The sequence below is a fragment of the Nycticebus coucang genome, chromosome 18 (genome assembly GCF_027406575.1).
Source record: "Nycticebus coucang isolate mNycCou1 chromosome 18, mNycCou1.pri, whole genome shotgun sequence".
Classification (NCBI taxonomy): Eukaryota; Metazoa; Chordata; class Mammalia; order Primates; family Lorisidae; genus Nycticebus; species Nycticebus coucang.
Window position 1 is genome coordinate 56,371,887 of NC_069797.1, and position 71,793 is coordinate 56,443,679.

At 40.9% G+C, this 71,793-nt stretch overlaps 2 protein-coding genes across 7 annotated transcripts; both read right to left on the bottom strand.

The window, feature by feature from the left end:
• Positions 1 to 20,367: 20,367 nt before the first annotated feature.
• SMARCE1 (SWI/SNF related, matrix associated, actin dependent regulator of chromatin, subfamily e, member 1) lies at positions 20,368 to 42,290 on the bottom strand. Of its 5 annotated transcripts, XM_053568313.1 has the most exons (11): positions 41,253 to 42,290; positions 39,246 to 39,297; positions 39,025 to 39,068; positions 35,941 to 36,045; positions 30,816 to 30,896; positions 29,759 to 29,890; positions 29,307 to 29,478; positions 25,249 to 25,421; positions 23,825 to 23,926; positions 22,984 to 23,194; positions 20,368 to 20,643 (listed from the first exon to the last, which is right to left on the bottom strand). In XM_053568313.1, exons 2-11 carry the CDS (start codon positions 39,250 to 39,252, stop codon positions 20,435 to 20,437), a joined length of 1,236 nt encoding a protein of 411 aa, XP_053424288.1. In that variant the 5' UTR covers positions 39,253 to 39,297; positions 41,253 to 42,290; the 3' UTR covers positions 20,368 to 20,434. The 5 variants fall into 5 exon arrangements, with proteins under 5 accessions (XP_053424288.1, XP_053424290.1, XP_053424292.1 ...); XM_053568315.1 differs by lacking the exon at positions 39,025 to 39,068 and having other exon boundaries at positions 41,253 to 42,286; XM_053568317.1 differs by lacking the exons at positions 35,941 to 36,045; positions 39,025 to 39,068 and having other exon boundaries at positions 41,253 to 42,169.
• Positions 42,291 to 50,328: 8,038 nt separating this feature from the next.
• On the bottom strand, positions 50,329 to 62,295 carry KRT222 (keratin 222). Of its 2 annotated transcripts, none has more exons than XM_053568318.1 (6): positions 62,127 to 62,295; positions 54,756 to 54,884; positions 53,809 to 54,029; positions 51,437 to 51,513; positions 51,114 to 51,249; positions 50,329 to 50,695 (listed from the first exon to the last, which is right to left on the bottom strand). In XM_053568318.1, exons 1-6 carry the CDS (start codon positions 62,220 to 62,222, stop codon positions 50,467 to 50,469), a joined length of 888 nt encoding a protein of 295 aa, XP_053424293.1. In that variant the 5' UTR covers positions 62,223 to 62,295; the 3' UTR covers positions 50,329 to 50,466. The 2 variants fall into 2 exon arrangements, with proteins under 2 accessions (XP_053424293.1, XP_053424294.1); XM_053568319.1 differs by having other exon boundaries at positions 62,045 to 62,269.
• Between the last annotated feature and the right edge of the window lie 9,498 nt (positions 62,296 to 71,793).

Here is a 71,793-nt window from a genome sequence, read left to right on the forward strand (position 1 = left end):
AGGAAAAGACAGGTGCTCACAGTTTCCACACCCCCAGCCCCCAAGCCCAGGCCTCAGGGCCTTTGCACAGAACTTGGGGCCTGGGTTCACCCATTTCCCAACTTGGCTGCCTGTGTCTTTCTTCCCCTGAGTGTTGCTTTCTTTTCTCTAGGGCGGCAGGCTGTCTGCGCAGCTTTTTGTAGGCTTATCCCTTACTAGGAGCACAACCCCAGAGAGTGCCGCACAGAAGGATGCCCGAGGCTACCGACAGGGCTACAAATTCTGAACTCAGACTCCACTGGGCCAACAGCCCAATCCAGTGATTTTTCCAAGCTGCCTCAACCCAGCGTGTCTCACCTCCTGATGTGGAGAATCAGGGTTCCAGGGTTGGGTTTGGGGTGAAGGGTAAGAAAGAAGGAACGAAGCCCTCCTTATTCCCTCCCCCTCTGGAACTCGAGTCCCGGACAGGTGTGTCCTTTCATTTTTTTATTCCTGGTGCAGAATACAGAGCTGGACAGATGGCTGCATCATAATGTTGTCAGATGGGTGGATGACGGTGACTTGGGGTGCTTTCTTCTTGCATTGACTAGATGGCAGTGCTGGTAGCTTGTCCTGCTCGGCCCTCAGTCAAGAGATTCACCTGGCACAGGCTTGCAGAGGCCCCGGAACCCTGTGGGCGTAGTTACTGGGAACTCTGTCTGTCTCTTTCACATCTTCTCGGGCTCTGCAGCAGCTCAGGAAGATGAGGTTTTCTTACAGAGCCCCAACTCCTTGATATGCGGGGCAAGCTATATGCCAACTTTGTAATGCCAACTTTGAGAGCAGTCAGGAAAGGCCTGGTAATGGTTAGGCAGCCCCAGAAATGTCAAATGGGGGAAACCATGGAAAGAGGAGACCCCCTCTCTTTCTTTCCAGAGGAAGGGTCATCTTACTGTTCCAGAAATTTCTTTTCTTTTTTTTTTCTTGAGACAGAGTCTTACTGTGTTGCCCTGGGTAGAGTGCCGTGGCATCATAGCTCACAGCAACCTCAAACTCTTGGGCTTAAGCGATTCTTTTGCCTCAGCCTCCCAAGTAGCTGGGACTACAGGCACCTGCCACAACGCCCAGCTATTTTTTTTTGTTGTTGCAGCTGTCATTGTTGTTTAGCTGGCTTGGACCAGGTTTGAACCCACCAGCCTTGGTGTATGTGGCTGGTGCCATAATCACTGTACTACGGGCGCTAAGCCATGTTGCCAAAATTTCTTAAAATTGCATTTGAGTATCTAAAGTGGGAGGCAGGCATGAAAAAAGTGAAGGGTTCAATCCACATGGGAGAATTTTCCTCTTCCAATAGTTTTTCTCCCTTCACTAAAAACAAAATGCAAAGAGACTAGGTGCGGTGGCTCATGTTTGTAGTCTGAAGGCCAAGATGTGAGGGTCACTTGAGGCCAGGAGTTCAAGACCAGCCTGGGCAACATAGTGAGACCTCCCTCTCTATAAAAAAATAAAAAATTATCCAGGTGTGGTGGTACACACCTGTAGTCATAGCTACTCTAGAGGCTGAGGAGAAGCATTGCTTGAGCCCAGAAGTCTGAGGTTGTGGTAAGCTATGGTGATGCCTCTGTACTTAAGCTGGCATAAGAATAAGATTCTGTCTCAACAAACAAACCAAATATGTACCAAGGTGTTAAGTGTGCTCGAGGATGTAAAGAGAATTTGTGTTGGTTAACCGGACCCAATTAGGAAACATTCCTATTTATTCAATGTGTGTACTTAAGTAAGAACATGTTGTTGACCTAATTCCTTAGGTTCCTTTTAGTCTCTTGAGTCTTATAAGAAACAAGTCAATGAGAGGTTTTCCCCCATGATGGAGGGCCCTGTTCCAGTGTGAAAGGGTTCTGGTGCTACGGCTGTTGTCATAGCCATGGTGTTGCTATTGACCCAACGCTCCTTCTCCAGCTCTCTCGGGGCCCTTTGTGGTTAATCCATTTACACAAGCTCATCTGAGAACGTAATCTAGCCTGGGTGGGCAGGTGGTGGCCTAGCTGGGCTTCTAGCCTGGGGCCCGGAATGTTTTAGGGCATAAGCTGGTAATTGGTTCTATATCCACCTCCTTTTTCAATACATAGGCTGCTTTTAATTGTTTGTTTATTTTTAGAGACAGAATCTCTCTCTGTCTCCTAGGCTGGAGTGCAGTGGCCCAATCATGGCTTACTGCACCCTTGAAGTCCTGGCCTCAAGAAATCCTCCTGCCTCAGCCTCCCAAGTACCTAGGGCTACAGGTACATGCTACCAATGCCTAGCTAATTTTTTTTTTTTTTTTTAGAGACAGGATCTCGCTATTGCCCAGATTGGTCTTAAACTCCTCCTGCTTCAGCCTCCCTAAATGCAGGGATTACCAGTGTGAGCCACTGTGTCTGGCTGCTTTTTTTAATTTTAATTGTCAGGGTTAGCATTTTTTGAAGAATGGAGCTTTGGTGTAAACAATTGAAGTTGACCCACAGAAGTCATTCTGCAATACACATTCAGTGACTCCATTTCCAGGTGTGGACATGGAGGTCACGAGATGGGCTGTGATTTGCCTAAAGTCTCATAGATCAGTGGCAGAATTGGGACCAGGGCTTGGAAGGGAAAGCCCTGGACAGAACCTTCACTTGGAGGCAGTGACTGATCTGTGTCTGCATGGGGTTATGATCATACACCAGTTTGCCTTCCCCAGAGACAGCTCCTGGGGGGCTAGAACCCCCTCTTAATCTTCTTTCTATCCCTGCATCCCTCAGCCCAGTGGCTGGCACAGAGTGTGGGCTCTTGAGGGATGTGTGGCGTTGAACTGGGTGGTTAATTCTGACTCGTGAGACTCTTTTCCTTAAATGGCACTAAGTGAGGCAGGTGGCCCCACCCCATCCTTGCTGCTCAACTGTCTCCAAAAGGCTCAGCTCAAATCTTACCTTATGTAAGAAGCCGTTCCAGACCAACTCAGCCCCTGCATTTGGAAGCAGTGCCTGTCTGCTCCGTCACGTAGTTCACGTACCGATGTTGGGAGCAGGCAGCACGGTGTATTGGTTCTGAGCGTGGGCTGTGCATATACGAACCTGAGTTGAAGGCCTAGCTCCATCCTTTTCTAGTTCATGCAATGCCTCTGAGCCTCGATTTTCTTATTTGTAATGTGAGTCTAGTAACAATCCGTGCATAGGCTCAGGGTGAGGATTGATGGAGACAAGGCACACGAAATGTTTAATGTAGCGCCAGACTCTCAGTATATTCTAGCTATTGTCATTACACGTTTTCATGAGTAAATGTTTTCTTTCCCACCTTCTCTGAGCACCTTGGTGGGTTGTTATGACAACCAAATGAGGCATACAGAAAGGCTTCGTAAACTCTTAAGGTTTGGGTGTGAAGTGTGACTGCTCCCAAGATCACGCAGCTGGTAAGAGGTGGTGCCCTGCTGGAACGACCACACCCTCCCTAGTGCACACACACACACACACACACACACACACCCACCATTGGCAGTACCAGCACCAGAAAACATTAGGTGGTCTGACCCCTACTGGTGTCCTAGGGAAGTCACCTTATCATTCTTTCTTTTTCTTTTTTAAAATTTCAGAATATTAAGGGGTACACACGTTTTGTTTACATACTTTGTTTTTGTACTGATTGAGTCCAAGTTATAAGTGTGCCCTTCACCCAGATAGTGTGCACTGCACGCCATAGGTGTGAATTTACTCATCCCTCCTCCTTCCCCCGGCCTGGTTTTCATTAAGACCTACCTCCATATGTGCACTTAAGTGTGGATCAATGAGTTCCCATTTGCTAATGAGTACATGTGTTTGTTTTTCCAATCTTGTGATGTTTCACTTAGAAGAAAGGTTTCCAGTTCCAGCCAGGTTGTCACAAAAGATATGAGGTCACTTTTTTTTTTTTAATGGCTGAGCAGTACTCCATGGTATGCATATACCACATTTCATTAACCCAGCAGGCTTTTTTTTTTTTCATCCTTCCAGCCATCTGGGAAAGCAGTGGTGGAACAGAAAGAAGGAAATAAGATGTGGTCCTCATCCTTAGGAAGCTTAGCAAGGGAGAAAGGTGAGCAAAAGCTACTCTAAGCAAGGCCAAATGAACCAAAGCAATAGAAACCCCAGGCTGGAAGGAGGGGAAGTTTGAGAATGAGAGAAAGTTTCCCTGCAGGGCTGGCGTTTGAACCTGTCTTTGAAAGATGAGTAGTGTTTTAGTTCCCTAGAGCAGCCAGAACAAAATATCACAGAGTGGGTGGCTTACCTAATAGAAATCTATTTTCTCACTGTTCTAGGGACTAGAAGTCTGAGGTCAAGGTTCTGGCATTATTGGTGTCTTCTGAGGCCCCTGTCCTTGGTGTACAGACAGCTGCCTTCTTGCCATCCCTCTAACAGTCTGTGTTGTCTGGGTCCCAATTTCCTCTTCTTTTAAGGATTGGATTAGGGTTAAGTGACTTCACTAAGGTAAAATAAGATCCTACTGGTGGGCTCTAACCCAGTGTGACTGGTGTCCTCTCTACCTTAAAGATATTATCTCCAAATACAGTCAAATTATCAGGTTCTGGGGGTTGGGTTAGACCCTCAGTATATGAATTTGTGAGTTTTCAGAGGACACAATTTAGGACAGGCAGGATGTCTTCTCTTTACATTTGTTCAATTATAAAAGTGCTCATTGTAAAATGTCAAGCATAAAAGGAAAAATAAAAACCACTCGGAGATGACCATATCTATCCAACTTTAAAAAGAAATAAACACATACCTTAAAAATGGGTTCATGCTTGAAGGCACTTGTTGTTTTGTAACCTACTATTTTCATGTAACAAGTGCATGATGAACATTCTTCCATGACATCACCTTGAATGGCCACATGGTGATCCATTATAAGGGTGTGTTGAATTATTTAACCAATAGCTGATGGGGTTTTGCTTAGCTTAGACTGGGGGGGTGGAGAGGTGACTTTATGGGAGGCACAGTAGTTGATTGCACTTCAGTGAACTGGAATCAGTCAAATCAGTTCTCAGAATCGAGAATGTGTAATTTGGGTGCAGGGTAGGGAGATAGACTGGACCTGATGGTGCTGCAGCTTCTGAGAAGCCCTGCAGGGTCCCAGGAATGAGCCAGCTCCATAATTTATGTCTGACTAATAATAATCTCAACTAGACCCTGCAGGGCAACTGAAATTCAAAATTTGACTCTACTGGCTGAGACTGAATTTGATGAACTTGCCGTAGTTTTAATTGAGATGCTGCATCTTAACGACTTGCAGGGCTTGGTGGACTATTGCTTTCTCTACCCACCCACTCCCCTCTTTCCTTCCCCACCTTTCATCCCAGAGGAGGAGGGATTTTTGGTGAAACAAAAGGAAGAGACAGGGACTTAGAGACAATGATTCATCTTGTTTCACACTGAAGACTTGGAAGAATCCAAAGGGGAAGTTCAAGTTGGACCAGGAGGGCTTTTAGGAGAGAGAAGAAGCAGGCAGATCATAGAGAGAGCCCAAATCCAGAATGCCCAGCACCGTGGGTTTTGAATGATCCAACAGGTGATTCAACAGGGAAAAAGATCCTTGGTCCTGTATATTTCAATAGCTGAGGCTTTCAAATTGTGTTTATGAAACCACTGGAGGATGATCTGCTCCATTCTGCAAGTTGAAAAAGAGCGACATGACACTGACTCTCTTGTGATTCCATAAAGCTCACCAAATAGGAATGCAGAAATGTCAGCTACCATTTTGTTTCCAAGACAACCCATTCTCAAGTGAGAAAACAGGATGACAGGTATCCTTGGGGATGTGTGTGGAATGTCTTATTATAGGATGTGGCAACCATTGCTGAAGTCTTAGTTGTCTTCTGATGAACAAGTAAATCAAGGGACAGATGTAATCTAACCAGAACCACCAGGGAACGTGGATGAATGTTCACACTAGTCCACACATTGCCCAGAAGAACAAGAGTTATATTTCTGTGAAAGCTTTCAACCTAACACTTGATCCAATCTGGTTCTTTGAACTTGCTTTGAATGCAGATGGCATCTCCTCCCTTCCCAGCTGCAGAGGAGAGAGGACATCCTCTCTAGCTTCTTCCGAGGCACGTGTTAATGATGATAGCTTGCACTGGGAGGCGATTTCATCAGTTGGCATTCTAAGGAAAATAGCAGGCCTGCCAAGCTCACTTCACTGGCAGAAACAGAAAAGGAAGGAAGAGGATGTTACTTATTAACTGTAAAATGCAAACCGTATAGCCTTTTTGTTTGACAACATCATCCTTTGAATTCCTCGTGATTACAGAATTATAATCCCGGGGAAGGGGATTAGACTGACACCCGTCCCTTGTGCTGTGGGTATGAAAAGAGTGATGGAAATGATTGCTACTTTCAGGAGCCACCAGGCCCCTCCCTTTAAGGAGGATGCAGGAAAAGTTAATCCAGGAAGGATGCGATTCACTTCAAACCTTTAACAAACTCACTTCATGAAAACCCAATGAAGATCATTTGCTATAGAAAAGGATTTATCACTTTGCAACAATTTGCCACATGATTACTTGGATAGTTCTCATGCATTTTGTAGTTTTTTTCCCCCCTCAAATTAATGAGTCTTTATTGAGACTTCTCTGTGTGACTAGCTCTGCAGGAAAACCACATTGGCCAAATCTCTGAGGATGATGCACGCCCCCTCGCTCTGTGAGAGTGTAGTTTTTAGAACTTTACAGCACCCACCCACCTCCAGAGCCTAGAAAGATGGTCACGCCACCCAGGAAAGTGGGAAATGCCACCTAAAAACAGCACCCACGGCCCAGCAGACAGTCATCCTGGAGGCTGGCAACCCCCTCGCCACATGCTTGCAAGAAACAGGTGCAAGGGCTAACACAATTCTTGCCGGACACCAGATAATAGCCAGAGAAGCAAGTGACACACCTGAGGAGGAAACCTGGGACAATGACAGGCCATAGGCCAAACCTGGCAAGTGTCCAGGACCCATGTGTGAATGTCAGGCCATTTCTGTGTCATCCAATTGTGAAAACTGATTCTGTTTCATTCATGTTAATTAAAATAGGAGGGCCAGTTCCACCCAGAGGCGGAAGACGCTGTCATGCAAGGGTGGAAGACACTGTAAATTGATGCAGAGTGAGATGTGAGGACCAGGAAGCAAAAGTCCCACCTCCCACGAATCTGTCTATGACGGCAGCGGCCCCATTTTCTTCCTCCAGTTACCCTTTGTGACGCTCTTATCCCTGCTGAAGAACACAGGTCCCTTTGGAAGGAAGCAGGTTGTCACGGGTGCCTGGAGTGCTGGAACTGGGGGCCTGGGGTGGGCAAGAAGATGTAAAAGTGAAGAATGAGTGAGTCAAGGGCATGGGAGACACAGCCTGCCTCCGTCTCTACTGGGTGTGAACTCCAAGAGCGGGGGGCTTTGAGTTTTATTCCCCGACATGTCCGCGGCATCAGCGATGAACCGAGCCCAGTACATCATGGGAGCTCAGTAACCATTTGTTGGATGAGTGATTCTCCTGCCATGTGGGGCCAGTCCTCCCAATGCAGGGCTTGCTTCACTATGAAGCCCTGTGGGGAAGGTTAGGGGAGGAAGAGGGGTGCCTGTGCTTCGGTCTGGCTTTCTGCTGGCCCTATGAGCACTTTCTATCCCTTTATTCATTCATTCATGGGGACATCTGTCCAGCCCCTATTCTGTAATGTACTGTAATATTAGTCACTGGCAGCAGAAAGATGAAAGTCAATGAATATTTTTGTGATACCCACCATGGGGGCAGGGCAGGGTGGCTGATGCCTGTAATCCTAGCACTTTGGAAGGTCAAGGAGGGAGGATCATTTGAGGCCAGGAGTTGGAGGCCACTGTGGGCCAGGCTTCAGGGATAGATACCATGGTGATTAAGGTTGGGACCACACCCTTTGGTGGAGATATAGACAGTTCAAACCACAGATGGGGGAGATCTCTGTCTGTCTAGACGAGGCAGTGCTGGGAAAGGCTTCACAGAGGAGGGCGAGGCTGGGTTGCATCTGGATAGCAGGGTGGGCATTCCTCAGGCTGGGGTGGGGTGGAGGGCATCCAGGCAGAGAGTCAGTGTGTATCAGCCTGGTGTCTCTCAAAAGAGGGCTGGGGCCACCACCTCTCAGGCATGCCGCCTCACTTGTCACCCCCCACTTCCCAGGCCCTCTGAAGGCATCCTTCTCTCTCAGTCGTCTCTCCCAGCTTCACTCACCCAGGGCCTGGCAGGGTAGTAAATGTGCAGCGCAAACATTTGTCATCAATACCGGTCAGCCTAGGAATTTTACTCAGAGCTTGGTGATGTCCTCATGTTGGAGTGGCAGGGGGATCGCAGTGGGACTTGCTGACTCCCGCCTGCTCCGGTTAATTCCGTGCCCTGGCTCCCCGGGGACCCTGTGGTGGGAGGGGGAGCACGATAAGGGTGCACAGGACTGGGACATTCCTGGGCTCTCAGCACCACTGAAATAGCACCATGGTCCCTACTGGGGACCAGCAGATGGTAGCCCACGTGGGTTAGCAGAACGCAGGGAGGATGTCTTCAACAGGGCTACCTAAGCGTGGTGGCCCTGGGACAGGGCAACATGGCAGCACATTGGCCTAGAGGCCTTCCAAAGTCCTTTCCAACAACCATACAATTCATTCTGATGTAGTGATTCTGGCCTTGAGCTGGGGACGTCAGAACCCATCTATGCAGTGGCTGCCCGAAGACAGACACTGTTAAAGTGCAACTAGAATGCAGGTTTGGTCCTTTTGCTGTCAAGTTTTGTAGAATTTTCCCCTTCCTAGGGTTAAGAGAGAGAAGAGGAAGTGAAAACGGGAGGGGAGAATTTGCTTTTAGCACCTCTCATCCTGTAGACAACAACCAAAAACCCCCTAAGGTTTGCAGAATGCTATGTACTTTTTGGTAGCTTGTTCCCAATCACCGTTGCCTCTTGGTTCTCAGAGCTCCCCCAGGTGGGAGGCAGAATTCTGAGCTGCTCAAATTTCACTCTCATTTGCAGATAGGAGGCATTCCTGGGGCTGGAGGCCAGGGCTGGGGACTGGGTATTCTGGGAGGAGGTATTTTGTGGAGTCATTCTGGAGACAAGCGGAGGTTCTCTGAGTTTCCTTGGGAAGGCTTTGCAGAGGCTCCTCCATCCCTGGTGAAGGTCTGTGTGAACAGGGATGGCGCAGACTGTCCTCTGGGTGGAGCCCTTCAGCCGTGGAAGGCGGAGGAGCTGAGTTGACATCTGCTGATCTCTCGGGACTCCCCTGGCTGCTGGAGATCTCCCACCCGCAAACCCAAGGTTTTTGAGAGCTCCCAATTATGGTACCTTCTGCTAGGAGTGGGGTGGGGGTGGGGGTCAGTCTCCTCCAGAGTCCAGCAAGCATGGCTCCAACTTTTCTTGTTGCTTTGATGACTGTACTGACAACTCAGGATATGCAACAGTCTGGAGGAAAGATGGGGGAGAATCTCGAGGCCAGTAAGATGGAACCCTTGGCCAGTCCCCAGTGTGGACATGGACATAAATGGGGTCTAGGGACTGAATGGAGGGGACAGGGGATAGAGGAAAGGGAGAGTCGGACAGACCAAGGCAACCTGTGGTTGTAGGTTGAAGCCCTGGTGACCAGTCCCAGGGCGGAGGCTCCAAGCCCAGGGCTCCCTGTTCTGATGATCACACACTCTGCCCTGGAAAGCAGCAGTGCGCAACCAGGCAAGTGTGAATGGAGGTCAAGGTATCAGGGGCCAGCATACTTACATTGGTCTAGGAATTCAGGTCACTACTTCCATTGCCCTTTGGATATGGCGATGGTTTAGTTGAACAGAGAATGTGGAAGGCAGACGAGGACTTGCTGGGGGAGGGGACATCATGGTGGCCCTCTCCTGCCTCTGGTGGGATTTGGCTGGAGGTTGGGAACTTGGGGATGGAAGAGAAGCTGTACACAGGAGTTGCAAGGAGGGAAGGGGTGTTTCTCACTTTGTCTGACAGAAATTGAACGCATCCCGGTGGAGAGGGTCCTCTTCCCCTCATACACTTTGAGACTCCGAGTCCTGTTCCCATGCCTCCCAGACAGGAGGAGGAGTCTGGCCTGGGAATCAGAGCCACATGAGGCCCTCCTAGCTGCCTATTGTCCTTTCCTTCCTGTCTCTGCTCTGGACTTTCCACTCTGCCCCATGCCTATCCCAGGTCTGGCCCTGTTATTGCTCCCATCAGATCTCCCTGAGGAAGCCCCAGCAGTGGGGAGAGACCTGAGCCTGGGGCAGCAGGTGAGGCTAGATCCAGGACTGGCTCTCAGAGGAGCTGGGGGACAGGGACAGGGGCATTGTCTGGAGCCACAGGCCTCAGACCCCAGCCCTGCGCAGCTCAGACCCAGAGCCCTGACCTCCTGCCCACCCGTTGCACTTACACGGTGTACTTACTCAGGAGTGCGGGTCTTTAGTCCTCTGAGCTCCCCTGGCTCACAGGACAATGCAGATGACATCTGTCTGAGGTTTTTTGTGCATTCCTTTCTTCTCTCTCAAAAATTTGAACTTCTTGGGGCTGGACAAAGGTCCCCCTCTGAGTTTGCCCCATAGCTGACTCCCTATTAAGCCATTAGTAAGTTCTGAATCAACACAAGGAGAAGCTCCACCAATGGATCGTAGAGAATGGCCTTTGTCTACCATATTCTTTTCTGGAGAAGAGGCTGTCTGTTTTCCAGGAAGAGGTTAGGAGAGAGCTGGGAAGGAACAGTCATAGCAGGTTCCCCTGGAGGTTTGGGAGACTGGCAATCTCATCGGGGTCAGGATTGTGGGCTCGGGGGCCATTTGGGAATGAAAGACCAGCCTGGTGTGGAGGAACGGAGCCAAAATTTTTGTAAATGGGGCCCTGGAATTACAGAAATCTACCCAGCCCTATAGGCTTTAGAGGGGGTCAGTTTTTAGGGTGAGGCCAGAAAGAGATATTCCAGCTCCTCTGTCTTTCTAGGGTACAAAGTGGGGTGCAACTTCCAAGGGCAGACACATCTGACCCCAGAAGCATGTTTCCAAATGGATAAAGCTCATGTACAGAGTCGATTCAACAACTATTCAAATTTCCTACCAGTTAATACCTACTTCCTTCTCCGCAATCTGGGCCAGCCTCCCTCAAGGAGAGGCCTTGGGTTTTGTTGGGATAGGTCCTGGGTGGAGAACTTAACGTGTTGTGATTTCTCTGACATCTCTAGAGTTTTGAAACTGGATGAACAGGAAGCATCTTATTTTTAATACTTACACAATCTGAAGCCTCTTCTGTAGCACCATGGATGGGGTTCAGTGGAACCTGTGGTTCGGGGGCCTGTGAGATGGCCCCAGACCTGTCTCTGATCCCAAGAGCTGGTTCCTCCGCAGTAGAGAACCAGTCCCAACAGCCTCTACCCTCCTTAGTCATCTGCACACAACCTGTACTGTGAGAAGCTGCTGCCTGGCCCTGCTGGGTGTGGAATCAGGCTCTATGTCTTCGTTTTGATGGCAGCCTGGATTTGTTATCCTTCGAAGATCATCTCTTGGAAGGACACCAGCCTCTGATCACCTTTCCCAGCCTGCCTGGGGGCAGCCCACCTAATCCAGCGTTCTCTGGGTGGCGCATTCACTTTTGGCTGGGGTGTTCTGACGCCACCTCTGGCACCAGTAGTGTGGGAAGACAGATGCAATAATTAAGCCCCATGAGTTGAAAGGAGAATTAATTCCCCTGTGCATACTTTGTCACTCCTTGTCCTAAGAAACTTCAAACATGCTAGTCCAAGACTCTTCTTTTTTCTTTCTGTAACAGGTCTAATTTATGGCAGTAGATTTTTTTTTTAAAAACTATCGTTTTCATTAGAATTTTTCCCATGTGTACTTTATAACACTGAAGAAGTCTATCCTTGTGTAACATAAAACAATTTAATTGTATTAAACCTAGTTTTGAAAAGAGAAGAATGAAAGATCCCCCATATTCTTAGCACAGAACCCACTGATCCAGTTTCTGTTTTCCTGTCCAGTCTTCACGAGGGCAGCATACTTAAATGCCTCATCCTAACACACATTTACTTTTTGAGGATGATGAGTCTGGTAGTGTATGTGTAGCCCCCACATTGCTGTATGAGCTTTCTCATCAACATTAAAGCACGAAACACCTTCAATGTCCTAATTTACCTACCCAGTTTCCTGTGGCTAGAAATTTGATTGCTTCTCCTTTCTTGCTTCAAACCAAGGTGGGTATTCTGTCTCTTCTGAGCAGTCTCTCTGGGCCAGGCAGAGGGGTGGGTTAGCTTCAGAGCAGGGTTAGAATGACCCCAGCCTGTCTTCACATCCTGTTCTTCACCTTGACCCTGGGCCTGACCCTCGCCAAACGGTTCTGCTGTGCTCAGGTGCCCATGAAAAGGAGCTCCCCACCTTTCAGTAGGGTAAAGTGTTTACTGGGCACATTTGTGCAAAGTTTTTCACTCATGGGGCAGTTATCCACTGGACTGTGGCCATCTGTACAGATGGAAGGGAGGGACCTTGTCACACTGGATCTTTGTATTACTGGTGCCAAAGAGGGTTCTCAGCATAAAAAAAGGTGCTCAGAAGTTGTTTGCTGAATGAATAAAAGTCAGAACAGTGATTCATGGCTCACAAGGATACAAGTAAGTCACCAGATTCATTCTCCAGCCTGGGCTGCAGAATCTGACACCTTGCGCTGCCTGGGGGTTTTGCCTCACATTTCCTCACTAACCCTTGCTAATTCAGCTATGAATTGATGAAAGTTTAAGGGTCCCCATCAGACCCCAGAGCTTTAGGACCACCTTTATTTATTAGGGTTACTGGCTTGTCACAGTTTGCCTGCGACTTCCCCAATTTTAGCAGCAAATGTTTCGCCTGGGTCCCCAGGTAAACAGGGGACAGGGGTTTTGTCTCAATTCCCGGCACTCAGTTCTTAACAAGCTCCTGTAGAGGGCGCTGGAGACAAAGCTTAGGAGTCAGGTGCCCGGGTGGACCCGAGCACTTGTCTACTGGCCTGGGTGGGAGACCATGTCACACGACATCAATCAGACTTGGGATTTTTGTTCCCAGCCAGCGGTGGTTGGAAAATAGCTTCATCCTCCCTACAGGGAATGCTCATATCAGAGAGCTGACGCTTGTTGGAGAAGAGAGAGTGACCGTGTCCCACACGCCTCTTTGTTTCTTGGTCCAGAAGAAGCAAATCGCTTATAAATAAGTTGTGGTTTGTTGCAGGCTTAAAGTTTCCAAATGGATTCTGGCTCTAACTACCCCTCCAGCAGGATGCTCCATCTGCAATGACCTGGAACCACGAAGGCCAGAGCAGACAAAATGAGTTTGATTTTGTAGGGGAGGAGGAAATCTATGTTTTTCTCTTACCCTTTTGGATTCTCAGAGGGAGCTCTGTAACAAAAGACAGATTAACAAGAGAAAAGCACACAAATTTATTTACTGTAAATTTTACACGACTCAGGAGCCTTCATAAGAAAATGAAGATGTTGCATTTTAATACTAGATTTGATGAAGAGTGGAAAGGCATGGGAAAATGCAACAGCACAATAGGGGTGTGTGCGCCATGGGTAGAGGAGGAACTTCAGCAAGGCCTGTTTGTACAAGGTCCCTCTTCTTTGGATAGGGATGCTATTTTTTCCCTTGAGTAGGGAGGGCACCTGTCACATGAGGTTCTTATGACCTGTTTCAAGGAAAGATCAGAAAGTCCTTTCTGGGCTCCACGCCTGTAGGCTCAGTGAGTAGGGCGCTGGCCACATACACCAAGGCTGGCAGGTTCGAGCCTGGCCTGGGCCTGCTAAACAACAATGATGACAACTGCAACCAAGAAATAGCCAGGCATTGTGGCGGCGCCTCTAGTCCCAGCTACTTGGGAGGCTGAGGCAAGAGAATTGCTTAAGCCCAAGAATTGGAGATTGCTGTGAGATGTGACACCATGGCACTCTACTGAGGGCGACATAGTGAGTGAGACTCTGTCTCAAAAAAAAAAAAAGAAAGAAAAGGAAGAAATTCCTTTCTGTACTTGCTGATTCTCAAATTCCTTCAGCTTAAAGTATTTAATATTCCAAGGTGCCATATTTTGGGGGCAGCGTGCCTTGAAGCCTATCGATTTTATCCTAATGACTGTTAGGATACCAGCCTTTATTATTGTTCTGTAAAGATAAGTTACTTGCTTCTAAGCCCTTCATTTTAATGAGTAGCAGAAGGGGGAAGGACCACTTGACTGTCAGTTTGAGTTTTCATCTCATGGATGTGGGTATGGACCACCCATAGATTTGGAGCCAGAGAGACCCGGAAGAGAATCTTGTCTCCCCCATAAGTTCATTGTGTGAACTTGGACAAGTTATTTCACCTTTCTGAACCTCAGTTTCTTCATGTTTTAAACAGGGATGATATTCATTACCTGTTGTTAAAAAAATAATAAAAAGTGCCACATGCTGAAGGATGTCAAACTCTAGGCAAAGTTCAGTCCAATCAGGCTTGAACGTGTCTTTTTAATATCCCGAGGCTCTATCGGCTGTCTCCAGTAGCAGCTGTAAAGAACAATTTTAGTCCTTGTTCTGAGAAAGTTGGGCTTTACCTGAGCCATTCACCTGTCTTCTTTGGGCCCTAGTTTCCCTTTTTGTAAAATGAGGGGACTGAACCAAATTGATGGTTCTCAAAACTTTGGGGCACTGGATTGCTAGGCCCCCATCTTGGTAGCCTCTCATGCAGTAGGCTTGGAGGGGGCCCAAACAGCTTCTCTGGAGAACCGATGCTCAACCTGAGAACCCTCCATCTGGCCTGTGACTGACATTTGATGACTTCAAGGGAGTATGTTAAGGCTAATGTCCAGGATAGGTGGTATGTTTTTGAGGAGGAGCAAGAAGACCAGCCCAAAGTACAATCCCAGGAAGAGGTCAGTAAAGCTCAGAGCAACTCTGAGTAGTATCCATCTGATGTTGGTACTTCCTGAAAGTTCTGAGACTCAACCGGGGATGTCTTTTAAAAGATTCCCCACTGCTCACAGATTGACAGGAAGCCAGGACAGGACTAAGATACACACACGACATGCCATTCATCACATAGAGGGTAGTACTCTGTGTAGCACAATATCTCCCGGTAGTGAAAACTTCACAGGTCATTATGTCTGTGTGCGAGAGGTTGTAGATGCTCATTTTGGTGCTATGCAGAGCTCTGGAGGGAAGGAGATGAAGATGCAAAAGGAAATTGTTTTTATACGGACATTTCCTAGTATAAGAATATTGATCTCCAAGTGGACTCTTTTGTCTTGAGTCTTCTGGTTATTGATACAGTGATGAAATCCCTGGGGCAGATGTTCCATCTCCATATCACTTAGTACCTTGTGCTACAGCCTGAGGCTATTTTTTCTTTCTCCAGGAAATATTGTTTCTAAGAGTTGATGTATCAATTCAGGGATAATATCACAAATGATAGATTTCATTGATAAAGGGATCTACTCTAATATGAACTCCAAGAATTAGAAAATCAAAAGCACACAAAGTACCTGGGCAGTCTAGGTACGGTGGCCCACACCTGTAATCCTAGCTCTCTGGGAGGATCCATTGAGCTTGGGAGTTCCAGACCAACCACGGCAAGAGCAAGACCCGGTCTCTACTAGAAATAGAAAAATTAGCCAGGTGTGGTGGCGCTCGCCTATAAGTCCTAGCTACTAGAGAGGCTGAGGCAGGAGGGTGGCTTGAGCTCAAGAGTTGGAGGTTGCTGAGAGTTATGACATCACAACACTCTACCCAGGGTGACAGAGTGAAAAAAAAAAAGTACATGGGAATATAATAAATGCTCAACAATTATTGGCTTTTATTATTATTAGGTGATCATGGAATTAACATTCACTTACTTGTCCTTGAGTTATCAGCTGCTGTTGACTCATGGGTAGTATCTCAGAGGACCAGATTCCTGCAGCTGCAGGGAAGAGGAAACACCCTCCCATTCATGTTGTTCTGAGAGTCTGTCTCCCAGACTACCATATGAGATACTTGGGATGATTTCGGATGGTAGGCAGACCTTCTCAATAATGTTCTTTACAATAGTCTGTACTTAAATCTAAACTACTGAAATATTTGTGTTTGTTTCCTTTTCATGATAAGAGATAATGGTTTCTCTTTTATGTTGCTATAACATTTCCTTTTAAAATAAATTATTCAAGTGGAAGAAGTTGATTCAAAGAAAGCTGTTAAGTAAAAATAGCACAAGTGGTATTTTTTACAAAGAATTGGTAAAAAATTGTGATGCTGGTATGCAAATGATTGAGTTTGAGAAGTACTATGTGAGTCAATGGAATGTGCTTGCCCATTTTGCCACGTGCGAGACTCATCAGCACACCTTTCATGGAGTTTGAATCTATAATATAGTTACAAAATTTGTGCTGTACGGGAGCTTGAGCTCATCATAGAATAATCCCCTTATTTTAGGCAGGTGGTTTCCAAGGTCTAGAGATGTTGTGCCTTAAGTATAATAAATTGTGAGGAACCATAATTTTGCCTTATTAGAGAAAACAGTGCTTTTTAGTGATCTAGACCTCAGAAGTAGAAAAGGGATAGTGGGCCAGGGGTTGGTGGTTCATGTCTGTAACCCCAGTGATTTGGGAGGCCAAGGCAGGGGGACTGCTTGAGGTCAGGAGCTTGAAACCAGACTGGGCAACATAATGAGACCCCCATCTCTACAAAAAATTAATAAAATTAGCCAGGCATAGTAGTGCGAGCCTATAGTCCTAGCTACTTGGGAGGGTGAGACAGGAGGATCACAGGGGCCTAGGAGTTCAAGGCTGCACTCAGCTATGATAGTGCCACTGCCCTTCAGCTTGGGTGAAAGAACAAGATCCAATCGGGACAGTCTTTTACCCTCAGTTCACAAAGAGAGAAACATGGGAAGAGAGACAATGTTGATGATGAGAATGGAAATTTTCTCAGGAAAGAATTTTAAGGGATACATATTTCGAAATATTTGAAGATCTTTTGCTTGGAAGATTTCATGTATTCTGTTTGACTTCGAGATATTTAAGTAGGGGATGAAATTACAGAAAAATAGATTTTAGCTCTATGAGAGGAAATATGTTTAGTTAACTCAAAGAAGGAATGCATCTTAAGAGAAGATGGGCTCCAAACAATAGAGGTATTTATTTAAGCAGACTCATGATGACCATGGGGGACCAGGGAATCAAGTGCTGGATGGATGCTGGAGGTGGCTCACCTAAAGCCCTTTCTTCTCCTGACAGTCAAGGAGTCTGAGGCATCTTTCTTGCCTTTCAAAGGGCTTCTCAAGGGAAGCCATTACCTGCAGTTACTGTTAGTTTTAAGTAAAAAGCAGTTATTGAGGACTTTCCCCTCCTCAAGTAACACTTTTTTCTTTCTAGACATTGTTTTCTAGTAAGCTCAGTGTTTTTCTTACTATACTGGTCAAAGAAACATTATCACGGTAAGGTAAATTATAATTCAACACGATTTCCTCTGAAAAGGCTCTGAGTTCCTTTCAGCTTGTTATTGCACAGTGGATTTTTCGTTTGCAAAGACTATGAAGCCCTCTAATGTGCAAATCATTAAGAAGTCAATTGTTGTGGTTCCAGCAAGGTTTGCCCAGAGGTGAAAAATAACAAGATGAAACTCATGCACTAGCTGAAACCAGGTGGGGAGACGTGTGTAGTAGTGCTTGGGGGTGGAGGGGAACTATTTCTGAAATGAGGATTTAACAAATATAATCCCAGCTTCACTGCCTGTTCACAGGAGAAACCAAAGCTTCAGTTTAACTGCAGGCAATAGGAGTTTCCCAGTGTCAGCACCAACTGTCTAAAATCCAAAACTAGTATCTAAATGTGTAGGATCAAGACCAAAAATTTGGAGGGATCTATTTAAAATTCAATAGATACACAAGACCCCAGATTTCCTTTTCAAACATAGCCAAAGCATTATCTTTTCCCCAGGGTGTAATTACATCACCATGTTAAAATGTAATAGCTCTTACTTCCCTAAAAAAAATCTCTGCTTTATAGAATACATAATTATCATGTATTGCAGGAGAGCCATTTAAAAAGACATACTTGTTGACAGATGGGAAAAGATATGAAAGTAAAAATTCCTGTGGAAAAAATGGGAAACTATAGAAGATTCCCCTCTCCCATTTGTAGTTAACAAATTTATAAAATTTTAGCCCTCAAACTTTATGCATTCATACTCAAAATAACTGCACTAAAAACCAAGGCTATTTGGAACAGCAGTAAGGGTGCTGAGATAGAAGTAGTTTGATCTATTTTATATTAATAGCTGAAACAGGCTTAAGAGTTCAAGTTACTTGCCCAATGCCTATGGGGATATGGAAAAAAAGTCAAAGACCATATCCCACATTCTCTACCAGGGGTCCTCAAACTACGGCCTGTGGGCCACATGAGCTGGTGTGATTGCATTTGTTCTCGTTTTGTTTTTTTTACTTCAAAATAAGATATGTGCAGGGTGCATAGGAATTTGTTCATAGTTTTTTTTTTTTTTTTAAATATAGTCTGGCCCTCCAACAGTCTGAGGGACTGTGAACTGGCCCCGTTTAAAAAGTTTGAGGACCCCTGCTCTAAGCTAAGAACCCTCTCAAACACTGAAGCCTGCTTAGACCACCTTGACTTCAATCTCCCCACCTGGGAGGTTGAACGCTGTCAAATCCCATCCAATTTACTACACTCTTCAGCCAACTGCCAGTGTTGTGAGGGCGGGCTTGGTCTAGACACACTTGTTTTTCCAGTGCTATCTCCAGCTTAGCAAAGGAACCACTTCTAGAGCCTTTGATACCCTAGTAAATAACCTGGTATCTTGCCCTGGCAGGTTTCCACCCATGTTAAACAATGTCTCTGCTCCATTTTGACTACTATGGAAAGAACTCAAGAGGCTAATTTGTCTGGGATGAGATGGCTGAAGTTCTTAGTCACACAATGCCTAATACAGATCTATTTGATAGATTAGTTCTTTGACTCACAAGCAAAGAGGAGAAAGGTTCCACATATTATTTTAAAAAACAGATGTCAAGTTTCCTCCTCTCCTCTCTCTCAGGAAGGACGTAAGAGTAGGGTGATAGTCACTAGTGTGCTATGAGCTCAATAGCAGTGAATTCACTGGAGTCACACTGGTATAGAAGTCTCTCCACATAAGCACGGGGCTTACATTTATTAGCCATTTTTACAAAGATAATTCAAATGTCATAGATTTCTTTGTATTCCTCACATGCAGAAACATGTTCCCCTTACTTTTGGAGTCAAATGTGACTTAAATGTAAGAAAACAGATTTTCGTAAGTGTCTCTCACAAAGGAACTTACAATTTGCAGCAGTTTATAGACATAGCTGGGGGAGACAAAGGGCCCCGAGCATACAAATTCATAATGGCTGAGTGGCCACTGTCGTTATGGAGACAAAACTGTATGCTTGTCTTGCATACAAATATTTAGTGCATTAAAAACACTGAGACCTTTTCTTTCATTTTTTTATTACATTTGGACCTTTAAGAAACATATACCATCAGATATACCACTATTCAGTAAAAATCTATTCTAGTTTTTGGGAATCACATGTGTCACAAACTATCTTGCTTCTAGTCTGTAAGTCTGAGGGTTTATTAAAAAGGTAGGCTCTGATCTATGGGATCCTAAGCCTTGAGGTTTTGAATGTTTAGATTATTGTAAAACAATTTCAAGTGGATGAACTTAATTCCCAGCTGTTTTTCTTCTGGAATAGGCTAATCATTTTGAAGTTATCTATTCTATTACAAGAATATTCAATTCCTGGAGCTTTGTAATCTATTCTGTCTTTGGAAGGCCTGGTAAAAAAGTAATTTTTTTTCTGTACAATAAGGATGAATTCACCAGAACATACCCAATATTACTTATAACAAAAGCAGCAGATAATGTGTATGTGCTGTTCCACGTAAGTTAGTAACTAACTATGGAGAACATCCCTGGGTCAATACGATCCAAGGGTAGTAGCTGGACACTACACTCAACTCCTTAACTCAGAGCTTGACGGTGATTAAAAGTAGAAAAGGGTAAGCAAACGGACACATACTCATACTGATTATGTTTTCAAGAAGCTACCCTTTGCGGAAGTAAACAAAAGAGGAGACTTTCAGGAAGCTGTTGATGGGGACTGGGAAGGTTTAAAGCTATGGCTTTGGTAAGCACCCAAGTGAGCTGTAGGAAGGCATTTGTAAGAGTAAATTCTGCAGCATCAAAGGATAATTCTCTAAAAGAGGTGAGTGTTTTCTCAATTAACCTAAATTCTGAGGCTTTCAGCAGTTGAATGTTAGAAACAAGATCCAAAGAAAAAAGCCGTCATTGAAAGGTGACTGTGCCATTAGGCTCATGATGCTAAATGGTCCAAAAGCTTTCGGTGGTGTGATACGGACAATAAAAAAATTAATACACAAACCACATAACACCATTAAAACCAAAAAACATTTTTTCATTTAGAAAAGTATTTAGAACACATAAAACAAGGCAGCATCTATTCCTTTTTCTCATCTTCTGGTATGGGATCTGCTGGTGGCTCCTCCACGGTGGCACTGTTGCTCTCTGAGCCCGTGTTGCTGTCACTGGTTCCTTCCTCGGCCGTGCTGTCGGCCCCCTCCTGCCCACTCTCCTTGTCGTCAGGAGTTGATGTGCCTTCTTCACCATTCTGCTGGCTCTCTGTCGTTTCTTCAAGGTGTGTCTCCTCTGCAATCACACATTTGTCACTGTCAGTTCCAAGGCAAAAATCTGCTCTACTTATACTGGCAGTACAGAGATGCACTGTCCAATATGGTTGCTACTGGCCACATGTGGTTAAGCACCTGAAATGAGCCAGTGTGACTGAGAAGTGTGGGGTATGACAGTATGCCTTTTAGCTGTAAAGTTATGAAATCTAAATACAGATCAAATATTTCTAATGGAAATTTAGCTTCTGAATTGAGATGTTTTATAAGTATAAAATATGCACTATATTTCAAAGACTTAGTATGAAAAAGGTAGAAAAGTTAATAGTTTAAAAAATGTTGACTACACACTAAATCATTTATTATTCAGGATATATTAGGTTTAAATAAAATATATTATTACTAAAATTAATTTCACTTGCTTGACTTTTAAAAAATGTCACTAGTAGAAAATTTAAAATGTCACACGACTTGCATTTTCTTTCTACTGGACAGTGAGTGCTACTCTGCTGTGCTTCGGACTGAATGAGGAGGAAGCAGGTGTGGAACTAATATAAAGCTGGTGTTTTAGACCCTTTGTTAAAAAGTCATGCTGGTATGTTTCTTTATGTTTAAGAAATTGAAAGCATGAGGTTTTTGCTCTAACAGTCTTAAACAATTTTCTTCCGTTTCTTTTCCTTAAGCTAGACAGCTAGAAGCTGAATAAAGACCCAGAGGCCTTAAGAACAGGACATGCCCCATTCCTATGAGCCAAAACACAGGCAAAGGACTGAGCATTCTGTCTACTTGCAAAATGAGCAAAGAAACATACCCTAATTCTCAACCTCTTGTTTTAAAAATGTGCTTATCTTCCAAATTTATTAAAAGTCATGTTCATACAAAATAGAAAAAGGCTCAGATAATGGAATTTAAAATATGACTATCTAAAATGTTAATCTGCTGGATTCAATTCTATACAAATACCACTTAATTGGTAAAGATATCTATATTCCATTAAAAGTTTTCCAAATGGTTGTTATTTGAGTACAAAGTGTGACAATCAGAGGTTGTCATTTGAATACCAAATGTGAGTATGGTCCCTGCCCTCACCCTACTTCTTATAATGATGGTCCTGGGAGACTCTGCTTGTTTCCCATAAGTACTTTTTTTTTTGAGACAAGAGTTTTACTTTGTCACCCTGGGTAGAGTGCCGTCGCATCATAGCTCACAGCAATCTCAAACTCCTGGGCTCAAGCAATTCACTTGCCTCAGCTTCCCGAGTAGATGGGACTATAGGCGCCTACCACAACCCGCGGCTATTTTTAGATGGGGTCTCGCTCTTGCTCAGGCTGGTCCTGAACTTGTGAGCTCAAACAATCCACCTGTCTCGGCCTCCCAGAGTGCTAGGATTACAGGCGTGAGCCACCACACCCAGCCCCATAAGTACTTTTAGCTTAGTCCTGTTTACACAGTATACTCAGCAGAATAAAACAGCACTAGAAGATAAGGTGATCTAAAAATTTCAAGTACTAACCATTTAATCACTACTTCATGTAAATTTTATATGTAGTTTTTTATCTGGAGAAATGGTTTTAATCAGGAAAACCAGTATGCCTTGGAAGTAAGAGTTTTTCTAGGGTGGGATTTGGAATCTTTTTCTATAAAGGGCATGACAGTAAATATAGTCTTTGTTGCAACTACCCAACTACACTATTGTAGCTCAAAGCAGCCACAGACAATATCAACACAAACAGGTGTGGGTATTTTCCAGTAAAGCTTTATTTATAAAAACAGGTGGCAGGCAGGATTGGCTGTCAGGTATCACTTTGCTAAATGCTGTCCTAGGAAATCAAAGACTATCAACCTGAAGAACAATATGTATTGTTTAAAGAATGTAAGCAATAGTGGCTAAAATATTGAATGTCAACACCATGTCAAATCCAGTACCACAGAGGCAGGTACTAGAACACTTACAAATGAGGAAACTCAGATTAAATAATTGATCCAAAGTCACAGTGGTAGCAAGTGGTGAAGTAGTATTAGAGCCAGATCTGACTCCAGAGCCAGCCAGTATCCAGAACCATCATACCTTCAACTTTATATTCCCAAGGCAGAAAAATAACAGGGCTCGACCTGGGCACATAATCAAGACCTCAAATAGCAAGACTGAAGACAACACACCACTGCTGTGTTGGACTGGTAACATTTTAAGTGAATCTACTATAGAGATTAAGATTTGGGAAGAAATGGATAGGTCACATAGAGAACAGCTCAAGAGGCAAAATTAATGGATTGACCTCTGAAAAGTATTTAGGAAGAAAAATCAAAATTAAACGCAGCTGTGCAAAGCCCTGGCGTCTCCTTTGTCTTGCCCGTGGGTTACCTGTCTCCATTGGAATGTTCTCATCGTCTTTCTTTTCCTCAGCTTTGCTCGCCGCTTGCTCCTCCTCAGGGACGACGCTGCTCTGGCTGCGCTCGGCCTGCTCGGCGGCCTCCTTCTCCCTCTCCTCCTGCCTCTTGCGGGCCTGCTCCTCTGCCTGCGCAATCTCGGCGGCGATCTTCTCCATATCCACTTCTACCTTCAGACCGCACAACTAGTGGTCAGAAAAGAATAAAACTCTCAGTAATGTTCTTTTCTCGTAATTTTTGAACCCGAGAAATTGTTTCCAAAGTAGCGTTTCTTCTCTATAAAAGCTACATACTATAATATCTATGTGGGAGAAAATATGTGGTCTCCTCTGCAACTCTGGTGCCTGCAAGTAAAGAAAGTTGCTATAACAGCTATGTAAGGGCAGATGCTAGAGTGGTAGTGAGACAATAGTGAAAGTTCTGGATTATACACGAGGCTTCCACTTTATATTTCAGGCTCCCAAACACGAGATTTATTTGTTTTAAAGCAAGTGCAAACTGTGCTTTACAGGTAATGAAAACATTTGATGAATAAATCATAGTAAGATGAAAATAATTTGTGATCATGTAGGCATGTAAACTAAAAAATCAGAGGGCTCTAGCATGGAAGGCCTAATACACAAATATATACTATATATTCAAATGTGATGAAGTTTTGCCAGAAAATGATTTTATAAAACAAAGATCTTACATGTTATAAAGCAAAGTTTCTAAGTGAATATTCAATAAAAACACTATTTTGGAAAAAAGAATGAGGAAAAATAAAATAGCAGGGACAATAATGAAAGTACAGTTAAAATATATTAAATAGATACCCTTTTAAGTTCATTGTTAAATGAATCTGTGCTTTCCAGAAATTTCCTCTTCTTTTCTTGATGTCGTTCCTCTATTTGAAGAAGTTCAGCTTCTAGTTTTCGCTGTTAAGACATATGATCAGGCTTTATAATTACTTATTTTCTCTAACACAAATATAAAACACAGAAAATGTCTCATTTCATAATGGTTCATACTTCCAAATAGTATGTCAAATAATGTTTTGAATCTTTAGTTTGAATAATTTCCTATAAGAGTATAGCTAAGGTTTATTTTTTTTTTTTTTGCAGTTTTTTGCCGGGGCTGGGTTTGAACCCGCCACCTCTGGCATATGGGGCTGGCACCCTACTCCTTTGAACCTCAGGCGCCACCCAGAGTATAGCTAAGGTTTAAAAAATATAAAATACAGTAAAAATGGATGACTATGATTAAAAAGTAAATGCTAAAGAACACTGTTTTCAGGTCTAAGTAATTCCTTTAGAAGAAAAAAAAAATTAGTAAAGCCATAAAGACAGGATGCCTCAAAATACTTAAGCTCACATGTATTTTATTTTATTTTTTTTTGAAGACAGAGTCTCACTGTGTCACCCTGGGTAGAGTGCCATGGCATCACAGCTCAGAGCAACCTCAAACCCCTGGGCTCAAGCGATTCTCCTGCCTCAGCTTCCCAAGTAGCTGGGACCACAGGTGCTTGCCACAATGCCCTTGTTGCAGTTGTCATTGTTGTTTTAGCTGGCCCAGGCCAGGTTTGAACCTGCCAGCCTCAGTGTATATGGCCGGCGCTGTAACCCCTGTGCTATGGGCACTGAGCCTCACATGTATTTCTTAAAGAATATACTTTCCATTACAGTGTTCTACATTACAGTTTTTGGCCAGGGCTGGGTCTGAACCCACCACCTCCATATGGGGCCGGCGCTCTATTCCTTTGAGGCACAGGCACCGTCCTATGATACGGTTTTTAATGACAAACTTGATGAACTTCTGGGAAAGGTCCACTCCCTGAAACCTTTCCCCCAAATTAGGAACTGGTAAGATTAAAATATTTAACAGGTGTATTTATGCATGGTGTAAGAATCACATCAGCTGGATACCATGGCTCACACCTGTAATCCTAGCATTCTGTATAGCAGCAGGACGACTGAAGGCCCTGAGTTTAAACACCAGCCTGAGCAAGAGTAAAACTTCCATTTCTACAAAAACAGAACTAGCCAAGCATTGTGGTGTGTGCCTGTAGTCCCAGCTATTTGGGAGGCTGAGGCAGGAGGACTGCTTGAGCCCAGGAGTTTCAGGTTACAGTAAGCTATGATGACTCCACTGTCCTCTACCCTGGGTGACAGAATGAAACCCTGTCACAGGAAAAAATAAAGTCACATGTGGGATTTTTGGCATAGGGCCATTTTATTATAACAAATGCTTATGATCTTACCTGATGAACCATTAAAGACTGGACCTGTCGTTTGAGGACCTGCATCCTAGCTGTTGTGACAACTGACCGAACGTCCGGCACCACACTCTCACTAAGGATTTCACTGATGAGGCGGTGGTTTCTCTGGAAACGGGCAGTGGCTGTATGCTTCATTGAAAAGCCATCATCATAATCTAGAATGAACAAACCTGGAAATTAGGTCACCAGTAACCATGAACAGGACAGTGAATCAATGTGAACAATTACCAAGGAATTGTGCCCTCACTGGACTAATAAATGGGTCCAACTAGCATCATGGTAGCACCAGGCTAGGCGCTTAATAAAGAACCATACATAGCACATATGTGTTCAATGGGCAAGTTATTAGTTCTCTTAAAATCTTTAAGTGATGATGTATGTCTGAGAAAAATTTGGCTAAAACAGAAATGAAATATTATCATGTCTCTTGGCCTTTAGATCCAAGTGAAGGTTACATATGATGGTAATAACTGAAATTTGATCCAGTGTTTCACTCTCCTCATAGTAATTTAAGGCATTTACTAACTAATGAACAATATTAAGAACTAGGTAGTATCTCTGTGACTGTAGCACTTTAGAATAAAGACGCTAATTTGTAAAATTAACTTATCACAGTGGAGAAAATATCTCTAGCAATATTAAGTTTCCTAGCATTTACAATTTATTAGATTAAAAAACCACTAGGGCACTTAGGTAAATTTTTAGGAAAAAATTTTGATTTCTAAATTCACTTTAAAAAATTTTCAATTAAAAAAATAAATAAAAAATAAAAGTTTTTCAATTCACCACTTACCCAGCTGTCGTCAAAGGGTAATGGTATTACCCAAGTTCATGTACACACGGTATGGGTCTCGTTTATATGCTCATTTTTAACAGCTACCCGACAGTGTTTCCTCAATCTTAGCCCATGCTCTATTATTGTCAGTGTTCACATACCTGCTAACAATCTGTACTATTATTTACTATTTTTCTTTAAATTAGTCCACTAAAAAAAAAGTGGGGCTTTGTCTTAAGCAACATACACTAAAACAAAGGTTCCTCTCTGTTGGCTGGGTGCAATGGCTCACGCCTGTAAACTTTGGGAGGCCGAGGTGGGTGGATTGCTTGAGCTCAGGAGTTCAAGACCAGCCTGAGAAAGAGAGAGATTCAGTCTCTAAAAAATAGCCGTGCATTGTGGTGGGTATCCCTGCTACTTGGGAGGCTGAGGCAAGAGAATTGCTTGAGCCCAAGAGTTTGAGGTTGCTGTGGATCTTTGATGCCACGGCACTCTACTGGGCAACAACGTGAGACTCTGTCCAAAAAACAAAACAAACAAAAAAGTTCCTCTCTGAACCACCTTATCTTCTTAGTGTCCCACCAGAAAAGGAAGGTCCACACTTTAGGAAAACTTGCTCCAGAGGCCTACGATATGCTGCTACTTCACAGTTTAACACCCCCTTCTACTTCTAAAACAGTGGTTCTCAACCTTCCTAATTGCCACATTGCTACAAATGGAAAAAAGGGGTTGTGACCCACAGGTTGACAACTGCTGTTCTAAAATTAAAACTACTGGGATCAGATAGTTTGTTTTTTTTTTTTTAAACTCTACAACTAGGGGCGGCACCTGTGGCTAAAAGGAGTGGGGTGCTGGCCCCATATGCCAGAGGTGGTAGGTTCAAGCCCAGCCCCAGCCAGAAACTGCAAAAAAAAATAAAAAATAAAAAAAATAAATAAACAAAAAAACTCTGTAACCATTTTTTTATTTTTTTTTGTAGAGAGAGAGTCTCACTTTACCACCCCTCGGTAGAATGCCATGACGTCACACGGCTCACAGCAACCTCCAGCTCTTGGGCTTACATGATTCTCTTGTCTCAGCCTCCCGAGCAGCTGGGACTACAGGCACCTGCCACAGCGCCCAGCTATTTTTTGGTTGCAGTTTGGCCGAGGCCGGGTTTGAACCCGCTACCCTCAGTATATGGGGCCGGTGCCCTACTCACTAAGCCGCAGGCGCCACCCACCATTTGCTTTTTAAGGAAGAGTTTTTCACATTTAAGGTTATATACATGTATATGATAAATTTGTGCTAAGTTACCTTTTTTTGTTGCTTACTTTTTTCTTTCATTTTTATGGCCCCAATGTTGACCATTGGTAGAAGAAATAAAGTCTAAGCAATTTGGGTCTATCCTTCTTTGTACTTTAGTTGTCTGCTTCCCTTTTCTGGGGGGTAGGAGGTGAGGGTATCTTTCCTAGTTATTATCTACTTTACCAGCTATTTATTCCATGCATACTTTCTCACTGGAAAAAAGCCTTTACTGCCCTGTAGGGATAACTGCATGTGTCCAGTCTATCGCTGACAGCTCTCTGTTAAAGAAGTCAACAGCTGTTTATTCATACAGATGCCATCTTTCTCTTGGTTTTACGTGCATTTCCACTTCTAAATCTTCCACTTTTACTCAGTCCTGAGGGATCCCAGGTCTGAAGTCATTACCATCCTGGCATCTCCATTACCACTTATCCTTTCTTACTAACAGCTTTAAGACCTGATCTTAGAAACATTATAAGCAGAAGTTTAAAAGCACTCCTGAACGAATCTCTTCAGTCCTTCTCAGTGTTCATGAAAACCGTGTTCTACTTGCAGTTTCTACACTGCTAGTCTCTGTTTCTTCTTGCACTGACTCCCCACCCCCATCCTCCCAATATCTGCAGACTGGACCTTCTTCTACTCTTTAGTTCTGTATGTTTACTTTGCATTAATCATCCTGTTTGAGTAATTAAGGTTTGCATATGCTGGTGTGCCCTTAGTGCTGCTGATTCTGTGTAGCACGCAAGGCTATTTCTATTCTACATTCTACTCTCTATATTATATTCTATTGTCTGTATTTATGAGAACTTGTGTCAGTATCACAGTCCATTCTTTGAAAAAATTACTTTTAGGGCGGCGCCTGTGGCTCAGTCAGTAGGGTGCTGGCCCCATATACCGAGGGTGGTGGGTTCAAACCCCGCCCCGGCCAAACTGCAACCAAAAAATAGCCGGGCGTTGTGGCGGGCGCCTGTAGTCCCAGCTGCTGGGGAGGCTGAGGCAAGAGAATCGCTTAAGCCCAGGAGTTGGAGGTTGCTGTGAGCTGTGTGAGGCCACGGCACTCTACCGAGGGCCATAAAGTGAGACTCTGTCTCTACAAAAAAAAAAAAGAAAAAATTACTTTTACTTTTCCCTTTTATCAATTTACACATGTCTTTAGATGGCACTATTGCTTCCTCCCTCATTGATATTTTCTCTAAAGTTCATAAAAGCTTCCTCTTTGCTACTGCTACTTTAAATTGGGATCTCAAATTATTTTGATATTTTTGCTAATTTTAGTTATAGCTTTCAACCTTTCCACAACGCAGCAGCACACAGAAAATATTAATATTTGTACAACACACGGGGTATGTGGATGCATGTGCTCCTAGCTGGAAGCAGCTACCTCTGGGGCCCTGAGCTTCAGACCCTGCGTGGCTGCAGAGGGCAAGAACAGCAATCCGCACACCTGCACACTATTGAGGGAACAGCAATTAGGAGGTCAGCAGTTTGAGGTATGTATGAAATCTGTGGGGGTATGCCCTTTGTGAGTGGTATCATGAGCTGTATTTATAATTATGTTGGATTTCTGAATTAAATGGAAAGGGAATTTCACAATGCTTCTATACACTCATTCACCTTCTCCCTTAACAGCTTTTAAATCAGCAAACTTAGGGAACCAATAAGAAAACAGAATACAACTAGAATGCATTTAGTGTTATAAAAGCAGCCAAGGCAAAATCCCGATTGATTCAAAAACCGCGCGTGCATTCTGAGTACAAAGATTTTGATGAACAATAAATAGTTTTTGTTATTTTTTGCACTGAAAAGGATATGCTTTTTTTCTTGTGGGAAATTCACATATAAATCTTACTCAAAATAATCAAGATACCGAAATGTCACTTAAATTATGCTTTCCCCCCCATTTAAGATACACAATTTCTCGTTTTAATTCTCAGAGAAAGCATAAAAACCCCATTTTTTTTTTTTTTTTTTTTTTTACCATCTGGATCTTCAGCAGGCTGAATGCTCATGTAAGGTTCTCCTTTCTCCATGCGAGACTGTCTCTGTCGACTTTCTTCCTCTAAAGCAGCTTCTGCACGACTTTTTGCATTTATGTAAGCAAGGTACGCAGGGGAATTATGATAGGCCTTCATAGATTCATTGTACTCTATCTGAAATTCAATGTTTTTCAGTTTTATAATTAACATTTTGCAGGTTACAATGTAGGTTTACATTCTCATGTGAATATCAAAAGATATGACATTAAGCAGGGTGTTGTGATAATCTTTTTACAGGCAAGGAATCTGAGGTCTAGAGAAATTAAGTGATGACCCACGTAGAGAGAGCCTCAGTGCAGCCTCAGTTTTCTGATCAAATCGTACATTTCTTTAATAACAAGCCAATGCCTATGTGTTTGACACTGTATCCACCCCTCTGTAGTCCCCACCCTACCTTTTCTGCTTCGTATTCATTTAAATATTCTTGTTTCTCTTCATCAGTAAGATCTCGCCACATGCCACCAATAATCTTGCCAATCTCCCACAACTTCAGGTCAGGGTTAGAAGCCTTTACTTGGTCCCAGACCTAAAAGGGGAAAGAGTTTATATTTCAATACTGATGTCTAATATAAGGCTTAGGAAAGATGGATATAGACTTTACAAAATACTTTTTAATATGGAAACTTTTAAACAAAAGCAGAAAGAATAGTATCAAATTCTTATGTATTCATCATCCTAGTTCAACAATTATCAACAGCTGGCTAACTTCACTTCATCTTTACCATGCTGGATTATTTTAAGGTAGAGCTCAGACATTGTTTCACTTCACTCATAAATACTTCAACTCAATAGGCCAAGAACACCTCCAATCACTACAGACACTTTAAGATAAGTTAACTCAATAATGTATAGTCTGCCTCTAAAAGTTCATGTGAATTTGGAAAAGTGGTTAATGGACATAACAGAATATATCATACTGTCAAATACATATGTAATAATTACAACCAAAGTTTTATAATTTCTAGTAGTCATTTAAATGCTCTTCCTTCTAATTTTTTAAGAATAATTTAGGTTCCTCACCAAAAAAATTGGAAGAGTTAAGGAAGTACAAAGAAAATAAAAGTCACCATCAGTTTACTGCTCAGGGATAACCACTATCTTCTGGCTTTCTTTCCCCCTTTGAACTATCACGTGGTTGCTATTATTTTTATAAAAATAGGATATTAGTACATGTAGTCTGGTGTATTCCTTTTTTTACTTAATATGTTTCTCATGTCATTAAATATTTTCCAAACAGTCCATCTTTAGGATTTTAGCAGTTTATTCAATCATGTTTTTCTTGTTGGATTTTAGTTCTAGAATTTCAAAATCAGAACTCATTGTTTTAAAAACTCCAACTTTTGTCCTTTCCTCTGAATATGCACAGAAAAGTTGGCTAAGCCAGTCTGAAATTGGATGCAAAACAAAGAAGTAAGACAGCAGTCCTCACTGCGACTTTTCTGGGCGCCTACCTTTCTGCTGTACCTCATGTAGGGCATCAGCGGCTTATCTGGTGGCTTTGGGGGTTTTGGAATCGTAATACCAGAGGATGCCTACAAAAGAGTTAAATACACTTATTACTCAATTGCAAGTTCACCTGCAAACTGTAAAGAGAGTCCCTTAAACAATTCTAATGCGCCTTTCTTCTACTCGTCCATGGATACAAGATTCTTACATTTTCTCCACTGAAAATAGCTATCACTGCAAATACAGAAATGTTCACATCAAAAGAAAATGACTTGAAGCACATAATTTTTCAATGTTTTACTCAGCAGTTGCCACTGCTTTGACAACTTGGCTGTAAGAACAAAAATATTAAATAACAATCCATACACTGAAAATATATGGTTATATATCAAACATCTCACATTTAGGACATTACCTGGGGCCCTCTGTTTTGCCCAATTACCATTACACATACAGTCAACACTTGATTATCTGCAGCAGAATCTGAACCCTTAACACTTACCACACTCACACTGTCTACTTTGTATCTATTAGCAATATGTCAGGAGTTCACCCCGCATCAACAACCACCACAAAACCATCTCCAAGGTTCAAAAACAAAAAGAAAAGGAGAAAACAAACCTTATTTCCTTTACCATGACCAGAGACTTTATTTCTTTTGAGGTTCTGTGTCTGTTATCTAATAGTGGATGTCTTATAAATGAAATTGAGAAGAGTGAACTAAAGTCACACCGTTCTTTGTCCTTGGTCCTAATCACAGTGTAGGAGCAAACAAGTTTACCAGGAACAGAGAACAGGCAGACACAGAGCCTAATGATGTTATTTTTGAGGCTTTGTATCAAGAAACTCCATTCTATTAAAAATTTTTGGTTTCATGGGAAAGACACAAGGGGAAAAATAAAGATGGGATGTGCAGGAAAAGGGAAACAGAAGAAAAGGAGGGAGAAGGGAAGATTAAAAAATATTTTGTTTTAAGGTAAAGAAAAATGTGGTTGAAAAAAAAACCAAAAGGAAAGAGAAAGAGGAGTGGTCAGTTCTTTCTATGGTCTAACATCTGGGCGAGAGACACCAGATAGCTTCTGGTGGATATTATGGATAGAGCCAATCCAGAAGAGCCTATTTCTGAATCTTTTAGTCTCCTCTTATCAGACATGATTGTATTTGATTAAGGACCCAGAATAAGAAAAATAATGGCTGAGTCACACTTAATTTCCAAATATTGGCTTTATTCTAATTATTGAAAAATAGGATTGGCAAATCCTTATAAGAAAACCAAAGTGACATCTTGTTCTCTCCCCTTTCTGTTGCTGCTGTGATGAAACCTCAGTCCATTCTGGGCTGGGACCAATTATAGCTTTACTTTTTATTCAAGGGGTCAGGGTTAGCATGTTTGTGCCTCTTTCCACTGTGATCAAGAAATGCTTCCTGGGCGGTGCCCGTGGCTCAGCGGGTAGGGCGCCGGCCCCATTATGCAGAGGGTGGCAGGTTCAAACCCGGCCCTGGCCAAACTGCAACAAAAAAATAGCTGGGCGTTGTGGCGGGCGCCTGCAGTCCCAGCTACTCGGGAGGCTGAGTCAAGAGAATCGCCTAAGCCCAAGGATTTGGAGGTTGCTGTGAGCTGTGTGACACCACAGTACTCTATCGAGGGCGATAAAGTGAGACCCTGTCTCTACAAAAAGAAAAAAAAAAAAACAAAAAGAAATGCTTCCTATTCCTACAAGGATCTCCCTCCTTCCCTGTATGTTTTTTTTATTAACTCTGCTTCTTCACATATGAAGTTGTTAGAAAGCATTTCACCTTTGAAGCACTATTTCCTCTCTTTCTGCTTCTCCCATGTGGTCTTACCATACCTCAAGCTGGTGCTCATGCAGCCAGACTCTGTTTTTGGCCAACAGTGGGTAATGGAGTGAGGGGACCATGGAGATGGAAACTGTCAACAGAGGTGGTCTGAGAGCAGTCAACCAGGGGAGATCTGTATCAGAGTTTATGAATTCTTTCAAGGGAAAGGGGAATTTCTATGAGGCTAACTTAATGTTATGGATTAAAAGGAAGAGGCACATATAAGTCCGCTTCTTCACAAAATTATTTGAAAGCATTTCCAATTCATATCCAACAAAAAGCCTTCAGAATTCCATAAAGTGGGTTACAAATAAGGTTGGAATTGTGCCCATAATTAAAGATAGTTAAGAGTACAATTTAAAAAAAAATTAAAGATGTGAGGAATTCTAAAATGCCTGTGCTTTCAAGCTTTTTAAGTATAAATGAAAAGACCTAGAAATCATAGTAATATCTGCCGTTTGATGTTTTTTCAAAGAATTGCATTTTATAATATTAATAGATTTATTACTTATTTTCTCTCCTTTCTCCCAAAGGAAGGTACACAAATCATCTATATATTGAGCCCACATTTTCATTACATTGACCAGTCAACTTACAAATACCAAAAACAAAGAAACAAACAACCCCCCAAAACCCATTTCAAAACAAAATTAATAACAAAGTTAAATTACAGCTAGTTCTCAGGAGGTAAAGATTTATATCATTACATACCCCCAATATTTTTTATTAACATCTTAGATAGACACAATTCTACATCTTAAACATTTCTTTACTCTTAAAAAAAAGTTTAACATACTTTAAACTTTGCTCCATAAGATTCAATTAGAAATAATCACTGCTCTGCTATACTGCAACCCTCTTTACTAAATGGCCCAAGGGTTATGCTTTGGAGTATGTATTTCCTTTTTTGATGTTTCTTTCCTTGTTGCTATGGGGAAACCCACCTTTAGCTGCAATTTTCTCCTCCTAATTTGCAACAAGGTAGAGGGAAAACTGCTTAAGTAAACGGTAAGGTTCTAGGAAATCTATGAGTAACATCCATGATTTTGTGAATTTATCTTGGCTACTCAAGAGTTTTCTGTTGTTTCTTTCCCAATTCTCAGCTGTTCTTGTAAGGTCTATTTAAGGGTTTTCTTCTGGGATACAATATCCACTAATGTTACAGAAATGTGCTATTTCAAACATTTTTGTCTCAATCTGTTTTCACACCTGTGCTTAACTGAATACTAACCATGACCTGAATAAAGAAGTAACTGGGAGAGTGAATTCCACCTTGTAGCTAGCATAAGCACTCTAAGAGTGTTTATTGTCTGAAAGCTCTCCAGGTATACTGGAGTCATCAGGGAACCCCATGTTCTGTATAGACTAAGGGAAGCTACTTCACAGAACAGAATCAATCCTTCAAATCACTAAGGCAATTTGCAGGCCCCACTACCAAATAGGAGGCTTCCTAAAAGCAATACATAACTGGGGTCATACTGAAATTAAAACACTTTTATAATGGCCAAAATCAGCACTATTGAGTCCTACCACTGCTTAAATTAGATACATAAAAATGATGTGTAAAACCTAAAAATGTTCCAGGCCTTTCTTTACACAGCCGTTTGACTACACTTTAATCTGGTGTTAAGAGGACAAAGACACAAAAGAAACAACCACCACAAAGGACCAAAACACCCAATTGCTGTGTGCCCAACAGCTCTCTATGTTAAGATACCCTAAAGTAGTGCTCTCCAAATGCTGGTTCCTAACATTCACCAGGAAAGGATGGGAAGAAACAGATGACTGACCCAGGCCCAGAGTCAGAGAATCCCCTCAAAGCTACGTTCAAGTGAAGAACAAAATACTTATAAAACCAAAACCAAAGTATTTTAATATCATAACTACCATTTCTATTCTGTTAACAAAGATAATCAAGAGGTGACTGTATAGAGCTATTAAATGTAATCATTTTCTTATTTACTACCCATGAATAAATTTCTGCATTAACATAAATGATCCATAATCGATTTTGCCCATTGTTTAAATTAAAATGTTCTTTATCATTTGAAAACTTTGCCAACCATTACACTTGTGAAAGAACACATTTAGGCCAGGGGAAAACATGTACTGATGCACATAAAAACTGTATGCATTATGAAATGCATACACACACATTGTCAGAATTATTTTCAGATACCATGAAATATGCATGGCACATAAACTTGATATGCTTATGAAGTACAAATTATGCAGAAACAATGAAAAATTTAGACAAACAAAACCTATCAAGCTAAGCAATATGCTTACCAAGATAGACATTCAGTTTGATAGCTACAAACTTTCAGTTCTAACTTGACTACAGGGTGAGAGGGCTTTTTTGAAGTTATATTAATAGAAGGTACTTATTATTTATGAATATAGCAAATAAAAAGTAGGCATTAAAACATATACAGCCATTTTGAGTTGTATAAATTCTAATCAATAACACATTTTAATGTATGTAGATATTTGACTTTTGGATTTATTTTTATTTATTTTAGTAAGTCATTTTCATAGTTACTGGGGGTTTTTTTGTACTTAAACTTCTTTAGATGAAGTTTAAGATCATCCCGAAACAAAAACTAGGAAGTATAGCATCCAATTTTGACGTCTTAGGATGATGACTTAAATAAACATCCTAAGTTTCAGAAATCATACCTCGTGTACTATGGATTACAAAAGCACTTTTTGTAGGTATCTAGTTTGATACTTCAAATTAATTTCATTCAACTTCGATTCTGCAATTCTTTGAGGTGATATTAAAATCTTTCTTTTTAACTGGAGAGAAATGAGTCTCAATTAAATCCAAAAGACAAATAACTATGTGTAGCAACTCAAACTGGTAGGCCCACCAAAGCTCTCCAGACCTGAAAAAGCCAGGTCTGAAAGCCCAGCCTTTGCTAAAAGATTGAGTCCTTGAAACTAACGCCAATTACCTTAGAAAAACGAAAGATACTCTTCATTTCAAAAAGGGTATTTTAACCAAAAATTTTTCTGTCCACATATAGTATAAACATTAAGTGCTCAAGGCTTCATCCCTACCAACCATCAAACAGAATGGATTTTTCTTTTCTTCCACATACACATCCAGATCTCACTATTTTTTTCAGTGTAGTAAGATCGTACGACGAATGTTTAAAATAGTCAAAAAGCCAGGTCAAAAAAAATTTTTTTAATGGCTGTGCTTCTGATTCAAAAGGACCTAACTCTGAAGGCATTTCTGGTTAATTCCAGTTGTTTGCCGGATGCTGTAATAGTTGATTCTCCTACCGTGACCCGGCTGTTGGTGCCCGGGTTCCCTCCCAGCCTGTAGTTGTTGTAGGCGAGATGACTGTATGGATTGTATCCCACAAACCCTGGTGTGCTGGGCATTTGCTGATGGAAACAAATGAGACAAAAACACGAATGAGAAATGAGCTCAAACGAGGAAAACACAGAAATGAAAAATGATCTGCATATGGCATGCAAAAGCAACCTGAATTCAAACAAGCAATGATGTGTTGTAATTGTTCGTTTTCTTTCACTGAGGAAATTAAATTTTTCTTTCATTGAGAAACCTGTCTGTGGGTGTTTTTATCTTTTTTTCCTTTTTGGCAAGGGGTAGGGGTGTTTGTGTGAGTGTGAACATGCGTGGCTTGTTTTTTGAGATAAGCAATACATTGAAGTGTTTCAAACATTCAGGATTATTTATGGTCAATAGTATGATATAACGACTTAGCGATATATGATGTCTGAGATAGGAAGGCTTGAAGTGTGAGAAACTAGAACTCTGAAAACACTACATGCAAAACAAAACACAATTTATTTGACAGTTATGTGGATGCCACCAATGTATTCATCTACTAAAAACAAATAAAAACAAGAAATGGATCTGCTTTCAAAGACAGTTTTCAACCACTTTATGTAATGTGAAAAATGAGAAGAGACTCAAATCAGGAAGCCAAGATTTGTCAATTGAAAAGAACATATGTTGGATTCAATGGATGTAACATATATGATTTCAAAACAGAGACTTGTAAGAAATGCATGGATTTTATTCTGGGGTACTATCTGATCTTTTTAACCCAGTCATTCTTTTATAGGATTTCTCTTCCACTTCTTTGATCCATCTTCCATAGGACAATCATGAACAATTTCTACATTTAATCTTAATGTGAACTACTTTTCTAGTTGATAGACTTGAATTTTCTTTTTTCATCTGGTTTCCTGATAGCTCTCACCCTTTCAAAACACAACTGCTCCTTTCAGCAACAGAACTCTTGGTTTTTGTGAATTATGTGTTGATGTATTCACAAATGGGCTCTTACATAGCAGTGGCCTTGAGTCTTATATACAATGACTTACAATGTTCATGAGAACCAAGGTATAATGCATAAAAAGAATGTAGCAAAGAGAGACCAGGGTGTTTTACCTAATGAAACTCAATCAAAATGAGTGACAGTAACTTCATATTTACATGCAATTAACAGTATCAGTTCTGAATTGTGTAACAGAAAATACACTCAACACATTCCAACTAAGCTGTAGGTGTCACAAAATAAACACAATTTCCTAAAACATGTCGCTGTCCAAAAGAAAGACATTCAAGCAGATATTAACATTTGATACTCTTTGGGAGAAAAGAGAATGACTGATCAATTTCTAGTCTAGGTAGTTAGAGAAGACGCAAATCAAGCATATTTAAGTAAGCAAAACACAGATGAAGTATCAAAGGCACAAAAGAAGTGTATATTACTTGGAGTGGCACACTGGGGGTAGCAGTGGCAGTGGTGGTGGTAGTAGCAGAAATAATGGGAAGAAGGAAGGAGAATGATTCATTTAGTATCCACTCTGTTGGATGTCCCTAGTTTTCTGTATTTTTTTGTGTTAATGTAAAATTAATGGTACAGAAATATGACTTAAAAGGGCAAAAAATCCCTTTCTACATATGAGAAGTCCTAAGAGGACACTTGGTTTTTGAAATGTTTTAATCTCAAAAAATCAAGTTTGTCCTCAAGACATTATACATTGTCAGAAGCCAGTATTTACATCAAAATGACACCTTCAAAGCTTGCATAAACAATGAGAATGAGAATCACTGTTCCACATTATGAGGCAATAATGCAAAAAAAAAAATAAGGGAACTAAAAAGTGTTGAAATTAAAACAATGTAATTATACCATTTCCAAAGCTGAAGTACACGGTTAGGTCTTTGAGGTCAGAATCTCAATTGTTCAACTCCACCTGGATAGCCACTAGCAGAAAGCCATGGAGATGGTCATAAAAAATGTTTTTTGATTTAAGAAAGAAAACAAACCAAGCACAGGACTTTAAGATTTAGAGACTGTATATTACAGAACTTGAACTGAGAACATGTTACAGTATCTCTTTTTAAAGCATCTCACTAAGAAAAAACAAACTGTTGATAAATGTAACTAAACATATATTGAGGGTTAGTAAGAGTAGTTGTTATCTAGCGAAGAAAACAAAATTGCACAAGCACCTAATTAGTGGTGAAAAGTAGACTAGCCTAAAATTTAGGTGGTAAGGGGATATGGAAGGAAGGACTAACAGCTATTAAAGAACTGATTTTGTAGGATATGGTCATGTTAACATTGTTTTAAAAAAACAAACCAAAAAAACCCACCCCAAAAAACCCAACAAGGAAGCCATTTCAGTAAGGCCTGAATAGTTTCTGTTAAATCTGTTTTGTGGGTTGGAAAATTATTTTACATGCTGACCAAGCTGGGCCAGAGATTGCTGTGTGAAAAAACTAGTTCACAACTATTTTTAGACACCTTGAAACATATATATCTTCAAACCGATAAATATAATTTAGAGAGGAGAATAAGATTCAATAGCAAGATCTGACCCGTAGATAATGAAATCCTTACTTGAACAGCTTGAAAATAATGATTTACAATAAGAGTGGTTATGGAACTAGCTTTGTTGCTTGATTTAAGATGAAAATTTTATATAGAGACAAGAAAGGAGAGAAAAATGTAACCAACTGAAGGTTAGGTTTAAAAAAAAAAATAAATGCCACAATGAGCATTCACTCAACATCAACTTAAAGACTCTTTATAGTTAAGATTAATAAGAAAGAAGTGTTAAACTTGTCACTTATTTCCCATTTTAAGAAAAACAAACAAATTGAGCATAGGAGGTTGGAATTTCACAGTGTTTCTTTAAATGCTGGGGTTGGTTCAAGGTAAAATTAAAAGAATTATTTTATTTAGTAGGAAGTGCTGTTTTTATTAGCTGAAATTTTCATCCTGTTGCTGTGATGATTGAGTGACTGTCACTGGAAGACATCTGGGTTTTTGTATCAAGGCCAGACTTGGCTATTACATTAACAAGAAAATTAAAACTTACTGTTGCAGGAGCTGGGGTGGGAGGTGGGGCATAAGATGGTCTTTCTGTTTGAAAGAAAATAAATAACTTCTTGTAAACAACTGAGATATAATACTATGCAACAAAACTACCAATGGTCCTGTTTTGAAGAAAAAAAAAATGAGAGTATTTTGGAATTCCCATTTGCTAGGGCATTAGTCTCTTATTAACATAGATTGATAAATATAAAAATTGAAACTTACTTGACATTTTGGAAGATTAAGTTCTCAGTTCCTTAAGAATGAATCTGAGACACTAAAATAAAAAAAGAAAAAAAAAGGAAAAAAAAAGAGAATCAAAACTCAGCAAGCATGAGAATGTTTTCCTAAAGAATAGGGAAGTTTAATTGGTATTTCTAAGTAAAATTACTTCACCTTATCTCCCAGTAATCAAATCTTTTGAGTATTTTTCTAGCTCTCATAGGTCATTTGATTAGAATAAATGACTAAACAAGTTACTGGGATACTTAGAAATATATTTTCAAGTTTTTTTCTTATGATACTAAGCTACCTCTGATACAGAAAACATTTTGCTGATGGCATGTAAACACTGAATCTGACTGATAATGACAACAGAATGTGATGTATTATCAGGGTCCACCCCAACAAGGCCTACCAGATAATAACAGCTCCCTGAACCTGCTTTCAGGATAACAACTTTTATTAAAGTAGGGAAGCATTTTATTCCTGGAAGCAGTGGAAAAGGTAACCAGTATGATAATAAGCTTATCTTATAATGGAAAATAGCTTTATAAGTGCTGGGAATATATTTTGATAGTTTACCTGAAAAACTTTTATTCATTCTTTCACAGCCCATTTCAGAATTTATTTCCTCAATGAAACTTTCTTGATAAATTACCTGGGCAGAATTGTTCCTTCATCTGTATTTCCATTCCCTTTACAGAGATCTATCATACTGCTGATGGTTAACATTTTTTACCTGTTAATATGGCTAGATTTTGTGCTGCTTGGGACTAGGAACCATCTAACTCATTACTGTATTCCCAGTATTTAGCTCAATTCCTAAGAAATTTTGTTCTAACATTACCAGCTCACAACATGACAGAGGTGAGCTTGTTTTTTATGTCAATATACATCACAAACAATAAGGTACAAAGAGGGAAAAAAATCATTTTTTGAAAGAAAGCAAATAAACTTCTGCTACTACTGGGGTACTCTGATCCAATATTATGCGAAAGAAACATGATCTTTTGCCATTCTACACTTTAAGGAAATTTCCTGGAACATTAGGAATAAGATTCCTTTTTTTTTTTTTTTTTAAGATTCCTGGTATGGAAATAAAGTTTATTGTCTCAGTGGTCTAATCTTTTTTTTTCCCCTCTCTTTCCTTAAAGAACAGGCAGAAACCTTTAACTTTGGTGCAGATTTCTTTTCTGCTCACATTAAGGGAGCTGTCAACATCCAGCAGGCCTTGGCGTGGGGAGCCCTGAAAACTGCCATGAGCTCTCTGTATATGTTACACTTTATTGTTAATAATTAAAAATTATTGCTCTCCTTCTCTAGAATATAAATTCCAAGAGTGGACTTGTACAGCTGTCCATCCCTGGCATAAAACAGACACTCGGTAAGTATATGTTGACTAAATAACCTCATGTGAGATAGGCTTATTACATTAAATCACATAACAGTCACAACTCTGAGATGTGTACGGTTATTCTTACTTTACCGACGAACAAAGGGAGTCTCGGAGAGGTTAAGTGATTTGTCTAAAGCCACACAGCGAGGTCGTGCCAGACTTGGGTTTCAAACCCGGGCCAACCCGTTTCTCGGGGATTTTGCTCCTCACTCTGAGCCACACCGTGAGTCCCCGGGTCGCTGCCCGACCAGAGGGAACCAACCACCTGCCTGGGGACGAGGTCTCCGGGCTGGCCGTGGCCCGAGGGCTCCCTGTAAGTTTGTCTTGGAGGATGCGCTGTAGTGGAAACTCCCCTACAGGGGGCCAAGCACTGGAACTCTGACCAGTCTGGGGAGGTGAGAGCGAGCAGCACAACTGTCTCCGCAGAGGGACCCCAGACAGGACGCCTCCCGACCCTCGCTCCGCTAGGCCTCAAGGAGGCCGCCACCGGCTCCCGGCTCCGGCCCCGCGGCCACGCCGAACCCCAGCAATCCCGGGGAACTCGGGGTGCAGCCACGCGGGGACGCCGCCACTCGCCCCCTCCGACCCGGTCCGGCCCACTCCACGGCACTCACCGGCGGGCAGGAAAAGCGCCCGCAGCTCCGGCTCCGCTTCCCTTTGTCCGGCGCACGCCCCGCCCCTCGCGCCCGGCGCTTCCGCGCTCGCACTTTCAACACGCCTCTGAATTTTTTTCCCCGAGCCCCGTCCGACTCTTTTGAGAAAAATTAGCTTTTAGTGAGGACGCAGTGACGCTTAGTAGAACCGAAGATTTTTTTCAGGCCTCCTAGATTCCTCGGAACTCGCCGAATTGGGTATTTTCCCGGCCGGGCGCCGATTCGTCACGGCGAGGAGGGCGCAGGAGGCTCGGCCGCGGGCTAGGCCCGGGTTTCCAGGCTGTGGAGCCGGCGCGGCCGCGGCGACCGGAGGAGCCGAGGGGCGGCGGGGGCGGCGGGGGCCGCGGGCTCGGCTTCCTCGTGCGCGGCCGGGAGCCGCCGGGGATCGCTCCGGGGCGAGGACGCGGAGCCACCGGGCCGCGGGGGCCGCGCGCCACCCGCCGGGCTCTGCCGAGTCCGCCCCGCGGGGTCAGCCTCGCCCCCGGGTCTTTTTTCTTTCCTCGGGTCTGTGATCAAGAGCATCGGCTTTAGCACGCCGGGGCTGGGGGCGTGGAGGACTCGGTTCTCGGCGGCTGCCTCCTCACCGGCTTCCTGCCTTAACCGCCGGGGTCGTGCCTCCGCGAAAAACAACGAATTTTGCCGTTTCCCCGAGCGCTTTGACAGGGTAGTCGCCAATGTTTCTGAGCCGCGGCCCAGAGATACTAACCCCCTTGCGCCAGATCTTAGGCCCTCGCCGCGCCCGGCTGCCGGCGGCTCTGTGCCCCAGCGCTGCCCGGGCTCATCCGGTTCCCGCCAGCGGGAACTATGGTCCCCACTCTGAGTTAAACTCATTGTCCTTCCGCACCCAGCTCCGCGGCCCCCAACTGCCCCCACCTTCCTTTGTACGCCGGTGGCGCTCTGACAATAACTACTGTGGTCCTCTGCTCCACCCTTTGTATAGGACTGTGCCTCTCCAGTGCATCCTGAAAACTTTGAGAGCAAAGGTTCAGCCTTCTGTATCGGTCATCTTCCCACTGCTAGCGCCTGCGAAGGGCTGGACCCGTTACTAGATGATCAATGTATGATCGATGTATGACCAATGTATGGTGGCAGCCCTCTCTCTATCCCAGGGCTCTTTCCACAAAGTCATGAGTATGTTGGTTTACCATATGGAAAGAGAAGCTGCTTCCTTCAATGTATGCATTAAACCCTGTGAGGGACGTTGTGGGCCTCGACGGAGAGAGGATGAACAGATGGAATCCCTGACCTGCGGTTACTTGAAAACAGTGTTGGCATTGAAAGAGAATGGCTGCATTCTTGGGCTGCCCTTAGCTCCTGTCCTGGGTATGCCAGCAGGGACTGGGACATCTCTAGAAGTCTTCAAAGCCAGAGACAAGTGATACTAAGTTCAGTTCTTCCACTTCCAGTATTTTTCTACTCATGATTAGAGATTAATGAAGTGGAAGAGCTCATTGAAGGGAAGGACTAAAGGAGAAGTCATTAAAGGATGACAGCCTGAGTGGCCCTTGAGATAATGTACATGAAATTGCTTTTTAAATATAAAATCATCAAAAACATGCATAGGATTAATGGAAGACACGTGGAGGCCTCAGTGAGGATCCCAGTACCTTCTTTGTCTGGCTTCGTGCAGCGACTCCAGCCTGGTTTCTTCTCCTGCCATTGGGATTGTGCTGGGGGGATGGGGCAAGCGCAGTGCTGGGGAGATGCTCTGTGTGTCATCTTTAGGCCGTCCTCTGGAGAAGAACTGCAAGCAGTGGATGTTAGAAACAAAGCACACTGTGGTGGGAAAGAGGTGGCACAAGAATGGTGAAAAGGGAAAGGAGAGGATTTATGTGGAACAGTGACAATGATGCACTTTCTCACCTGATTTGCTTAAATGTCACTACTTAAAAGTAGATCTTTTCTGACCTTTTAAAGATTGCAACTTATTCCTCAACTCCCACTCTCTAGTCATGGCCTGTCCTTTTTTCTACACTGACCACTAACTAATATACGCTTTTTTTTTTTGCAGCTTTTTGGCTGGGGCCAGGTTTGAACTTTCCACCTGCAGTATAGGGGGCCTACACCCTACTCCTTGAGCCACAGGCGCTGCCCAATACATGGTATTTTTTACACGTTTAGTCAGTTGTCATTTTCTTCCCTTCAGAATGAAAGCCTCATGGGTGGGAGTTTTGACATCTTGAACAGTCATGGTAGATTTAGGTGCTCAATATTTGTGAACTACATAAATGGATGACTATCTTACTTTCTTTGCTTGGTTCTTTCTCTACTCTTAAAGATTTGAAGAATTAAGTATGGAAGGGTATAGGCAAAAGATAATGGTAACACCCCCACCCCCAAGCAAAAAAACTTACCTTCTAGTCCTGAAGAAATTAAAACCGAAGAGTGAAATAGCCAACAAGTTGCACTCTACTGACACTGAGATTTTTCCCCTGAAAGCAAACATCTTGCACGTATAAGGATGTTTGTAGAAACTATGGGTCAGATGTTTGGAATCATGATTATTTTTGGAAAATATGGCTGCGACATTAATGTGACTATTTAAACTATATGTTACTATGAAAGTTGTTGGGAGCTGACACATGAACGCCACAGATAGCCCCAGGCCCAGGCAGTTTAGTTTTCTTTCTGTTAGTGTGATTCAGAAACTTGGCCTGCTTTCTTCTCTGACACTACTTGTAGTACTTCATTGGCATCCTTTTTCCCTAAGACAGGGCAGCCAAGGCTAGTAAGTGATTAAGCTGGGGTTCAAGCCCAGGTTTCCTTGAGGTCTTTCTGTAGTGCTACAGGAAAAAACTTGTGAGGGCGACAGAATTAGGTGCAGAAGGACAAGCGTGACTGGGAGGGAAGAAGAAAAAAGGAGAAAATGGGAGAGAACAAAGAAAAACCCGAAGTCTTTGAACATCTACTAGTCCATGAGTAGGCTCCGAGAGGTCTATCAGCCTTTTAAAATCGATTTTTATGTGCGGATTTTCAAAGAGGTCTGTGATTCAAGAAAGATTTTGAAACAAACACCAAGGCATGGAGTTTGTAGTATGGTCTTACGAAAAAATTTTTAATGAATTTTTTTTTTTTCCTCAAAGTAAGGACAGGAAGAACAAAGGTTTACTTGACCCAAATAACCTATAAAAGTGTGGTTATAGGCAAAATGGTGAAACAAGCCGATTTTTTGCTGTGAAAACAGAAGGAGCTATTGATACTTGGTTTCTATTGCAAGAAATAGTTATGAAATATTGCAGTTTAGAGTGAGTCACCATATTTTATAGGATTTTAAAGCAGGGTTGGTGTTTACAACCCTCTGTGTTGCCCTCAAGATAACCTTGAGGATTTGGGGCATGAGTTTTGCCACATGATGTAGAAAAGGATGAACATGTTTGGAAAATGTGATGGGCCTGGGGAATCTGGGGTATGGGTCTGTTATCCATTGATCATTTATGGCAAATGATTGCGGCAGGCCAAACCCAGGCTGTACATATAAATAAATTTTTATTTGGACTTTCTGTAAATAAATTTTTATTTGGACCCAGCCACCCCTACTCATGTACATATTGTCTGTGGTTGCTTGTAGTTATAAGGGCAGGGTTGCAGAGTTGCAGGGATCACATGGCCTGAAAAGCCTAAAATATTTGTTATCTGGGCTTTTACAGAAAAATTTTGTCAACCCTGGTCTACAGTCTAAGTGTGCAAGGGAAACTTGGAAAAACTTGTGCTCATTTTCCATATATACCTTATTTAGGAACTTACATTTGTCATATGTTTTATAAATATTGGCAATCTGTATGCACATGCTGGCCTTAACTTATAAACATAGAGCAAATTCTGCCTTGTTAACTTTCCTTTGTTACTGATAATTTCAGTAACATGTATATTCATACTGTTTAACTAAAATTTAATTTTTGTCCATGTGAAGCCAGAAAAGCAGCCTGCAAGATAGAGTCTGAGAAGCTGAGCTAAAGCAGTACAGCTGACCTAGCCTGCTCAGCCTTCCCCGCACGATTTCTGTGATTACCTAGTTAAGGTTTCACCATGATTGTGAGGATGTTTATCTCAGGAGACTTGAGGAAGTAGGCACACATAGATAATAGGTGTTGTGATATTGGTAGGGTAAAGGTTACTTTGATGACATGATGTTTTCTCTGATGCTTCTCTTAGATATTTTATTAAAGTGAAAATCGCTTTTCTGTTTAAACATTTTGCATGGTTAGAATGGAGACTACTTTGATGTTACTTCCTATCAGATAAAGTTAAAATTTTCTAGGTTGGTTTCCTTGTATTTCATTATAAAAGTTATTAGAATTGTAACTGAGTCCCTTATCATCAGAGAAATGCAAATCAAAACCACCCTGAGATACCACCTAACCCCAGTGAGACTAGCCCACATCACAAAGTCTCAAAGGTGCGGATGCTGGTGTGGATGTGCAGAGAAGTGAACACTTTTACACTGCTGGTGAGACTGCAAGCTAATAAAACCTTTTTGGAAGAAGTATGGAGAATTCTCAAAAAAACCCTCAAATTAGACCTCCGTTTGATCCTGCAGTCCCATTACTAGACATCTACTGAGAAGAAAAAAACTCCTTTTATCATAAGGACATTTGCACTAGACTGTTTATTGCAGCTCAATTTACAATCGCCAAAATGTGGAAACAACCTAAATGCCCACCAACCCAGGAATGTATTAACAAGCTGTGGTGTATGTATACCATGGAATACTATTCGCCCATTAAAAAGGTGGAGACTTTACATCTTTTGTATTAACCTGGATTGAGGTGGAATGCATTCTTCTTAGTAAAGTATCACAAGAATGGAGAAGCAAGTATCCAATGTACTCAATTCTAATATGAAGCCAGTAGATGATCTAATACATACCCTTGTAGGAGAAAAACTCAAATCAATTTAAGGTGGGAGGCAAGGGAAGGAGGGAGAGGGGAAGCGGGATGAGGGCTTAGGGTATATGGCACACCCCTTGGGGGCAGGTCACAATCTTAAGAGGGATTTTACCTAACAAATGCAATCAGTGTAATCTAATTCTTTGTACCATCAATGAACTCTAAACAATAAAAAATAAAAAATAAAAAAAGAATTATAATAATAATTCATTACAATGAGGCATAATAATTGGAGGCATAATAATTGAGAGGCTACCCCAGAATCACTGGCCTTCTGACAATAAAGCTTGCTTAGGCCCTAAACCCTGTCTCTGCATATTGGCTGGACAGTAACAGGTGGCCGTACCCTCTTCTTCCAGTAACACATGTACTATAAAGAAAAAAGTTGGGCGGTGCCTGTGGCTCAAAGGAGTAGGGCACTGGCCCCATATGCCAGAGGTGGCAGGTTCAAACCCAGCCCCAGCTGAAAACCGCGGAAAAAAAAAAAAAAAAAAAGAAAGTTGGCTCATTTAGAGAAGAAAACTGCAATCACAGTAGATAAATAATGGCTTTTAACTTGCTTTACAAAAGCCAAGAATAGTATGTTTTATTCTAATCTTTAAAAAAAATCAAAATAATTTGAAATTTCAAATTTATTTAAGCTTTTTTTTAACCTAAGAGATTTTATTTTTTAATTTTTAAAAACATGCATTAAGAAAATGAACTGAAGGGCAAACTGAATTTTGGCAATATAAAGGTCTCTAACAAATCATAATAAAATTGCTTATGTGCCATATTAATTGTATAGTAGTGCCTAACAAATTGTCCCAAAGTGTAGTGGCATAAAATAATAATTATTATCTTTAGAGATCATTTTTGTACTTTAAAAACTGTTGGGGGAGCAGCGCCTGTGGCTCAGTGAGTAGGGCGCCGGCCCCATATACTGAGGGTGGTGGGTTCAAACCCAGCCCCGGCCAAACTGCAACAAAAAATAGCCGGGCGTTGTGGCGGGCGCCTGTAGTCCCAGCTACTCGGGAGGCTGAGGCAAGAGAATCATGTAAGCCCAAGAGCTGGAGGTTGCTGTGAGCCGTGTGACACCATGGCACTCTACCGAGGGCGGTAAAGTGAGACTCTGTCTCTACAAAAAACAAACAAACAAAAAAAAAACTGTTGGGTTTTTGGGTAATTAATTGGGAAAGAATTTTTTTTTTTCTGGAAGCAATGAAGAATTAAAAATAGTATCTTTACCTGTTACGTTTTGAACTATTATTTGATCATTGTCAGCTATAATTTTCCTAACGAATTCTTCATTCTTTCATCCACACGCTACTGTGTATGTAGTATCTAAGCAGTGGTTTACCACATACTTTAACATGTACAGGATATATTATTTCAAAGAGCTGTGAAGTAGGCCAGGTAGGAATTATTATCAAGCATCACCTTTTCCTTTGTTTTTAAGTATAAAAATTGAAGCCTAGGGGACTTAAAGTGATCCTGCCTGGTTACGTGGTGAATTAGTGACAGAGCCAGGAGTAAAATCTCATAATTGTCAATAATTGGAATTATTCTTTGTTTATGTATTTTGTTATAGAAGCATGCATTTGAAAGATTTCAGAGATATTGAAGAATATTAATTTCTGTTCATCTATAAAACAAGAATAACATTTTTAATTTTGTAAGATTGTTGTAAGGATTAAGGATTATGTATGAGTCTGCGGGGGCACAGTGCCTGGAACTGAGGAAGTACTTTCCAAATAGTGGCCACTGTTATACTTTTCTCAGAATTATGGGATTATGAGACTTTTTTTTTTTTTTTTTTGAGACAGAGTTTCACTTTGTTGCCCTTGGTAGAGTGCTATGGTTCCATAGCTCTCAGCAACTGCAAACTTTTGAGCTCCAGTGATCTTCTTGCCTCAGCCTCCCTAGTAGCTGAGACTACACGCACCCACCACAGCCTGGTCTCTTGCTCAGGCTGGTTTCTAACTCCTGAGCTCTGGCAATCCACCTGCTGTGGTCTCCCAGAGTGCTAGGTTTATGGGCATGAGCCACACTGCCTGGCTGGATTATTTTGAGTTTTAAAAAATTGGAATAAAACATACCATTCTTGTCTTTTGTAAAACAAGTTAAAAGCCATTATTTATCTACTGTGATTGCAGTTTTCTTCTCTAAATGAGCCAACTTTCTTGGAGCAATTAATTTTTTGTTTTGCTTAACCATGCAGAGATATCTTTGAACTAAAACTGTACCAAACTTGAATATACTACAATGCAGCTTTAGAGTTAATGTTTTTATTTTTTTTTATTGTAGTGGTATCATTTACTTTGTAAATTCATATCCCAATTTAAAATGCTCCAAAGCAAACAAAACTTCATTATAAATTCAAGTACTGTATTTTGAAATGTACATGTTATACACAATAGATGCATAGTGGAATTACTATAATAAGCAGTTACATTCATAATGCCTAGAACTAAGTTGTTAACACTGCAAAAGATTATGCTTGATATATTTCTTCATTATGATCACTGTTGCTTAATACAGTAACTTTAGTACAATAGCTTATATCATTGCACTTGTAAAGCTTTAGTAGAGTTAGTAGCATTTACCAATATTGAATGAAATATTTTTATGTATAGAAATTTTTGGGGGGGTCAGATGCTTATGCAAGAATAAGCACGTAACAGGCTGTTATACCCTTGACACAACAAAGGTCATCCCTTTTCACTAAATAGAATAAACCAGACTAAAAGGAATCTGAAGTAATTGAAAGAAATTAAAAAATTTATATCCCTGTGTTATGTTAAAGATTATTTAACATACTTTTCTCCTGGTTGAAACACACATTTTTCTGGTTGCTATATCATTACCTCTTAGAGAGAGAGAATAATTTTAAAGGCTGTACTAAAATGCTAACATAGCTGTAAGCTGTAGCCCTTAGATGATACTTTAGCTGGAAAAAAGTTTGGTTGAGTTGTACTCAACCATTATTTTCTGCTTAGAAAAGAATTTAATAGCCTATAAATTCTAATATCTTAAGACAGGTATTTATTATTTAAGGTCTTAAAATAAATATACCTGTATTAAACAAATTAGGTTGTTTAAAAAACTTTGCAACAATACTTCACTTATTCACAAATATATTTTCTATTCATATTTATTACAGTTTGAACTTTTAAAAACAAATCCTGCAAATATTCTTAGCTTAGATAACAATACTGTTATCTTAGTTCACATAAATGATTGCAAGAAATACTTAATATACTTCATATATCTTAGTAGCTTATCTAAGGCTCATAAAAAGTACTGTAATCACATTTAACTTTGCAGATGAAAAAGTTGGGATGATGAGATGTTGGGTAACTGTTCTAATAACTAGAGTGACTACTTTTCCAATTTGCTTTTCATGTTTTGTTTGTGCAGCTGGCTCTCTGAATTCTTTGCATGGGGAGGGGGAAACACAACCTTTAAAGTTCTTTGAGGGGAGTAAGTCTTCTGGAAATCAGACACCAATAACAAAAACCTTTCAGATGTATGTAGATTAACTTAATTTTATTTAATCATCAGATTAGTCTTGGAACGTGTCCTTTAGGTTGTTCATAATTGCTCCATGGAAAATAACTCAACTTATTTTTCTAAGTGTACAAATGATTGTCTCAAAAGAAGAAATCCTGGTTAAGTGCACAGTGAGTTCCCCTTTAAAAACTTGCTTATAATTACTTTCTTCTTTAAGGAGAACAAACTTTTTATATTTAATTAGTCATAGGATAATAGTGAATAACTCAGTGTGACTCTTTTTTTTTCTTTTTTTTGCAGTTTTTGGCCAGGGCTGGGTTTGAACCCACCACCTCCGGCATATGGGGCTGGGGCCCTACTCCGTTGAGCCACAGGCGCCGCCCCCTCAGTGTGACTCTTACCGCAGTACAATCATATCCAAGCAAACGATTTTTTCCTTGGAGTATTCAGCTGTTGGGTAAAACTATGAAGACTTGCCAAACCAGGTTAATGCATACAAGTCCCTGGTAAAATTTCCAGGGAAAAAGAAGACTGTTTGGAGAATAAATAAAATTGAAACTGTACTGAATTTCTTATTTTATTTTTAAGCTTTCCTTTCTCCAAAAAAATATACATCCATAACTGGATTCAGAGAAATTTTGTCTTTTTTTTTTTTTTTCTCTGAAGGGCACCACACACTGATCATAACATTTTTCATATGTACTCAATAACTTACATTTGGGACAGAGGGGGTCAGCACAGCCCACCTTGGTTCATCTTAATGTTATTTTCAAATCAGGTCAAATATTATCTTTGGATTAATTAGCTGCTGATGGAGGTTTGATGGAGGGGATACTGCATGATCTTCTCATGATCAACCTGACTTCTATATCTGGTAGGTTATCCTGCTTAGTCTGTAAACACCCTTCATCAGTGGCTGCTAAATGAAGATCAAATCGAAGAGAAACAGATTTTTTCCTTAATCGAGGGTTATCTTTAAAGAAGGACCCTTCCCATTCTTTAATAACTTCATCCACTTTCTCTGTCCTGCAATGATAAAATAAACCTTTTAATATGAAGAAGTATGACTATATTAGAAATATGTGATGTGTATTCTATATGAAGACAATCAAGAAATTTGTATAATTTATAGTTTATAGAATTTATAATATATACACATACACTTTAAAAATCACGTGAGTGTGATTTCTAAGGAATTCTATGGAATTTCTCTGTAGGAATTCTCATATTTTGCTTGTATTTTTTAGGGGAAAAATGGTGAATTAAGGATTGAATACTCTTCCATCTGTTTTTATGTGTATATTTGTGTCAGATTAAAAATCACAGCATATTAAAACTATGTTTGAAAACATTCAAAGAAGATTGATTACTGGGATTACTTAACTGAAGTGAATTTCTTTATATATGTTAATTATTATTTCTCAGCCAAAGTTACTTTACTTACTGAATAGTGCCACGAGCTTCAGTGCTCTCCTTCACAATATTTCCATTTAATATTGCCTGGTTGGTCACTGTTTCCACTTTTTCATTCTCATATTTTTGTGGGACTTTCGTTGAAAAAGATATTTCATTTATGATGGCTGTGAAAATGTTTATGATATATTAAATTACAATGTTGAAATACTATTCATAATAAAATTATCCATCAAACTTTTATTCAAATATCACTTGCTTTTTGCTACTTTAGAATGTTTAATTTCCTTATACGGTAATCCCTATAAATGACACTTCACTTTTCAAGTTAGTTTATTTATATCAGAAACTTACCTGATGGTAAAACAAAACCAACTCTACTTGTAGTAGGTTTTTGGTCTTTTTTCCCAGCTTGGATACAACCATAATATCTGAAATTGGAAATAATTATATTATGGAGCAAGATTGTATCAGCAAATAATTGAAACAAACGGGAGAATGGATAAGCTGTATTGTATACTCATATACAGTGAAAATTCTATGTAGCAGTGAAAAGAAAAGAAGGCTACACTGTATCTTTATGGATGAATCCCCTAAGCATAACATAACACAAAAAGTAAGTTATAGCTACTTTTATAAAAGTTAAAATACTATGCAAAATAATTTTATACTTTGTTTAGGGATATATACATACTACTCTGAAGGAATGTATGAGACTAATAAGTATCAAATTCTGAAGGGAGGTTAGGTGAAGGGAGGAGGATGAGCTTGGGGATTGTTTAGGTGACCAGGAACTTCAACAACATTGGAAACAGTTTATTCCTTTTTGCTTTTTGGAAACATTTTACTTCTTAAACAGGGGAAAGTGGGTACATACATACTTTCATTTCAAGAAAATTTTCTTATATATTTAACATAGCATAATAAACTTTTCTTTTTTGCTTTTTGAAAACATTTTATTTCTTAAACTGGGGAAAGTGTGTACATGAGTACTTTCATTTTATGAAAATTTTCTTGAAATTTTCTTGTATATCTTAACAGAGCATAATACATTTTTTAAAAGTTGTAGGAATATTATTGGCATTTTATCAGCATCTTGAATGAACATGAATTAAAATTTACAACCATTTATTTTATATATGTAAAGTTACACATATACATATATGCTATGTATGCATATATAACAATATATATAAAACATCTATACATACACAGAGGGTGCCAAAAAATTTATATACATTTTAAGGAAGGAAAAAACTATATTAAAATTGCAATACTCGATATATAACAATAACAAAAGATGAATACAAGTCACACTGAGCACCTCTTGTAATTGCAGAAGTGAAATGTGACTTGAGTGTTACATATTTAATATAGTTTTTTCTTTCACAAAACATATATACATCTTTTTGACACCCCGTGTGTGTGTGCGTGTGTGTGTATTTACGTAGCACTTACAATGAGCCAAGTATTGTTTTAAGCACTTTATGAACATTAACTCATTTTATTTATTTATTTTTTGAGACAAATTGTCACTATGTTGCCCTCGGTAGAGTGTCATGGTGTCACAGCTCACAGCAAGCTCAAACTCTTGAGCTTAAGCAATTCTCTTGCCTCAGCCTCCCAAGTAGCAGGGACTACAGGTGCCTGCCATAACCCTTGGTTATATTTTTGTTGCAGTTATCGTTGTTGATTTTAGCTGGTTTGGGCTGGGTTCAAACCTGCCAGCCTCGGTGTATGTGGCCAGCGCCCGCCCTACCCATAGAGCTACAGGTGCCTCCAACATTAACTCATGTAATCCTTCTAGCAATGCTATGAGGTGGGTAAGATTACCTACCATTCCCATCGTACAGATGAGAGAACTGGGACACAGAGAGGCTAAGTAAATCACCCAGAGCCACTGAGCTAGTAAGTGGTATCTTTTTAATCCAATTTATGTTATTCAAAGATTTAGTTAATATCAAGATTTATTATAGGCTACAGTTGTTACATCTAGTTTTGTACTCAGAATTCCAAAATAAGCAAGAATAAAAGTTTCTTTTTATGAGAACCTGAAGAATTGGAGGTTTTGTCAGGCTCAGAGCTATATGACCTCATACATGATTGTAGGTTATGATGTGTGCATTAGTAAGAATTCCTCTTTTGATAGCTTTTCTTTCTTTTTTTTTTTTTTTTGCAGTTTTTGGCCGGGGCTGGGTTTGAACCCACCACCTCCAGCATATGGGGCCAGTGCCCTACTCCTTTGAGCCATAGGCGCCGCCCAGGACATCTTGAAGTCTTATCATGACTCAGAACAATATTGCTTTCCATATTTTGGTGTTTGATGTGTGTGGGCGAACCCTGGTGAGGGAGGGTGTGGCGATAACTTGTGAATTTTTCAAACTTTCTTTGTGAGTGGCCCATAGAAGGCACAGGCTAATCCTAAAAGAGATGAATGGCAAGGGAGGTGAAAAAGTGAAGAGAGGTCATATTTACAGCGATTCAGAATTACTGAATTAGATTGCGTTCTAGCAGACTTTGGCAATTTGGGTCCTCGTGTTGGAGCATAGGAATAGTTCTTCCGCATATCCTTTGCAGCCCATACTCATCCTATTTTATTGTGTGAGTTCATGGGACACCATGGGGGTGATGGTTTCTTTAGATTTAATTTCTCTGACTACATACACAGTGACATAAGTCATTTTGTATTTCTGGCCCCTTGTCATTAACTGTATGGAATTAGGTACCTGATTTCTTCCTTTTCTAAGAGGCGGCGGTAAGTTGCTATTTCTTGTTCCAGCCGCATCTTGGTGTTGAGAAGCATCTCATGCTCTTGAAGCTGCTTTTCAATGCCGCTCCTCACTTCCTGCAGCTCCTTTTCCAGTCCTTCGATCACTGCCTCCAAATCCTGCAGCTGCGTCTGGTAGTGCTGCTCACTGGCATGGAGGGAGTTTTCAAGGCCCCTTTCCTGTTTCATACAGATCTTCATCAATCAATCCATAACACAGATTGTGTCTCTGAAACCTGATCTGCGATGTCTTCATTCTCTACATTCTTTCTTTTAAAAGGTTGCAATCATTCTATCTTACTTACACAAAATGTATTTCCAGACAACCTTGTGTGCAACCCCATTTTTAAAAAAATTATACTTTATATACATCACTAGAGAGAGCTTACTATATTTCATAGAAATCCTGTGATAATTCCTATGCCCAGCCAAATCCCCTGCAGTGTGGTTAACTTATTATCACTCTGAGTTATTTTACTTTTAAAATAATAAAAACATGGTATGTTGAATATCAAAGCCAGAGAGGATTGGTTGTAAAAGGCATCTTAGGAAAGGGCTTAAATATTTTTTCATTAGACGTCTCAATGGCATGAATAAAAGAGTCCACATTGTGAAGACTTTGGATAGTAACTGATACTCTATCCTCCCATTTCCACGTAGACAGCCCTTGGATGACAAGCATTACTTCATTTTTATAGGTACGAACTAAACTTCAAGTGAGTTGATAACAGCCACGGCTGTGCTGGAGGGAGGTAGATATGTAATTGAACTAGAATCAGGGATAGAATCCAGTGGCCTTGCTTTACAGTTTCTCACTGCAAAGTAATAGACAATACTCCCTTCCCTCTCGTAATTGGGTAACATCTTGGGGCTCAATGGGACAGTCACCGCTGAGATCATTCTTACCACAGCATGGAGAGATTCAATTTCCACTTGCAGGTGGTGCCACTGGCGCCGGGCTTCCTTGAGTTCTGCTTGAGCCGCCTTTAAAGCCTCTTCATCTTTGTCCATTTTTTTGCTTATGTCTTCTTCTAGCTACAAGAAAGACAACAACAACCATAACAAAAACAAAGAGCATTTTTGAACATAAGATGTTTAAAGCATTTATAGAAACATTATATAGGAATCAAATTATTTTTTCTTTAAATTGTTAGAACACAAGCGTACCCAGTTACTAATCAAGTATGTGGCAAGTCAGTGGCATTCTCAGCCCCAGTTTTCTCTGACATAAAATTGATTTCAAAAATCCCTTCCAACTATGATACCCTATGATATACAGAAAAGTATAACTATTTTAATGAAAAGAAACAGTTTTCAGGACCTAAATTTGTGACCTCTGATTCTTAACTTTCCAGTATTTATAGATCATTAAAGATGATTGAAAATTGGCTGCTATTTTCCCTCACATTTTCTTGTAGGCTGCTTTATAGAAACAGATAAACAGCTACACAACCAAGATTGATTTTGTCTATTACTAGGCTAAAGTTGTTTCATCTATTAATTATTTATAACTTAATTATCATAGGTGTTAAGGTTCAAAAAAAAACTTCTGTATTAAGAAAATCCAGTGTTGTTTTAGCTTTTTCAAATGGTATTCTTGGAAGGCATGTTAATTTGGGGTGTCTGTGGTAATAACAAAAATGGTATCTTTCAAGATTGTTTCTAAATGCCCTCATATTGAAAAGCAAAGGGAGTATTTATGTTGGAATTAAAAGAAAGTATCTGTCCACAGAATTTTCAACATTTGGTTCCAACAACAGTAGGAGTAAGATATAGAACCGATTGTAGTATTTTGAAACAAAAATTAAATTTTCTGTGTTCTTATAAAAATATAATTTAAAATTTAAAAATTTAATTTGGGAGGCACCTGTGGCTCAAACGAGTAGGGCGCCGGTCCTATATACTGGAGGTGGCGGGTTTAAACCTGACCCTGGCTAAAAAAAAAAAATAAAAAAAAAATAGTAAAAATAAGTAAAAATAAAAATTTAATTTGTACAACAGATTTTTTTCAAAGGAAACATCAGAGTAAATGAAGGTCTATGAATAAAGTTTAGGAGAAGATATTAAGGAACAGAATTTGTATGTTACTTTCGGTTTGTTGATCATGCATTCTTAGCGTTAACTTGGCAAATTCAAACAGCAAGCAAAACATACCAGCAGATCTACAGAGGAGTAGGTAAAACATTTTGGCACTATGAAAACATAAAAATGCTGGTATCTACTGGTCTTGTAGATTCCAGGTATGGAACTGGAGTCTAAGTTCATATAGTAGCTAAATTCCCAAGATAATTTCCAATGAACCACATATCCCAAAATTCAAGTCCTAGTGTGGTCCCCTTCCACCGAATCTGAGCTGATCAGTGTCTTTCTTTAACCAGTAGAATGTGGCAGAAGTGATGTGCCAGTTCTAGGCCTAAGCCCTAAACAGCCCTGATGCTTTTACGCTTTTGGGAGCCCTGGGACAAATGTAAGAAGTCTGATATCCTAGTGGAGAGATCATGTAGAAAGGCTGGATGGAGGGAGAACCTGAGGCTACCTGGAGTGAGAGAAAGAGGCCCAGTTGTTCCCAGTGAGCCATCCTCCCAGCAATGGAAGGTGTGGGACATCTGAGTGAGCCACCTTGGATATTCCAGCCCAGTCATGCCCCAGGATGATTGCAGTCCCAACTAACGTTATGTGGGAATCTCTCCCAGGGAGCCTAGTCACTGGCAGAATCGTGAGAGAGAATACAAAAGTCATTTTAATCCACCAAGGTTTTGGTGGTTTGTTGTACAGCAATTTGTAATCGAAACGGCTTATGTTTCTTTATTTTGTAGTATTTAAATAATCAGTCTTTGAGTTTAAATATTCAACTTTCTGAAATAGTCGGAAAAAAATCTTCTTAGGTAGTTATATGTTAAAAAACACTTTAAACAAAACTGTAGACTTGCTTTTTCATTTGAATGTACTCATTTCAGCACTGTGACTTGTAAACTAAACTTATATTTCTCCTGTTGCCAAAGTTTCATGTAGCTTACAATTTTCAGAAATTGTTGTCTATTAATTTTCTCCTTATCTTTGTAAAAGGTGAATGGACTATTCCAATACTCAAATGTCTGAGTGACTTTGCTTAATCTAGGATATTGGCTAATTTTCACGAAGGTGGAAAATATTGCCCCATGTAAAATTTATGTTACTGGAAATGAGTTGCTAATGGAACAAAGGTCTGTGGTTTCCTAGTAATAGTTTTTCTCTTTTGGTGATCTTCCAAAATAAACTTTTCCTGTGTTGGGTACTTAAAATAGAACTTGAACACAGATATGATAGATAAACTCAAAAAAAATCTCAAAATTTCTGAATCTTTTTTCTAAAATATTTGTTTGCAAATTTGTTTAAACACTTGAGATCTTAATAAATTGCTGGAAATGATTGCCAGTTTAAATTGATACAAAATTAGGATTTAGATCGGCACCGGGACCTCTGGAAGAGCTGCGCCAGGACCCGCGATTGGCACCCAGAAGAGCTACGCTGCACCTGCGATCGGTTCCCTCCTGGACCTGTGTAGGAGCTGCCCCACGACCCGTGATCAGCAGCCCCCGGACCTCCGGAAGAGCTGTGCCGCGGGTCCCTTCCGGACCTCCAGAAGAACTGCCCCGAACTCGAGCAGCACCCGCCCAGACCTCAATAAGAGCTGTGCCGGGACCCGCTACCCCTCCCCACGGGCCTCCCCACGGGCTGACCAGGAACTCTGGGAGCCACACAACCCCGTGTCCTCCCTCCTGTACCCTCCCTGCCTCCACACCGCCCGCTTGTCTGGCCAGGGACTCTGGTAGCCTCTGCGCAGAGCCCTTCTCCTGGCCAGAGACTGCTGGAGCCTTGGGTCCTCTAAGCCAAAGTCACTGGGCGCCAGGCACTCCCAGAACCGTGTGCACCACCCCCCGCCCTTTTGCTGGATCTGGGGGTGTCACACTCAGGAGCTGCTCCCACAACCAGAACTCCCTGGCTGGGGCAGCCCCAGAAGAGCTACACATGGTCACTCCCTACAAAGATCCAGCAACAATAGAGTGATCCCTCCTCTCCTCCCCTTGTGGTCTAATCTCGGAGAGACCCCATCCCAACTCTGAGGAAGGCCAGAGGCAATGGTGAAAAACAATCATGAGACAAAATCAAGGGAAAAACTCTGGCAATATGAATAATCAGAGTAGATCAACTCCCTTAAGGAACAATGGGGCAGACACAGCACAAGATCCCATGCACAAATAACTGAGATGTCAGAAATCGAATTCAGAATCTGGATAGCAAATAAGATTGAATTAGAATTCAAAGCAGTAACCCAAAAGATGTCTCAAGAATTCAACGAATTCAAAGACCAAATGACCAAAGATTTTTACACAGTGAGACATGCAGTTGCAGCCCTCAAAGATCTGAGAAACACAGTAGAATCCCTCAATAACAGAATGGAGCAAGCAGAAGAAAGGATTTCTGACATTCAAGACGTTCCCAAAGTCTCAAAGAGGAAGAGAAATGGAGGGCAAAAACAGATCACTCTCTCAGAGAGCTCTGGGATAATTTGAAGAAAACCAATATTGGTCTTGGGATCCCCGAAAGCGATGAACTGGCTTCATAAGGCACAAAGTCTCTTCTCTATGAGATTACACAACCAATACTTGGAAGTACGCCACCTACGAAGACTTAGCCAGAACGAAGTAGAAATGTTGAACAGGCCTATATCAAGTTCTGAAATAGTATCAACTATACAAAATCTCCCTAAAAAGAAAAGCCCAGGACCAGATGGCTTTACGTCAGAATTCTACCAAACCTTTAAAGAAGAACTAGTACCTATACTACTAAACCTCTTCCAAAATATAGAAAAAGAAGGAATATTACCCAACACATTCTACGAAGCAAACATCACCTTGATCCCTAAACCAGGGAAAGACCCAACAAGAAAAGAAAACTGTAGACCAGTATCACTAATGAAAATTGATGCAAAAATACTCAATAAGATCCTAACAAACAGAATCCAACAACACATCAAAAAAATTATATACCATGACCAAGTGGGATTTATCCCAGGGTCTCAAGGCTGGTTCAATATACGTAAATCTATAAATGTAATTCAGCACATAAACAAACTCAAAAATAAAGACCATATGATTCTCTTAATTGATGCAGAAAAAGCTTTTGATAATACCCAGCATCCCTTCATGATCACAACACTTAAGAAAATTGGTATAGAAGAGACATTTCTTAAACTAACAGAGGCAATCTACAGCAAACCCACAGCCAATATCATAGTGAATGGAGTTAAATTGAAATCATTTCCCCTTAGATCAGGAACCAGGCAGGGTTGCCCATTGTCTCCATTGCTCTTTAACATCGTAATGGAAGTTTAAGCCATTGCAGTTAGGAAAGAAAAGGCGATCAAGGGTATCCACATAGGGTCAGAAGAGATCAAACTTTCACTCTTCGCAGATGACATGATCGTATATCTGGAAAACACTAAGGATTCCAGTACAAAACTTTTAGAAGTGATCAAGGAATACAGCAATGTCTCAGGCTACAAAATCAACACCCATAAATCTGTAGCCTTTATATATACCAACAATAGCCAAGCTGAAAAAACAGTCAAGGACTCTATTCCTTTCACAGTAGTGCCAAAGAAGATGAAATATTTGGGAGTTTATCTAACAAAGGACGTGAAAGATCTCTATAAAGAGAACTATGAAACTTTAAGAAAAGAAGTAGCTGCGGATGTTAACAAATGGAAAAACATACCATGCTCATGGCTGGGAAGAATCAACATTGTTAAAATGTCTATACTACCCAAAGCAATATATAATTTTAATGCAATTCCTATCAAAGCTCCATTGTCATATTTTAAAGATCTTGAAAAAATAATACTTCGTTTTATAGGGAATCAGAAAAAACCTCAAATAGCCAAAACATTACTCAGAAATAAAAACACAGCAGGAGGAATCACACTACCAGACCTGAGACTGTACTATAAATCGATAGTGATCAAAACAGCATGGTATTGGCACAAAAACAGAGAAGTAGATGTCTGAACCAGAATAGAGAACCAACAGATGAATCCAGCTACTTACCGTTATTTGATCTTTGACAAGCCAATTAAAAACATTCAGTGGGGAAAAGCTTCCCTATTTAACAAATGGTGCTGGGTGAACTGGCTGGCGATCTGCAAAAGACTAAAACTGGACCCACACCTTTCACCATTAACTAAGATAGACTCTCACTGGATAAAAGATTTAAACTTAAGACATGAAATTATAAAAATACTTGAAGAAAGTGCAGGGAAAACTCTTGAAGGAATCGGCCTGGATGAATATTTTATGAGGAGGACTCCCCAGGCAATTGAAGTAGTATCAAAAATATATTACTGGGACCTGATCAAACTAAAAAGCTTCTGCATAGCCAAGAACATGGTAAGTAAAGCAAGCAGACAGCCCTCAGAATGGGAGAAAATATTTGCAGGTTATACCTCCGATAAAGGTTTAATAACCAGAATCCACAGAGAACTCAAATGTATTAGCAAGAAAAGAACATGTGATCCCATCTCAGGGTGGGCAAAGGACTTGAAGAGAAACTTCTCTAAAGAAGACAGATGCACGATCTACAGATACATGAAAAAAAGCTCATCATCCTTAATCATCAGAGAAATGCAAATCAAAACTACTTTGAGATATCACCTAACTCCGGTAAGAGTAGCCCACATAACAAAATCCCAAAACCAGAGATGTTGGCATGGATGTGGAGAAAAAGGCACACTTTTATACTGCTGGTGGGAATGCACACTAATACATTCCTTTTGGAAGGATGTCTGGAGAATACTTAGAGACCTAAAAATAGACCTGCCATTCAATCCATAATTCCTCTGGGTATATACTAGGTATATACCCAGAAGACCAAAAAATCACAATATAACAAAGACATCTGTATCAGAATGTTTATTGCAGCCCAATTCATAATTGCTAAGTCATGGAAGAAGCCCAAGTGCCCATCGACTCACGAATGGACTAGCAAATTGTGGTACATGTATACCATGGAATATTATGCAGCCTTAAATAAAGATGGAGACTTTACCTCTTTCATGTTTACATCGATAGAGCTGGAACATATTCTTCTTAGCAAAGTATCTCAAGAATGGAAGAAAAAGTATCCAATGTACTCAGCCCTACTATGAAGCTAATTTGTAGCTTTTATATGAAGGCTATAACCCAACTATAGCACAAGACTATGGGGAAAGGGCCAAGAGAGGGGAAAGGAGGGGGGAGGTTAGGGTGGAGGGAGGGTAATGGGTGGGGCCACACCCACAGTGCATCTTAGAATGGGTACAGGCGAAACCTTCTAAATGCAGAATATAAATGTCCACATACAATAACTAAGAAAATGCCATGAAGGCTATGTTGAACAGTTTGATGAGAATATTTCAGATTTTATATGAAACCAGCACATGTACCCCTTGATTACACAAATGTACACAGCTACGATTTAACAATAAAAAAATAAATTAATTAAAAAAATAAAAAAATAAATGTAAAAAAAAACCAAAATTAGGATTTAGCCTTTATCTAAGTTGCCTCTCTTTCTCTTTTTTTATACTCAAATATTTCAAGCTTTGAATTAGAAATAAACCTTTCTCATCTTATAGTGCAAAAGTAAAAATCCATAATCTAAATGGAGAATCATTACCAATTTGGGGATTTTGATTGTCATAATTTATATTCATTGTTTCTGAATGCAATGTTCACGTAGTCAGATAATTTCTATTTATAACAATCTGACATAAAATTGAACTCATTAAAACAATGATGGAACCCTTTTAGAAATGCTTTACTTAGTTTTATTTTCAGAAAGTGTTCACAATAATAAGTCTTACTCGAAAGCTTTTCCTTTTAAAGCTGTTATTTAGATTAACTCTATAAATAACTCCATAACATCTTTGAAGGGTATTTGAAATGCTTCCTTTTGTCTAGCAGAGGTTAGAGTGCACCATTTCCTTGTATGTTGACCTCATGTTTTATTAATGATAGGAACTTCATAATTCACATAAAAATTAAATGCATCAATCAACATTGATTTAATGGCAATTTAACAATATAATCACAGTATTTCCCCCCTGTCGTCCCAGTTACATTGCAGTAGAACCTGAATTCCTTCCCCAAATATGCTGCATTGAAAAGGAAATACTGTACCTCAGAGAGGCCGGGACAGGAATTGGGTAGACATGGATTGACTCCTTATTCTGGAAGGTGCCTGCCTGTATGAAATCATTACCTGGATCCTCGTTGAGAGCACCGTCTCTATCTGATTTCTGGTGAGGAGCTTTTCATAGTTAGCCCTGATCTCATTGAGTAGCTGGGACAGTTCCATTCTTTTCCCATCCTCCACCTTGGCTAACTGAACCTTATCGATGGGAGAGTCGCTGCGGCAGAGGCTGCTCTGTCTGCGCGGAGAGCAGTGAGCCCCGCGGAGCCTTAAAGATGCAGAGCTCCTTTTTCAGAGGCCAAGGAAATTCCTGTCTTTCTAATCAATTATGCAAATATATGGTAAACCCTTCACTACTGTTGTGGTCGGTCTACTAGAAATGTCATACTCTCCAGGAAGGAAAGGAAAATAAAAACATTCCTCATGGTAAAAATGAGCACTATGGGGGAGAAAGAGTTCATTTATATGGAAAGGAAATGGGGCATCATATAAAGAATATTATATTTGGTGTTCTTAAGACATTGTAGGGAAATAAATCTGGTTCCCACACATGATAGCAAAAGTTTTCTTCTACAGTTTTTCCGTACTGTTTGGAATCTTTAAACAGAAGTTCCGTACTGGGTCATTAGATTATGATGTAAAATCAGGGGTCCTCAAACTGCGGCCCGCGGACCACATGAGGCAGTGTGATTGTATTTGTTCCCGTTTTGTTTTTTTACTTCAAAATAAGGTATGTGCAGTGTGCATAGGAATTTCTTCATACTTTTTTTAAAACTATAGTCCAGCCCTCCAACAGTCTGAGGAACAGTGAATTGCTCCCCTGTTTTTTTTTTTTGTAGAGACAGGGTCTCACTTTATGGCCCTCGGTAGAGTGCCGTGGCCTCACACAGCTCACAGCAACCTCCAAATCCTTGGGCTTAGGCGATTCTCTTGACTCAGCCTCCCAAGTAGCTGGGACTACAGGCGCCCGCCACCACGCCCGGCTATTTTTTTGTTGCAGTTTGGCAGGGGCTGGGTTTGAACCCGCCACCCTCGGCATATGGGGCCGGCACCCTACCCGCTGAGCCACAGGCGCCACCCGCTCCCCTGTTTAAAAAGTTTGAGGATGCCTGGTAAATTTTAAATATTCTGACAGTTACTAGAAAAAGCTACCATCAGAGTGAGGTGGCAATTGTCATTAATCATAGGACTGATAGAAATGTGAACTGTGCAGCTCCAGGTGGATCCCGGTCTGACAGCGTGTGATGCATTGAGGTGAATTCCTGAAGGCGTGTCTAGATGAAGCTGTAGCTAGAGATAAGTGCTAATTTAATGGAGTATGAGAGCTGCAAGGTAGCATTTCCGGTGTTTTAACAAGGTTGAAGAAATAACAGCGTTTGATCCCTGTGGCTGCCACGTGTACTTGTTGAGGTAAGACTTACTGTGGGATTTCTCCTTCACTAGAGAAGGTCTAGTTAGTGACAACTCACTCCTGGGAATACAACACGTGCAACTCTTGTAACGTAAAGAAAAAAAAGCAGCTTCATCCAATGAAGCTTCACAGTCCCTGATATTTTGTGACCTGGGAACACAAGAAGAGGAAGGCTGGAGGGCTTAAGGCATCTTGCCTAAGGTCAAGGTCATACAGTGATGGCATGACATCATTGGGAGCTTTGATTACTTGCCTAGGTTCCGCATTTTGCCCCATCTGCCTCTGCAGTCTCTCTGTCCCCACCCAAATTCCTTCTTCGTTAGCTGGTTATCCCATACGACTGGTTGGCTAGCTGATTATCCCATACGACTAAAATATTTTTGAACGTGGGCTTGGTGCCTGTAGCTCAGTAGTTAGGGCGCCGGCCACATATACTGAGGCAGGTGGGTTCAAACCCAGGCCAGGCCTGCTAAACAGCAATGACAACTGCAACAACAAAAAATAGCAGGGCTTTGTGGCAGGCACCTGTAGTCCCAGCTACTTGGGAGGCTGATGCAAGAGAATTGCTTAAGCCCAGGAGTTGGAGGTGGCTGTGAACTGTGATGCCACAGCACTCTACCGAGGGCAACATAGTGAGACTGTCTTTTTTTAAGTGGCTCTATCATCATTGCGATTGGTAGAGTGGCTTGGCTCAATTATATCTGGAGCACAGTTCAGGGGATAATCAGACCTTGGCTCCAGCCCTCACAGAGCCTTTATAAATGAATCTTGCTCTTTTATTGCTGAATTAACTCATTTCTGTGCCAGGCCAGTCTGTGCCAGGTAGTCCCACAGTCCTCTCCAAACACAGCTGGCCCTCCCACAGCCCCTGCTGAGAGGAGCCTTTCCAGGTCATTCCTGTGCTCTGTTTAATTTGACTCAGCCTTTCCCCCCTCCTTCACCCTCCTCACCAGGCACAGTTTGACAATCTGTGGATTGGCAGAGACCTATGAGGTAGCATGACACGAAAAGCTCCTGCTGAAGAGGGACACAGAAGACTATCTAGGCCAAACTGATTCTCTTTTTTGGTAATGGAGACTGAAAAATATGAAAGAAATTCGGCATGGTGGTGGAGAAGAAGGAAGAAAGCAATGAATTAAATTCAGGATGCAATAAATTAAATGCTTCCTGCTACTTTAGTAATCCCTGCTAACAATGTCTGCCCAAAACCGTGAGAACAACTGAACTAGATTCCCTGGAGGGCCATTCATTCCTGGCAATCTGCATTTTAAACAGGTCTCCTAGGTATTTTTTTAATGCATCCTAATGCAGTGCTATCCAACAGAAATATAATGTGAACCACATATGTACAATAATTTTAAACTTTCTAGTAGCCATATCTAAAGGTGTAAGCAAAACCAGGTATAATTAATTTTAATATTATATTTCATTCAATTTGATATATCCAAAATACAGCAATCAGTATAAAATATTAATGAGATATTTTACATTCTTTAGTCTTGTAATTGTCTCTGAAATCCCAAGTGTCCTTTATACTTAAAGCCAGTCTCAATTTGGACAAGCTGCATTTAAGCATTCGTTCAGTGACCATGTGGCTAGTGGCTACTGCATCAGACAGTGCAGCTTTAAAACTTGGGCTCACTCAGATGAGTTCCATGCCTAGACGCTTTACACGCATACTAGATTAAAGGATATAGTGTCAGATTTCTTTGGGGGATTAGTATTTTTTACAGGCATGTGAGTAATGAACTTAACTATTTCGAGATCTCAAATTTCATTTTTCAAGGAAAAGAATATTGCTACTTTACTTTTCAGAAACACTATGCTTTGTTAAAATGTCAATAACAATAGGTCGTTAAAGGCTGTGGCATTTACAGAAGAATGGGGTCCGTGCATCTTGGTGTAAACAAGTAGTTACAACCTATTCTCTTATGCTTTATAATCTTAACAGAAGGCACAAGCCAGGGTGTCATTCTTATAGGGTTTATCATAAATCCACTCTCGTTATATAGAAAGAAAATAATTTGAAAATGTTGAACTTTATTAATAGGAACAAGTGCCTATTAACTGCTGATGCTGTGGTTGAGGACCTTGGCTTTAGGGACACCCATGAGGTGTCTATCCATGTGTCTGCATATTAAAATCACTTGGGGAACTTTAAAAGAGGGTGACAACTGTGTCCTCCTTCCAGAGATTTTGATTTAATTAATATAGGTTGCGGCCTGGGCATCAGAATTTTAAAAAACTCCCCAGGTAAGTCTCATATTCTGCAAAGTTTGAGAGCTACCATTTTAAATGTAAGTTTCCTCCTGCTCCGCTCTCATTCTTCAGCCAGAAGAAATGGGTTGTTAGTTAAGAGTAGCTGAAGTTAAGATCCCCCCAGTTAAATATTGTCAAGTAGTTAATGCTGCACTTGGTACAATCAGGCAGATAAGACAGATATTTTGCCTCAGCTCCCATTCTATTGAGGATGTGCATTAAATCTCATCATTTGGGGCTCCCACCTTTTCTACAAGTATTGCATCTGAGTTTTAGGGAACTTTGTGATTGTGGCGAGGAGGCTATGTTGTCCTGATATCCTCTGTCCACATCTGTGCTCACTAAGACAGTCATTATTATTTCCACCTGTCCTATCCACTTTGTTGGGGAAAAATAATTAAAAACAAAAATCTTCCCTTAACCCAGAAATCCTATCCACAAAGGTAGGACAGAAGGAAATCACTTTTATTATTGAATCAGCAGTAAGTCAAAGTGTGATATGCATCACAGTCAACCCACTATTGCAAAGACAGAGGAAATCTCATCCTTTTATATATCCAAGTAGATACAACCTGTCACATACATTTTTTTCCCCCAAGACAAAAAATAAAAAAGTTAGAGTACTTGACAGCAGCATCGTCCCACATAGCTCATCTTAACTTTACCTGGTGATCGTCTGGGTTAGCTAATTGGCTTATCCAGAGGAAAAACAAACTCCTCTTATCTTTAAAAAAAAATTTATTCCAGATTAATATGAGGGTAGAAATGATTAGGTTACATTGCTTGTATTTGTAAGGCAAAGTTCAAGTTGTTGTTGAGCCCCTTTACCCAGGGGGCTGTGCCGTGTACCCTTTCATTGTGCTCATTAGGTAAGAGTTGGCCAATCCCCCTTCCTGCTACTCCTCTCCTTCCCTCCTCTCCCCCAACTTGAATTTAATTGTATTTTACCTCCTGTAATTGTTTATCTATTGTTCTCTTATTAGTATTGAGTACTTCTCTTATCTTTATGGCAGGAGGTGGTTTTGTAACTGGGAGCAAGAAACCAGCAAAAGTTAGGCTCCTGCTTTTTCACAGAAGCTGGGAGCTAGGGGTGCAATTTCCTTTGATGTTTACATCTGAAAGGGATGGCTCCCAGATCCTTGAGAAAGACATTCTTGGGTCATAAAGCAGACTAAAACCTAACTAGTTTCCAAAAAGATTTACATCTATTTCAAAGAGAAGGAAAAGTACTTCCAATTAGAATTTTTCAGAAAGCACTTACAATTAAATTCTCCCTGATTAAAAATTATCTAACAGAGCTATAGTAATCAAAACAGCATGATGCTGACATGAAAACTGAACATAGATCAATGGAACAGAATAGGAAGCCCAGAAAGAAATCTAAACATAATATGGCCAATTAATTTTTGACAAAAGTACAAAGAGGACACATGGGAAAAGAATAGTCTCTTCAATAAATTGTGCTGGGAAAACTGGATTTCTACATGCAAAATAAAGAAATCGGATCCTTATATTATAACATATACAAACATCAACACAAAATGGTTAAAAGACCTAAATGTAAGACTTGAAGCAATACAACTCCTGGACGAGACACAGGGCAAAATTTTTTGACATTGGCTTTGGCAATTATTTTTTGGACATAGCACCAAAAGGGCAGGCTACAAAAGCAAAAATAAATACATGGGCCACATCAAACTGAAAAGCGTCTGCACAGCAAAGGAAACAACACCATGAAAAGGCAACCTACAGACTGGGGAAAATGTTCGTAAATGTCACGCATCTGATGAGGGGTTAACACCTAAAATTTGGAAATAACTCTTACAACTCAATCAGAAAACCAAATAACTGGGTCAAAAATGAGCAAAGGATCTGAGCAGACATTTCTTGAAAGAATACATAAGAATGGCCGATAGGTATACAAAGAGGTATTCAACCTCACCAATCATCAGGGAAATGAAAATTAAAACCACACTACTAGGCTTGGCACCCGTAGCACAGTTGTTATAGAGTCAGCCACATACACTGAAGGTGGTGGGTTTGCACCTGGCCTAGGCCAGCTAAACAACTGCAACAAAAAATAGCTGGGCATTGTGGCAGGGCCCTGTAGTCCCAGCTACGTGGGAGGCTGAGGCAAGAGAATCGCTTAAGCCCTAGAGTTTGGGGTTGCTGTGAGCTGTGATGCCATAGGACTTTCCTGAGGGTGATAGAGTGATATACTGTCTCAAAAAAAAAAAAAAATACCACACTACTAGGTATCATCTCACACCCATCAGGATGGCTATTATCAAAAAGACAAGGGTTAAATGTTGTCTAAGGTGTGAAGAAAAAGGAACTCTAGAATGCCGTTGGGAATGTAGGTTGGTACAGCTATTGTGGCAAACAATATGGAGGTTCCTAAAGAAGTTAAAAGTAGAACTACCATATGGCCCAACAAGCCCTCTTCTGAGTATGTAGCTAAAGAAGATGAAATGGACACCTCATAAAGATATCTGCATGCCCATGTTCACTGCATCATTGTTCACAATAGCCAAGATATGGAAACAACCTAAGTATCTGTTGACTGAAGAATGGATAAAGAATGTTTACTGTATACACACACACAGAAATATTACTCAACCTTTAAAAAGATCCTGCCATTTGCCACAACATGAATGGACCTGGAGGACACCGAACTAAGTGAAATAAGACAGATGTAGAAAGAAAAATATTGCATGATCTCTTTATATGTGGAATCTAAAAAAAAGGCCAAATATACCTGAAGAAAACAGTGGCCACTGAGGGTGGGAGCTGGGGTTGGAAATGAGGAGATGGAGGTCAAAGGATTCAAAGCAGCAGATATTTAGGATGAACAAGTCTGGAGAAAATGTACAACCGGAGGACTATCGTTATTAAAATTGTACGATGTTTGAAATTTTTGTTAAAGAAGTAGAATGTAGCCGTTCTCATGACAAACAAGTAACCGTGAGATGATACCTATGTTAATTTGCTTCACTGTACTAACCACTTTCCCATGTATGTATATTTCATAACTTCATGTTGTAAAGCACAAATGCACACAATGAAATTTATTTATTTTGCAGTTTTTGGCTGGGGCTGGGCTTGAACCTGCCACCTCCAGCATATGGGGCTGGCGCCCTACTCCTTTGAGCCACAGGTGCTGCCCCAATGAAATTTATTTTTTCAAAAAAGAAATCGTTAAAGAAAAAGGGAGGAAAATCTCTTCCCTTATTTTCGACAGAGAGAATCAAGCCTCTTATTTTTAATTTGCCTGTGTCCCTCCAGCCTCCAGCTGCTCTCTCTCACACTTCCGTCCATGCTTGAGGGCTTGAGAATAATTCTGACATTTCTTTATGCTGCTGGCATGGAAATATCAACTAGATTGTTTGTAGCTCCATCTGCTCAGACACACCGGGCAGCCGTGACCTATTTGGCTCTCGTCCCTTTCCTGGGGTCATGATCCAGGAAGCAGGACACAGTCTCCTCAATAGTCAATTCTCCAAACTCACCTCTCTGACTCGGGAGCAGAACCTGGGGCTCCCCTCTCGGGAACCGACCTGTGACCCTGCCTCAGCAATCCTCTTTTCTCCCCTTCCCAAAGCTCTTCTCTTCTTGAAATAGGGATGGAAAATCCTGGTCTTCCCCCTAGAATCTAAGCACCGAGACTGGTCCTGTTCACTGTTGAATCACCGCTTTCTAGCTCTGTGCCTGACACCGAGAAGCCAGACAAGGAATGTGTGCAACGCGAACGACATTTCCTCTGAGTTATTCTGTGTGGGTCTCTCTTCATTTAAGACCAAGGACTAGAAAACCACTTTGCTTTTGTTTATCCTCCCCTGAGGGAATGAACATAGGGCAATCTATTTGCTTGAAGAAGGTGAAGGAAGTGAATTACCAGGAGACAGAGGAGTTGTTCAAAGACATAATATTCCCTGAGTTTTTAGCATATAAATAAGCAAATTAGACACTCATCCTCCATCTTGGTGAATTTTTACTGAGTGACAGGTGAAGAGCTGGGCATTAAACTTTGGGAGAAATAACATCTCTTCTAACTCATTTGTGCTTAAAAAAATTATGGCACACTCAAAATTGGAAATTTTTGCTTTAAAGAGGGAAAATATTAAAAATAAAACAATGGACTAATTTATTTTATGTAATGCATTTGGGCACATACATTTCCCCTTCTAAAGCACCCAATCTCACTGTATGAGAGGATGATAAATCTTAACCTACTTACCGTTTTGCCTGTCCTACACGAAGGTGTTGTGATCAGTTTTTATTATACAAAGCATAACAGGGGACGGGCATGGTGGCTTGGACAAGGTGGCTCATGTCTGTAATCCTGGCACTCTGGGAGGCTAAGGTGGGTAGATTTCTTGAGCTCAGGAGTTGGCGACCAGACTGGGCAAGAGTGAGACCCCGTCTCTACTAAAAATAGAAAAACTAAACAGGTGTAGTGGTGCTCACCTGTAGTCCCAGCTACTCAGGAGAGTGAGGCAGGAGGATCCCTTGAGCCCAAGAGTTTGACGTTGCTGTGAGCTATGACTCCACAGTACTCTACCCAGGGTGACAGAGTGAGACAGAGTGTCTCAAAAAAAAAAAAAAAAGCATAACAGATAGAATTGATGGCCACACAAGTTTCTAGGCTTTCCCTTCCAGGCAGTTACAAACACAAATCTTTTTTCTTCAGCTAGACAAATCAGTGCAGCTGATCTTTTAATTTGGGGTGATAATCCCAGTGAGCTTGGGCATTATTTTATTTATGAAGTATAATTTCTTGAGCAGCTTAGGATATATTGAGTCCCTCTTTTGAGAATGCATTTTCAGAAGCATGATTAATCAGCAAATAGAGAATTTTTTTTTAACTTAAAAAAAATTGCTAAAAATGACAGGCCTTTGCCTGCTTGTCCCCCCTTTTTTTTATGTGGTTGATTTTTCTATTCACAAGAGCAGGCCTCTACACGACGTGGTTTAATCTTGTGTTTTATGTATCAGTTAAGAATGCAATTAGAGAAAGAGTTCGGTATGGGAACACGTGCGTCCGCGTTTTTTAGCATGTTTTCTGAATGTATAAGAAATGCTTACAATGCTTTTTATGTGTCCTGTGTGTGTGTTTTACATGGAGTGATTAAGTTTGGTATAAAATGCACACAGTTTTGGTCCTGGCAGATGCCAAATTCATTCTTCGCTGTTACAACTCAAGAGTAAAAAGCAGGGCAGTTTTTCAATCAAGGATTTTGCCATTGGGTCCTAGTTTCTCTGGTATCTTCCAGTTGCTTCTGCCGTGTTTCCTACCTTATGCCAAATGAGCTTTACTGGAGGGCACACTCATTTTAGGATACCTAAAATGATGATATATGATGATATGCGGTTTTGGTGTATTACGAATACAATTCATTAGCTTTGCCGACTATAGGTGCCTAACAAAGCTACTCAGAATTCAATTTTCTTTTCTCCTTCCCATTTTCATCTGGATTAAGTTCTAACCTTTGGGCCAGGCACAGTGGCTCAAGCCTGTAATCCTAGCACTTTGGAAAGCTAAGAGTGAGACTTACCCTCTACTAAAAATTGAAAAAAGCTAGCTGGACATTGGTGGTGGTTGCCTGTAGTCCCGGATTCTTTCGAGTCTGAGGCAAGAGGATTGCTTGAGCCCAGGAGTTGAAAGTTTCTGTGAGCTATGATGGCATGGCACTCTCAGGGCCAGAGTGAGAGTCACAAAACAAATGTTGGAGATGTTTTGTCACAAAACAAAACATCTCCAACCTTTGAAGTTACAGTTTGCAGTTTAAACTGTGCACTTGAGCTATTATATTTACCTTTCCTTGCTGAACTTCGGAAGAGAAGAGAGATATTTGTTGGGTCCTAAGTACGTCACCTTCACCAATTTGACAAATGTTCCTTCACTCTTCCTGTCTTTGAAATAATGATTTTTTTCTTTTGCAGTTGTTTTTTTGGCTGGGTCTGGGTTTGAATCCGCCACCACTGGCATATGGGGCTCTAGCCCTGCTCCTTTGAGCCACAAGCGCCGCCCTGAAATAATGATTTTTCTAAACCTGCATCCTCATG

Excerpts from the sequence above, each read along its gene's own strand:
- SMARCE1 (XM_053568313.1), bottom strand. Across the intron at positions 25,422-29,306 it reads GCCTGCTGAAGATCCAGATG|ATTATGATGATGGCTTTTCA; the intron begins GTAAAAAAAAAA and ends TGTTCATTCTAG. Across the intron at positions 23,927-25,248 it reads AGTCTTTAATGGTTCATCAG|CGAAAACTAGAAGCTGAACT; the intron begins GTAAGATCATAA and ends ATGTCTTAACAG.
- KRT222 (XM_053568318.1), bottom strand. The coding sequence starts at position 62,222 with ATGGAACTGTCCCAGCTACTCAATGAGATCAGGGCTAACTATGAAAAG. Across the intron at positions 51,514-53,808 it reads TTAGAAAAGGAAGAAATCAG|ATATTATGGTTGTATCCAAG; the intron begins GTACCTAATTCC and ends TTCCAATTTCAG. Across the intron at positions 50,696-51,113 it reads GAAGCTCGTGGCACTATTCA|GACAGAGAAAGTGGATGAAG; the intron begins GTAAGTAAAGTA and ends TTATCATTGCAG.